Here is a 61222-nt window from a genome sequence, read left to right as displayed (position 1 = left end):
GCGGAGGATGCGCAAGTTAACCTTTTGACCGGAGACACACCCCCGGCGACCTCCCCCCCCCCCCCCCCCCCCCCTCCACCTCCGAAGCGCATCGCATGATTCGCAGGGCCCGCTGTCGGCGCCGCGCATAAGGCCCCCGTTTTAAGTCGTTTTGCGACCTAGCGGCGGCGGCCGCTATATATACGGGAGCGGCCGCTCAGCTGATCGGCAGCCCACCAAAACCGCCGCCTTCCACGCATGCGCCGCTGGGTCGTCTCGGGATATGTGACTCGTCTTGCTCCACGTTCGTCGTGAAACAGGAACGCCGCGTTCGCCGAGAATGAAAGCGAGGCCGGTCCTCCTCCTGTGAGCGTTGCACGGGACCGAACGGCTTTGAGCCTTGGTCGGCAATACAGCGACATCAAAGGTTAACCAATCGAAACCAAGACTCAATGAGATTAAGCCAAGCTTTTCCTTTGCATATCCAGGTTAGGTGAGGTAAGCCTCAGACATTGTTTTGTATGCGGCATTTCCCACATTGCGTTTTTTTAGCTCACGAATTGACGCCCTAAAATCTCTGATCCTAGCCATAGAAGCTTCGATTGACGGACAGTATTTTAGAAATAATAAGTTGATAATATGCGGGTATGCTGGCGGACAGCCAGCGACATTTTGTTCAACAGCAGTTCTTTGAACGGTTTTTGAGGGCGAGCCTATTCGTACACCTACAATGCAAGAAGTTTCTGAGTATTGTGTCAGGCCTACTTAGCTTTTTAACAATGTATGAACCAATAAAATTCAAGTGCAGGACTGGAAAGGTACGAAAAATGCACCTGAGAATCTTTGATAATTGCCTTCATGTTTGTAGCTATAGAAGGCAAGCGCTGAGAGGGGGGAGAGTGGTCAGCCTGTCGAGATTGATTACGATCATGATAATTACTATGATGATGATGATGATTATGACCTTTGTGTTTTGTCAAAGCTCACCGTTTCTGCTCCCTATCAGTAAATGCTTGGTTGGCCTTTAATTTTTATGAAGCATTGCATTTTATTTCAAAGCATTTTACAAGTGCGAAAATAAAAATTATGGAGGATAAAAGTAAGGCAAAGGATATATTGAAAGTACGCTCAACCATATTCGCTAAAAGCACAGCCTTCAACAGAAGGTTCTTCATGCACTGCTGGCCGCTGGTTTCATGGAGCACGCCATAACGACGACCCACGTCTTTAGAGCGTCGAGACTGAACCGAATAACCTAGAGGACGGCAAACAACCACAGCTAAACAGGGGGATTTATTAATTTGCATAATCTAAAGCGCACCAGAACAACAGGTGCAGGTAATTTTTAAGGTTGAGAACAAACATTTGGTTAGTTACGTTACTCTAGCTTGATTGGGTCCAGAGGTTCTGTAGGTCAGAGTTAGAGGCTTTTTGTTTCGTCACTTATGCAAACACCGGCAAAATGCAAGATTTGTTGCCGTTTGCTTGTCTGCTTCGATGCCCATCCTCATCTGTACACACTTTAAAATTTACTAAGAATTTTTTCCAGTCTCCTGCTGGAGCACTGTCATCGCTGCCTTGGGTCAAGAAAACTACGAAGGGTTTGTGCCTTTCTACGCGTTCTGGATGTGCCAGAGGTTCAATTCTCTTCCATCCCTTCTGAGTGTAAGGAGATTCAGGTTCGCATTTGGGTGGGAAATGTTAGTTGCGTGGAGTCTGAAGCAGCCATTATTCGCTCGGCGAACTTCGCCTGCAAAGCAGTTGAATTGCAAGAGACAGGAAGATATGCTGTAACTTCGGATGGTCCTCTGCCAACCTCGATGCTTCGTAGCCGGTTACAAAATAGACTGCATGCCTTTGCGGGCTTCGCAGCAGAATATATTTTTCATTGCGTTAATGCTATGTGAATAAGCTCACACATTTTTTTAAATTGTCACATGACCGCACGTAGTCCGGCACAGTTCACACAAGCCAAAGCTCACATATCACTTTTTTGCTGCCGAGAGGATTACTCAGTTGTATTATTGTTGTTTGTTAACTTGGCACATGCTATGCTCCTGTAAACGTGGCTGACGGGTAAAAAAAAATGGGCCCATCTCCCCGCGAGGGGGACTCGAGTAAATGCGTCGCATAGGGGGTGGGTGTATTGCGTTAACGTTTAGTGTTTGGGGGGTTGGTGCTATCACGTGTACACCACGCAGCTGTCACGCCACTAGCACGCCGCTGAGTCGCCAACGCACGCCGATGACGACGTAGTTTGAATGAGTCAAGGATATAAGGCGCGTTCGTAGCCTTTGATTCTGTGTCGGTTTTGTGGCGCAGTGGGAAGAGCACCATGTCCCTCGCGTTCCGCCCACAGGTAGTGAATGCGTTGTATCAGCAGCTTCTTGACGTAATTTGAATGAGTCAAGGATATAAGGCGCATTCGTAGCCTTTCATTCTGTGTCGGCTTTGTGGCGCAGTGGGTAGAGCACCATGTACCTTGCGTTCCGCCCGCAGGGTCGTGGGATCGAAACCAGGCGCCGGTAACTGTTATAGTGTAGGGGGAGGCTGGCTGCTGCATACGCCGACGCACGGGTGACATCGTGAGTTATACAAATGCTCTGCATTTAAAAGCGGCGTGAATTGGGGAAGAAAGGATGTACGCAATGAGTGCTGATATTCTGAAAGGTTCCTTGTGGCTCAATGGTGGCGCCCTGATGCGGCGTTTGGAATCTTTTCCCGTCATGCCGGGTTACTATTTGTGATCTCTGGTAACTATATACGCCCATTTCAATTTCTGTTCAGAGCTCGCGTTATGACATCACGTATTGAGACAGGTTTACGTTGCTGTGGGGGCTTAAACCCTTTTTCGCTTTTGTCACGACTCTCGTTTTTGGCAGGCTGCGTGGACGGGTTTCACAAAAACACCTCCTGGTAAAAGAACTTTTTGTATGCCTACGTAGAAGTTTTTCAGGCAATTTTCAGTGACTAAGAAGAACTTGCTGGAGGTTCATTGATTACATTCAAGAATGCGGAAAACTAAAATAGTGAGAACACTTATGAGTGATTGCCTTTAACCATAGGGGTTACTTAACCGTCTTTTCAGAGACTATTCAGTGGTCTTTTTACTTTTCTCTGTGGTCAAAGAATATTTTTTCGCAGTATAGCACGGTGTGGCTGTTGTATATTAAAGAAATGTTTTTCGTAGAGATCACGTGATTTGCTGAGGAAAGGATATTCACAAAGTCAAACAAAAATGTAGTGAAATACAAACACCCATAAACGCTACGTGAGGAAAGAAATATATATCGTTCTGGCCCTAATTAAAAAAAAAAAAAAAACATCTGCTCGCACTAAACCTTCCCATCAGAAACCGACGACTTAGACACGCTTCATGTTCACAGTTTAAGACATAGACACATAGATATAGACATATCCACAGTTCAGTCGCTCTGTTGACGACAGAGACACAGCTACGCACAGCTAAATAAAGAAAACCTGGTTGACAGCAATTAAAAACCAGTGATCAAATTAAACGTTCAAATACGTACTTCATAACATGAGGTACTCGAAAATAAAGAATACCGTACGTGCGTCCTGCTTCACATGCATAGATGTAACCTACTGGGAACAGCAACAATTAAACAGCTAGGACGTGCACTACTAATAATGGTTACACTTCTACGCACTTCGGCGAATAAAAATAATAAAGAACCTATCAATAACAAAGGAAATTCCAAGACCCATAAAATACATTTCCACGAACAACGACCAACTTTAGATTTCCTAGTAAACTAGAAAAACTTCTCCAAGTGCTTCAATGACACTTGTTTGTTTAAAACGGCTTGTCCAAGATAAGATAATTTGAATGGCGCCTACTGGGCACCTGTCTGCGGTGTAAAAACGTGGGGTAACATCGAGTCTAAGGCAGCAAAAAAAAAAAAAAAAAGGAGTACAAAGATTGATATATGGCTAGGTTTTCTGTGAAATAAAGAAAACATGCTTTGTCAGCTTGGCCGAACCAGCTGTCACCACAGAGACGACCGCGTATGCTATGAAGAAGCTGCTTTACGTGTTACTGTGAGTAACTAACTGTGTACGTGGCTCCTAATGAGTACTCTGAGGCCGCCTATCTATAGGCAATTGCATTTCGACGGTTGCCCACATAACTGGGAACCCATGGAAAACAAATCTTGTGCCAAATACGCGATGAAACCACAAATGGTGTTTGCAAAGCTGCTTTGGATTTTAACAGCTTGTACATGGAAGGGCGCCACGGAACTATTAGACGTAGAAAACCCATCCCTAAAAACTGGTATGAAATCCTGGTTAAGATGATGCCTGGTATAAATTGCCAGGTAGTTACACTCTAGTGACTCGCCGCGAGTGCACCCCAGCGCTCCCCGAGTGCACCCCAGCCCATACCTATTCTCCACCGGATTTCCGTCCCGTGGCTTGTGTCAGCACTTATAACTTGTCCGAGGTAGTTATATTCTTCTCCTTATTCTAATGTTGCATTTTAAAAAGATGAAGAGGGCGCTTTCGGCATGTTTATTGATCAATGCTTTAGATTTATTCCGATTAATTTGCAGCCCCACGGCCTAGCTTTCTGATTGGTGTTGCTCAAAAATATTTTCGCAGCTGCTTTGCCGTCTCCCTGAGCATGACTATTTTGTCTGGAAACCTCAAATTGCTCAAGTATTCCCCATTTATTCATCATCCTGCGTTGTCTCAGTCTATAACTTCCTGGATATCCTCTCTAGACATCCTGTGAACCATTTTGGCGAGATGGTATCTCCTGTAGTACACCCTTTGTGATCGGGAACCTCGTGATTTTCTTGTGAAAGATTATCCTACGCGCACATCCCTTATGTTTGTCATCTTGTATATCACCTGTACAAATGGTGCGTTCTGGTCTGTTCTCTTACAACACTTGTCAGTTAAATTCGTTTCGAAATTATCGCAACCCGGAGGAACAAAGGGCGAAACTTGAATCTTTGGAGAACACCAGTGCAGTAACTGCCCCTAAAAGAGCCTCACTTGTCACGTGTTGCTCCTAGATTTCCCCCTGTATTTAATCTAGGGAGAAAACTGTAGAAGGTTTAGATTTACAAAAAAATGTGCGAACTCCTTAGCAACTAAAAATGACTTTATTGGCACCGAAATGGAAGCTTTGATACCGTAAACCTGAAAATGCAAGTAGTGACACACCCAGATGATTTCGTGCTTGATGTCATAGTCAACTCGTATTGCTTCATTCGGCGCTTATCCTTCTTCTTCAGGTGTCATGTAGCATCGGGCCACTGAGGATGGCTTCTTCTTTCCCACGAGCGGACTACGCCTAAAAGCACGGGGATGCTGGAAAAGTTCTCGACAACCCCTTAAAATTTACATTTCAATAACACGTCACGTTAACATAAACGAAGTCAAATTCGTTTATAAAGACGTGTGATCTCTGCCTCGGTGCAGCGACGCAGGGTCTGAAGCTTTGTACGGGCCGTCGTATCCACGGAGCTCGCGCTGAGGCCGCCGTTCGCACTGCGAGAGGTAAGGTAAACATAAATTAGGCATAATGATCGTGCGCTAAACATTTGTTCTTCGGTGAAAAGGCAACGTGGATTGTTTTGTGGCTAGCCTACTGAAGACACATGCGGTTTCAAGGCGAAAAAAATTATTCATTTACACCTGGTTTCAAAGTGGGCTTGTACAACATAAGCTGGGTTGCAGAACCACCGGACATTGCAACGTCGGTGTGCTCCGGGTTAAGCACAGGGGATTGTTCAACACTGCTGTGCAAAGGGAAATATTTCCTACATGAGAGAAAAGCACGGAGGCGCTAAGGGTATTTGGGCGGGTGCGGCGCCGGATCGAGGCCATCACGTTACCAACACAGCGTCATCACCCGGCCAGCGAAATGCGCTGCAACACAGCCGTTGCTGGGTGCTCCCTTTGCCGTGAGGAAAGAGTTTGCGCAGAGGAAGCACCCAAAAACTTTAATCGAATAGCTAACGCTGAATTCGGGTTGTAAAATTCGTAGTCGCCCGCCATTTTTTGTTTCTAACGTTATAAATGTAGATGCGGTAGCGATAGCAGTAACTGAAATAAAGAGACACTTCTGGGGCTTTCTGTTGCTGGCCACTGTTATTTGTCGAATATACATATTTGACATTCCCTTAGCTCATTTGTTCAAAAAAAAATCGTGACTGCGGTTCTTACTGGAACCGCTTGCGATTCAAACTACCTACAGGGGTTAAACCGGAGAAGAGGACGAAGAACTCAACTTACATCTTTGCTGAAGCTGGGACCTTGAGCCTTTTTCCTCAACCTGGCAGGGCACAGAGGGCAGAAAAAGATGCTTAATGGCCGCAATAACCTTTAAAATTGATACAGCAATAGACTGACGTTTAAACGTTGGTACCAATTCGACAACGCAATAATTTAGGCGTTCAAAAAACAGCGCATCTAGAGAATAAGAACAAAATGCCGGGTTAGTACTTCTAGGTGACAAATTTGAAAAAAAAAAACAGCAAAATATTCTATAGTTGCTAAAGCTGACGAAGTAATAAATAAATGACGATAATTGTTGCTTTTTACGATGCTCTACCATCACATAATTGTAATATGGAGTAGGGTTGGCTCGCTTTTTTGAGCATATAAGACATGAAAATGCTCATTACCTGGAAATGATGCTTGCAGAGACCACAAAGCAGAGCAGCAACAACGAGGCAAGAACCACGCCCACAACGACAATGTTCAGCTTTGCAGCTGCAGAAAAAAAAGAGGGGGGGGGGGGAGATGGGAGGCCAGAAAGCACGGTTAGCAAAGGAAAGAAACCAGCGTAAGTGGAATGGATAAATCGCGCTACAATGCCTGTATGCATGTTTTCAACACCGTAATACTACAGGGCATAATTTTTTTGTACATTTTTTTTACCCCCTTGGGGTGAAAAAATGTACAGAAAGTTAGAGAATTGTATGCTAACGCGTAACATTCCTGCACGGGATCTCTTTCTTCGCCAATTTAAGTATATTTTCACTATTATAACGAATACTGGAGTAACTTCGCCAATTAGGCCTTTGTGTGCAAACTAGACAGTTCGATCGATTGTAGGGTTTAGCGCGCCGACGCAACGTAGGCGATGAGGCGCGCCGTAGTGGAGGGCTCCGGATGAATTTTGACCACCTGGGAATCTTTATCGCGCGCCGAAATCTCGTTAACACAGGCGTTTTCGCTTTTCACCTCCATCAGTAAAGCGGCCGCCGCGGCCGGGAATCGAACCCACCACCTTGTGCTCTGCAGCGCAACGCCTTAGCCACTGAGACACCGTGGCGCAGTTGGCGCGTTTTTGTAATTTTTTCCCTGTTTCTATTTGTTTTGGTTTAACTTCGCCAGTTAGATATTTTTGCCCGAATCATCATCATAATCATCATCACCAGCCTGTCTACGCCCACTGCAGGGCAAAGTCCTCTCCCATTATTCTCCAATTACCTCGGTCCTGTGCCAACTGTGACCAATTTATCCCCGCAAACTTCTTGATCTCATCTGCCCATCTAACTTTCTGCCGCCCCCTGCAGCGCTTGCCTTCTCTAGGGATCCACTCTGTTACCCTTAATGACCAGCGGTTATCTTGCCTTCGCATTACATGCCCTGCCCACGTCCATTTCTTCTTCTTAATTTCTACTAATATGTCTTTAACACCAGTTTGCTCCATGACCGACTCCGCTCTCTTCTTGTCCCTTAATGTTACACCTATCATTTTCCGCTCCATTGCCCGCTGAGTCGTTCTCAATTTAAGTTGAGCCCTCTTAGTGAGCCTCCAAGTTTCTGCCCCGTAGGTGAGCACCGGTAAGATGCAGCTGTCATACACTTTCTTCTTCAACGACAATGGTAGGCTGCTATTCATTATCTGAGAATGTCTGCCATATGCACCCCACTCCATTCTGATCCTGCTAATTATATCTGCCTCATGGTTGGGATCTGGGGTCACAACTTGGCCTAAGTATATATATTCGCTTACCACTTTCACTGCCTCACCATTTGCCCGAATGCAGTACTTTAAATAGTTAATGCTTTTTCAAAAAACGTTTTTACGTATTTCGATTTGTTTTGCTTTTTATTTCTGGCTTTATCGTTGAAAACGCTGCATAAGGCGCATGTTTCTGATGTGTTAGTTAGATATTATAATTAATAGTTTTTCAGATATTTTTTTCTTGTTTTTGAAATTGCCTTCGCCCATTGGTCTATATTTATACTATTATAACAATTACATGTGTTAACTTCGCCCATTATTCACTGAGCCAACCGCAGCGATGGCTCAGAGGTACAGCACTCGCCTCGTATGCGAGAGGTACTGGGTTCGAATCCTGGCACCGCCGCGCACCCACCGGTTTCTTTAATGGGTACAGGCGTCCCTGGTCGAGTGCGGACCCTTGAAAGGGGAATCCACTCCTGGAAAGCTGCCTTTACCCTATCGAGGGGCCCCTGACCCTTGTCCATCTGGCGGGGCCCCCGGCTGTTATGCCGCGTTGCGCCATTGCCGGGGCTGAAAGAGTCTGGGGGCATGTCCTGCCAGAGGCGGTTGCGAGTTGAACATCCACCGTGGCTTTGGAAGGCACCATGTGAATTCGTGTTTATTGGTGGCGCCGGGCGCCTACCGGTAAAATAGGTACAAGCGACTCCCCGGCCTGGCGCTCGGCTCTTGTGTGGGACTACAACGCTTGGGAAGTTCACCCGGCTTGCACGGGAAATCGCTCCTATGGAAAGGGGCGGCTGCGAAAACGCAGGAACTTTTATCGACGTCGATGGTCGAGTGGTAAAACACTGATCGTCTCGTAAGCGGGAGGTACCAGGTTCTAATCGTGGGCTGCCGGATACCCACCGGTTCTTTAAAGGGTACAAGTGTCCCCGTAACGTAGCTTGTCTCGACGGTGGAAAAAACGCTTGGAGCTTGACCACAAGCAGCCGTGCAAGGCTATGTGGGAGGTCACTCGGACCCTTTCAGGTATGGTCAGGCACGGCTTGGCACCCACCAGTCAAAAGGGCACAAGCGCCCCCTGTACTGCCTTGGCAAGGGATAAAGGGGTTGGACCCGCCCTGCCACTGCGGCATACGTGGGAGGCTGCTGCTCCCCGAGTTCAGCCGCCGGCCACCCACCAGTTTGAAAGTGGGAACAGGCGCCTACCTTGCGGGGTTCCTGGAAACCGTAACAACACGCCGGACCGTATCACTGGGTTACAAGAAAGTGGTAGGTACTTCGGTACCGCTGGGCACCAACTATAACAAAAAATTGGTACAAGCAGCCCCTGAACAGGGGATCCAGTGCTTCGGAAGTTACCCGACTTACTTGGGCAGTTACCCAACTTGGGAAGTTACCCGGAAATGCCCCAGTGGAAGGGGTCGTAACTTAGACCGACGTCTATGGTCGAGTGGTAAAACGCTCGTCTCTAAGCGGGAGGTACCAGGTTCGAATCCTGGGCCGCCGGCTACAAACCGGTTTCTTTAAAGGGTACAGGCGTCCCCGTACCGTGGAAGAAACGGTGGAAGAAACGCTTGGAGCTTGACCACAAGCAGCCATGGGAGGCCATGTGGTGGGTCCCTCGAACCCCTTCGGGCGGGGTCTGGGACCTCTGGGCACCCACCAGTTCAAAGGGTACAAGTGCCCTCTGTCTCGGCCGGGGATGAAGGGCTTGCACACGCACCACCACTGCGGCAGACGTAGTAGGTTCCTCTGGAGCCGCTGGTCACCCACCAGAATAAAAAAATTGCGCCCACCACCCCGCGAGGGGAACCCTGTGTAGATGTGATGCATCGTGGGGTTCACTTGGTGTTTCCATTGGATTGATTCTGCAATCGCGTGAAACGTGTCGGGAACGCGTATGATTATTATGTTTTATTGGCCAATCTTGGTCAATCTCTCTAAGTGGTATGCTTGGGGCTTCGCTGTCGCAACGACCTTTACTCCATCATTGTTGCTGTAAGTGGGAGCTTTTCTTTTATTGCAAGTGTTAATAATTGCCCCCTCATGCGTTAAATCAGTAGCATCTTGACGTAGTTTGAATGAGTCAAGGATATAAGGTGCGTTCGTAGCATTTGATCCTGTCTCGGTTTTGTGGCGCAGTGGGAAGAGCACCATGTACCTCGCGTTCCGCCCACAGGGTCGTGGGATCGAAACCGGGCGCCGCTTATAGTGTAGAGGGAGGGGTGTGGACGGACAACGCCGTATGGAGGGACAAGGCGAGTGAATGAGATGCAGTCGCATCTAAAATGGGGCAGGCACCTCCCGTACGGGGGATCCAGTGTACTGGAAACCGTTCCACCACGTCGGTTTGTACCATGGGGTACGAGAATGTGGGAGGTACTCCGGTACCGCTGCGCACTAACCAGTAAAATTGGTACAAGCACCCCCTGCCCAGGGGATCTAGTGCTTGGGAAGTTACCCTACTTTGTCGGGAAATGCCCCGGTGGAAGGGGTCGTAACTTTTAACCGACGGTGATGGTCGAATGGTAAAACACTCGCACCGTAAGCGGGAGGTACCAGGTTTGAATCCTGGGCCGCCGGATACCCACCGGTTTCTTTAAAGGGTACAAGCGTCCCCGTAGCGTAGCCCGTCTCGACGGTGGAAAAAACGCTTGCAGCTTGACCACAAGTAGCCATGGGAGGCCATGTGGTAGGTCCCTCGAACCCCTTCGGGCGGAGTCTGGGACCTCTGGGCACCCACCAGTTCAAAGGGTACAAGCGCCCCCTGTCTCGGTGGGGGATGAAGGGCTTGGATACGCACTACCACTGCGGCAGACGTGGTAGATTTCTCTGGAGCCGCTGGTCACCCACCAGAATAAAAATGGGGACAGGCGCCCCCCGTATGGGGGATCCAGTGTACTGGAAACCGTTCCACCACGTCGGTTTGTACCATGGGGTACGAGAATGTGGGAGGTACTTCGGTACCGTTGGGCACCAACCAGTAAAATTGGTACAAGCACCCCCTACACAGGGGATCTCGTGCTTGGGAAGTTACCCGACTTTGTCGGGAAATGCCCCGGTGGAAAGGGTCGTAACTTTTGGTACCACGGCGATGGCTCAGAGGTACAGCTTCGTATGCGGGAGGTACCGGGTTCGAATCCTGGTGGCGCCGGGAACCCACCGGTTTCTTTAATGGGTACAGGCGTCCCTGGTCGAGTGCGGACCCTTGAAAGGGGAATCCACGCCTGGAAAGCTGCCTTTACCCTATCGAGGGGCCCTTGACCCTTGCCGATCTGGCGGGGCCCCCGGCTGTTATGCCACGTTGCGCCATTGCCGGGGGTGAAAGAGTCTGGCGGCATGTCCTGCCACAGGCGGTTGCGAGTTGAGCGTCCACCGTGGCTGTGGAAGGCACCATGTGCATTCGTGTGCCTTGGTGGCGCCGGGAACCTACCGGTAAGATAAGTACAAGCGATTCCCCGGCCTGGCGCTCGGCCCTTGTGTGGGACTACAACGGTTGGGAAGTTCACCCGGCTTGTACAGGAAATCGCCCCTATGGAAAGGGGCGGCTGCAAAAACGCAGGAACTTTTTTTTTGGTCCAATGCAATGCATTACCTGGTTAGGGCAGTGGAGTACTTGGAGAAGAATGTGCCAGCGCATTATTAAGTTATCTTACAAAAGCGGATAGTTGGCAAGTGCTTGGTACTTGAAATGAAAACATGATTTATTTTGAACGTGGCAAAGTCTGCGGAACGTCCAAGATACTTACTTTGAAGGGGCTTGTTTTCACGCGTACAAAGCGGGCCGGTTAGCTTTGGTGGGCACCTGAAAACAAAAGCAAAACAAAATTTCTACGCTACTTTTTTTTTAATACTTCGAAATCGCAAACATACAACCCAGGTGATCACCTCGGGGTGATGCAACCAACAGCGAAAACTGTTGCCGAATGGTCATGATTATAACGGTTCTCCAACTTCCAAGGACAGTAATTCATACGTATGGTATCTCCTGACGTTATAGCCTTAGAACGGCAAAAGTAACAACCTGAGCGTGGGCAATATCCATATGCGCACGTATCGGTGACTACTTGGGCAGGTGATCCCCCTATCATGCTAGAAACGTGTTGGCGTTGCGAATTTAGGGGCGAAGCCCCTTAGGTGCTCGGGCTGTCAGCGTCTCCTGTAGCCGTCGTCGTTTCAACACCGGAACACTCATTTTACGACGTCTCGCGCTAGAACGTAATGCCTACTATAAGAACACACTGGGACACTCGTTTTCCAACGCCTTGCACTAGAACGCTTCGTGCTTCAAAGACACAAGGCTTTTACAGAGAAGCTGTATACCTTTACCCCCCGAGGCTTTCATCTCCGTGTGCAAAAACGCCAAGGCGCCAAGAATACGCCTATACACTGCATGCTTCGCCCCTCCCCAGGTTTCACGTTAGTGGAGATGGGCCGGGATTTTTTACTCAATACCACGCGTGGTTACGCGTCGTGTGTGAGGGTATTAATCCGGAAGGAGCAACAGTTTTGTTTTGCTGTTTGGAGTTGCAGCAACATTTACAATCTATGATCAATTTTCCGACCACTCAGGGTGCCCTAAAACAGATTGAAAGAAATGTAACATACCCCCCCCCCCTCCCCCCAAACATAACTTATCAGCGAAGACTCGTGGTGGTGGAGTGATTATCATGGCCGCCACGCAGGGGCATAGGAGCCCGAGTTCCATTACCAAAGCTTCCGAATTTGCAAGAAATATCTTGTTCTGAAGGTCTTAGCTCGACTTCGCAAGCGTTGTGATGCGAGCGAGGGACACACGGTGATGGACTCGCGCCTAACGGAAGTACCTCCTATAAAAAAGTCTTGACAAATATCGTCGTTACCAAAGCTTCAGAATTTGCAAAAATATCTTGTTCTGAAGGACTTAGCTCGGCTTCGCAAGCGTTGTGATGCGAGCGAAGGACACACGGTGATGGACTCGCGCCTAACGGAAGTACCTCCTATGAAAAGTCTTGACAAATATCGTCGTTAAAAGAATTGGTTCAGTTCGAAAGGCTGCACCATGTGCATAAGTGCCCTACAACGCCAATGAACAAGTCTTGGACACCTAAAAAACGGTGAATAGGTCCTCTAGTGGATCTATGATTACGAAACAGACATACCGTATTTTTTAAAATTTAAAATACTTCCAATCCCTTGTCGGGATTTTCGCTGGAAGGTCATTGGAAAAACATTGAATAAAAGCACACAGTAAAAACATCCGTAAGTTATACATAGTTTAGGATACGCGCTACATTGATGTTACCAAGTTCTCACAATTTCTAACAACCAAACTCAAACAAGTTCTAAGCAAGTTCTAAAAACAAAGTTCTAACAATAATTGTACTACATCCAAATGATTACAGTGTGAAAGAGTCAAAATACCACAGTCTAAAACAATAGATTTTGCAAAGATGACTAGATCATCACTGAAACCATCCTGCTTGGGCTGAACGAATCAGCTGTTCGATATCCAGTAGTCGATAAATTATTCATGGATAGAAATTTAATTTGAACCAGCAACCATTATTCATGTTAGTGCACGTTATCGGCTATAAATTAGGTTTAAGTGCTTGGTATCGCTGGTATATTTGTGTAGCTGACATTTTTATTACTCATTACTATAACCACTTGTACACGTGAACCCGTAATGATTATACAGTCGCTGAATGAATCAGTCTGCGGCGCAAATTCAAAATAAATTAGTATTTGCAAAATCGCGCTGCTTGTAAAGATGAACCTTTTGGCACTGCAGCATAACAAATGTTGAGTTAGCGTGCCTTGTGTGAGGCCCATGATCAGTTTTTCTTTATAGCTGCGTAAACTATCAATTGGGCTGTAAAAGAACTCATTAGTATTCGCTCGAAAGTCTCTGATGTGACAGAAAGTCGCAGAATTGTCTACCCCTTAAGTAAAAATGCTGCTTGTAAAGCAAATTTGTTGGCGTATTGTGGTGTAGCCCGGTGCAATATCAGGGTACTCACTCGCAGTAAAAGCTTTGGTCACCCTGTCCAAGAACGCAGGTGGATCCAACAGGGCAGACAGAAGGTATGACCTGGCATATACCTGCAGATGTTCGACAGCATGAGTTAATAGGTACAGGCCTACGTAATATATTTGTGGCAAGAAAGCCTGAAATTTGGTGCCCCGGAAAGCGAACAATCCTTTCTTTTTCCAGTCTGACGGTCAGAAAATTAACGAAGTTTTCTTTCATGTCGACCGATACAATCTGCGCGTACTTGTGTAAGATGCATATTTGCGACTTCGTTAGTTCATTTTCATATTACTTTCGCATTTTTTGATTTCCCACTACCGCCACACTCGTTTCTACTACCCCCCTCCCCACCCGTCGCTCACTACAGCAGAGGCCCAGACGTGGCGCCGGCTACAGACAGGCACATACTTCAACTGTACCGTACTGTCGCACATCTCCCCTACCACATTCTCCTACTTCTGCCATTCCTGCAACCTCCCCGCCACAACAGCCCATCTTGTATGGTTCTGCCCGCACCATCCCGATCCCCTCCCTTCCCCATCCCCTGAGCGGTGGGAACGCGCGCTGACCAGCCTGCACCCGGAGGACCAGCAACGCCTGATCAACCGGGCCACCCGGGCTGTGGAAGCGCGCGGCTTCCTGAACTGAGGACGCCACCCACCTTCTTCTTCCTTTTTTTTTGCTGAATAAAACGTTTTGCCTCCTCCTCCTCACAAAATTCAGTTGTACCCTCCCTTATCTCCCTTTACGCTATTATAACGATTATACATGTTACCCCAGCCAATTATAAAATTTTCTGGAAATGCAGGGCGTTACAAGGACAAAGCTGTGGGTGTACTCGGCGAAGAATGCTAGACATTAAAAGGGTATACGCTCCTAACAAAACCGTAATCGGTGACTCAAGACTCTGCCGACGAAAATTCGGACGCATAAACAATGTTTTAAGAAGCGTATACCCATATAACCTGTACATATATACGTACTTACATATGTACAGTCGTCAAAACTGCTAACAACAACAAAACACAAGGTGCCTCCTACGCACAGAGTGGCAGCTCACGATACCCACAACCGCATCTTTGGCGCCTGGTTATCGGCACTCACGACGCTGCCCTACTGCACTCGGGGGCTTTAGCGCATGCTCGAAGCCTGGCTTATCAGCCCGAGCGCTATCGTAAGCTTCCGCTCTGTTCGTACGCTGGCACCTCGTTCTATGTTGTTATTAACAGTTTTGACGACTGTACGTCTGTGTCATACATACATTCATACATACCTTCATACATACTTTCATACATACGTGCATACATACGTGCATTAAACGTGCATACACACATACATACATATATGCATACATACATGCGTGCATACATGCATACATACATGCATACATACATGCATACATACATACATGGATGCGGAAGTAGAGAAATTGCCGAATAGTCCCCCGAGTGAGAGAGCGCCTTCTTGACGTTATGTCGCATGCTTACGTCACCACCGATACTGCGGCGTTCTGATCCTCACACTGATGACAGCGGTGTTGGCTTAGGTGCCGTACTTGCCCAGCAATAGGACGGCTTTGATGAATACGTCGTGAGTTACGCGAGCCTTACACTGATGAAGGCGGAAGACACCTTCTCCGTGACCAAGAAAGAATTAATGGAGCCAGTATCTAGCGCGAATGGAAAGAACTGTCATGAGCACCAGCCATAACGGACAAATCCCTCTATGTGAATATGCGCCAGAGGCCGCACGAGGAAGAGGACCCCCTCGTTCGGTGGCAGCCTCGCGTTGAGGTCGCTCGTCCCTTCATTCGGCTTGTCTCTTGTGCACTTAACGGAAATAAACCCTTACAGCTGTCTACCGAAGCGTCGACAACCTGCCTCACAATGTGTATATATATATATATATATATATATATATATATATATATATATATATATATCAAAAAGTCAACCCCGAACGCTCAATTGGGTCCTTCAAAAGCAGTTGTCTAGCTGTTGAGACACGGCGGCAGTCGAGCAAAAGATGTTCGATTGTTTCAGGGACCTGGCAACGCACACATAGTTCCGTAGGACAACGTCCTGATCTGAACAGATAGAAATTAAGCCTTGGAATCCTGCAGCGCAGCTCGGTAAAGGTCACGTCGCATTGCAAGAACCACAAAAATGAACTTTCTACCCGAACGTTATATGTTGGTACTCTTCAAATGATAAAAGTGAGTCTGAACGAGTAGCGTCTAAATGCCAATATCGTCTTAATCTTGAAGATTCAAATAGAGCCAGCTTAGGAATTCCGAATTGAATGGGAGCTGTGACAGCGAGATTAGCTTAATGGTCCGCTAGCTGGTTGCCCCTGATGTCCGTATAGCCAGGGACCCCAGACAAGCGTACCTCCTTCACGTGCCAAGGAACAAAAAATAATAGTGTGCGGTACAATGGAGAGTCGGAAGAGGTAGTTATTGCCGATATAACTGCCATCGAATCGGATAATATGATGATTTTTGATACATGCTGCGGTACTTTGCCTAGAGCGAGAGCTATTGTTAAAAATTCGGCCATAAAAATGGGTGTGTAATCCGGGATTAGTTGCGAATAACTCGAATCTAGAGATTGTGAAAAAATACCAATTCCAGCTTTCCCCCCATTTTGAGATGCATCACTATAAACCACAGAAGAAGCAGGATACTTGGATAAATATTAATCTAAAATGCGGCTAATAGCGAATGCGTGAGAAGTTTTGCAGCCGAAGGGAAGGGGTTCGGGAAGCTTAAGGGTTTCAACAAGAAAACTCTGTTTCTCGCTCAATTACGGATACTGGAATAACTTCATACAGCTTAACGGACATGCAATCCAGGCATGATTGAATGAATAGCACTTTGGGGGGGAGATACGTTTAGGCCACGGAGATGTAAAAAATAAATTAGGATCACAAATAAATACAGGCTTGGCAGCTCCAGAGGGGGCTTCGTACATGCGGAGGTAAGTTTGAACCGTCAGCAATAGAAATCGGACCCTGAGTTCAGAAACGCGTGCCTCTAAGTACAGAACTCACTTCGAGACGAACCGGGGAAGGCCAAGGCAACATCGAAGAATGTGCCTCTTTAACAGGTGTAACGGTCGCAGTTAGTAGATAGGGCAACTGCAAAACAAGACGCACCGAAACTGCATGACTGGCCGGACGTAGGATCGGTACAACAGCAAAAGTGTGTGGCGGCGCATTCCTGGTCGTTTCCCACATAGTCTTTTCATGCGACCAAATGCTGTCTCCGCTTTTGTGACTGATGCGTTAACATGTGTATGCCAATCAAGAGCAGACGTGTATGTAACACCAAGATACTTCAGCGAATCCACCTGCGGAATGACTTGATTTTTATAAGCGAGAGAAATCGAAACTGTTTTTGCAACCGGGAAGACAAGTAGAGCACTCTTCGACACATTTAACGTTAAATAAATGCTGTCAATCTATGCTTCCAAGAGAGATAAATAGGCCTGCAAACGGTCGTATAGCGAATGAATGTCGACTGCGGCCGCAAAAAACGCTATATCATCGGCATAAACGTAGGTTGTTACATCTGGGAGTAGAGGAATGTCACACATAAGGATGTTGAAAAGTAAAGGCGATAAAACCGATCCTTGAGGCACACCTCTAGTTTGTGGAAATTTTCCTGAAAATACCCTTCCGTTCGTACAAAAGAATTCCTGATCAGCTTAAAACTCCCTAATCTAAGCAAAAAATGTATGTAGGCAGGTTTATGCGGGTTAGTTTGTTAAGTAAGATACCATGCTCGGCACTGTCATTAGCTTTAGCTGCATCCAAAGTCACTAGTGCCGACACCAGTTTCTCTTTTTGGGCTAAGCGGATCCTAGCCTCTAAGTCCACATGACCGTTCCAAATAGAACATCCCCGCATAAAACAAATCTGAGCAGGACTGAGTACTTGCCTGTCCTGCATGAAAGAAGTGATCCGTTTAAAAAGCATTCGCTCTATTAATTTTATCGTGTTGTAGGTCAGAGTAATCGGACTTAAGTTGTCCAAATCGAAACCCCGACCTGGCTTTTTTTTGGAGCAAAATTATCTTGGACACTTTCCAGTTGAGTGGAATCCAACAAAACCTGAGGGATGAATTTATTACATTCATTAGAACCTGTTCGAATTTTTCAGCCAAAAATTTAATAGCACCAACAGTCACGCCGTCAAGCCCCGGCGCCGCAGAACGTGTGATGAACAAGGCCTCCGTGAGATCACAAGATAAGGCTGGCATAAAATCATCCGTTTCTGGAGGACCGATAAGACGGGAGTTACTACAACGAGAAGAAAAGCGAACCGCAAGTCCTCTAGCAGAGGGCTCAAGAATCAGGGCCTCTTCAGTAGAAGTCAAGACCTCTGATGACTGTAACTCTTTGATAGACGCTGCTCGATTGCTTGACATGAACTTATAGAGCGCTGTTTTATTTTTAGAATTCGAAAGAAAGTCATTGAGTTTCATAATATAATCCATTTTAGCTTTAGCAACTGTACGTTTGAACACTGCTGCCATGTACTAATAGTTTATCCAATTTACAGGACAGTGATTGTGCAGGGGAGACCTCAGAGCTGCTTTTCTACGGCGATAATCTCGGCTGCAATCAGAGTTCCACCAGTTAAAGACCTTTGGCTGTGCGGTACAATTGACTGTGAACTCAGCGTTTTTGATGTTGCCTGCAAAGACTCCATCGTTCGCTGAGCATCTACAGTGGAATCAGTGGTCTGCATTGATGTAAAGCAATCACGCAACGCCCCCTGATAAACTCGAGCGTTAATCAATTTTTGCTTTCTGACCTCAATTCTAGTTAGGTGGATCCCTACCGTAAACTAAACAGGAAAATGATCACTGCTTGAACCGCAGGGTGATGTTCCCCAGGACGCGAGTTGTACATTGCTTGAGAAGAAGGTCAAATCCAAGGCCTATCGAGATCCATCACGAAAAAATGTAATTGCCCGGGAATTATGACAGGAAAGATCATTCTCCTGCACCCAGTGTTAGAGCTCTAAACCACGAAAGTCCGTTCTGAAGCCCCAAGAAACGTGGTGAGCGTTGGAGCCTACGGGAAAATACACATTGACAAGGGAGATCGGAGGACTCCCAGGAAGAAGCAAGTCTACCGCGAGAACTTCGCCACTGGGCGACATCAGTTCCAACGACGTAAATGCTCTGTGACAAAGTTTTGAAGAAATAGTAACTCACCCCCTCTACTAATGCGGTCTAACCTGAAGGCCCGATAATTTCCCAACGCAAAAAATGTGTACTTAGTAAGCCATAATTCTTGAAGGAGGAGGACATCAGGACCGTAATTTGCACTTAGACACTTGAGATCAACAAAACGAGAATTAACGTAGCGGCAGTTCCACTGAACAACCTTCAGAGATGCTATACTGACTCGTGTAGAGTGGCCGCAACAATGGCCCCCAGCATATCAATGCCATTAGTTGCAGTCGTAGGGGACGCCTTTTTTCTTGCTGGTTTGCCACGTGCAGCCTAAGCTTCATCTATAGGGGAGATACGCCTGTTCTGTTTTGTGGGGAGAATCTTAGTTGTGGAAACGTCATTCACTTCCATGACGTAGTAGTCATTGATATCTACCGCCGGGCCGGCTTTTCCAACGTCGTCATTACTAACAACCTGAACTCCCTTCGGAGCGACCGGCTCATCGCTATCACAGTCTGAATATGATACTGCTGTATTCCTTGAGGAGCAGCCTGCAATAGCCTGGGTATCATGTGTTTCAGAGTGCGTTACAAGCTGAGGTTCAGAAGTAGCACATTTGGCCTGGTGGTTAATAGGAACAACCGGTAGTGAACATCCTAACTTTGTCGCCAAAAGGCTTGTGATATGCGTCAGCGTGACAAGAGTCTCAGTAAGCGGAGCGACCACTTGCTGTATTACCTGCGTGGCGGACGGTTCAATTACTGGAGTAATAGTGGCTGGAAACGCGGTATCAGCAGCGGCACTTGTTTTGTGAATTGCTGCCGCATAACCCTGTGTACGACTTTTCAACAGAGCCGAAGCCTGAAACCTAGAAGCGGTTTTTTCCCATTATCTCTAAGAGGGAACATTCATGAGACCTGGCCGGACCGTTAGAATACGTTGCTTCGTGGGCTTCCTTACAGAGACAGCAGCGCTCGATGTCTGATCGACAGGATTGCGCATCATGATTGTTTCCACACTTTTTGCACCTATGACTGGACTTGCATCCTCGAAATGTGTGGCCAAATCTCCAACACTTCCGGCACTGCAGTGGCCTAGGCTCCAAAGGGTCTACCCTGTGCACAAGCGGCCATGCCATCACCTCAGAGGGACATTTTAGTCCTGCAAAAGTCATGATAACGGGCGGGGTAGGGATTCGCCGTCCATTCTACACTCTGCTACAGCGGTAGACTGCCATCACACCTGCCATTTTGAACTCCTCTAGTACTTCTTCGGGGGACTGGGTGGGATCAACGTCCCGAACAATGCCCTTCACACAAGCGAGTTGCGGCGGAATGAAGGCGTTCACGGGAACCGAGGCAAACCACGTGCGCACGTGCGCACGCGCGCACGTGCGCACACGCACACGCACACACGCGTACACGCGCAGACGCAGACGCAGACGCAGACGGACAGGCATGTTACTCAGACGGACCGACGCAGACGGACCGATGTTACTCACTTTTGCATTCACCGTCTACATCCCTGTACTGCGGCTTGCAGACGCATGATCCTTGGACGCAGTGCTTCTTGTCGTCGTCGCACGTCGTCTTAGTGCAGGGAAGTGCTGTAAGTAGACAGTTTAAACGAACTTAAGTCCACAGCCGGAACAACCTGAGCGCATTTTTTTTGCTCGTTTGATGTCGGCTTGGTGTTAGCCAGGGCAGGGTGCGATCATGGACAGAGCTTCGAAGGTAGCTGGACATCGCTTCCGTATATTACACATTGTCGCTGTGCAAATCATACACATAATCATTATCAGCCTACTCAGGTCTACTGCAGGACGGAAGCCTTTCCCATTGACCCGCAACCGCTCCGGTCCTGCGCTGCTAAAGCAAATCGTTAACTAATTGACGAACTCATCGCGTAAGCTACCGATTAGGATTCAGGCTACGGACATAGCAGATTTCTTGCTTCTTATTCTTACTCCTCATTTCACCCCTGCTACATGCTCCATCTGAGCCGGTCTTGTAAATACAACATACAAAAGCAATATTGGGAACTACCCCTTTGTCCAGTCGTCTGAACGATATCTTGCCGAAATCCCCTTCAAAACTGACATCCTCCTCTAACCTTTCGTAACCGTACAACTTGAGAAACAATTTCCAGCTTTTTATACCTCGCTGCGCGCCTGTTTCAGTCCTGAGATATGTGTTTTGTATTAGGTCGTCTAGAACAGACATCAAGAGTAATTATTTGCATGCGGGTTTCCGTAACCAACGCTATTACGAGCAATGATGTGCTCGTTCCGTTTCGTTACTTGCTAATATCTCTAAAAATAATATATTATTCGGTCCGATTTCAGTCAAATAAACGATATGCTTTGGAGGGCCCTGCTGCGGGCATAATATAAAGCTTTCTCTCATGCCTGGAAGCAGCGCAACAGCAGCAGATATCGCGATACGAACAAAACTCCGTTATTGCTCGTCGCAGCAAGGACATTGTTAGTTAGCCTTACGTCGGTATATAAAGCGTTTGTTACTGCAACAAAATTGAGCCGGCCAATAGTGGCCATACTGTTTCTGTGGCTTCGCATAAGCTCACGAAAAAAGACCGGAATTTCAATCACGCAAAAAAAAAAAAACAGACATTTTTTGGTGAGATTTTAAGTTATCTGATGGGCTTAGAGCTCAAAAGATTGACTCATGTCTTGAAAGGAATGGGTAAGCCTACTTACCATTCACTAAACGGGTTTAAGATGTTTATGAAAACGGAAAACATTGTTTCAGGGATATTTCAAGGCAACTGATAGCGTAGAAATACACTATATGCGGTATGAGTTATTTTAAAAAGCAACAACACAATAATTTTATATAAAAGCACCTTCTCAGCCGTGCCGATTTGTCTTACCTGCAAAGTGATATTGATGTTTATTTCTTGGTTTAAAATGTTTAATTGAGCTAATGAGACTAAATTAAGTTCTTTATTTTGAACGCAAACATAAACAAACTAACAACACTGTGTTCTCGTCAATCCAGTGAGAATGTGGAAATTATCACCGGAACAAAAATAATTTACGGCTTATTATAGGAAAATTATGTTGATATACATACCCTTGCAAACTTCGAAAGGTATTCCTTGTACGGTGGCCTTGCCGATGGCCGTCGACGTTTCGTTGTTGCACACCATACGAGTTTCGTTAGCGTACTGACATTTGAGGCCCATTTCCTTTTCAAGTTTTTGGTATGCCTCGTCATCGCATAGATTTGTTTGAATAACTGGAATGATTACAAATTGTAAGGAATTACACACATGACTCCAGTGTTCGCTTATGCACGATATGCCTGAAGTAACCAGCCGCTAATTGTGAATGAGAGCAGGTTTCTTTCAAAGTAATTAGAAGCTTTTTTTCACGTTGCCGTTCGATTGGCGTATCACTACTGGTCGTAGCGAAAACACCGGCTTCTTCTAGTAACATGTCAGGCGGGAAATAAATATTAATATTCAGACAGTTGGCAGGTCACCTGGCAGTTTTGCATTTCACAGACCCTATTTGTTGGCATAGTAATGAAACACACTAAGTAATAAAGAGTGCTTGACTGATTTCAGTCAATCACAATAAGACTTCAGGGATGAATAATTCCGACCTTGTTTACGATATCGCGCATGATTATAGGCTACCAAAAACAATCGGCTGCTTCACGAACTTGCATACGGGCATTTTATTGTTCAAAGGTCCCCGTGTATGCAACAAACGAAGCTTTCTGTGAAGCATTTTGAAGTGGTGCCTAGTGGTCACCGAGATCAGCATCGAGACGTTTTACGCTAACCACGAAAGACAGCACTGGTAGGCTCTCCGGGGTCGTGCCGATCTCAGACCACGTGCAGCAACGTGAGTGGTGACAAATGTCCAAGGACACTGGCGAAATCTTTCGGTATAAGAAGATGTACATGTGGAGGATATCGTAGCAGTGAGCCGTGCGGACGGACGGCGACGACGACGGGGGGTGCTAGCAGTGCACCAAGGAAAAAGGTGTTAGAAGTTTCGGACAAAACAAAACTACTTGGACCATGTAAAGCTCTTGAAGTAGCCCAAACGCAATGGTAACAAGGGCTGCAACTTATGTGATATGTATTCTTCTTACCGAATACCTCGTCCCACATATTTATGCTCTCCAATGCATTACAAGGGTTCCGATTTCAACTGTCCGGAAATACCATTGTACAACTGCTACCTCCCACATCAGACCCTGTTTTACGTCGCGGCCGCGGGCAAAGCAAGATGTTCAACTTCTCCCGCAGTGTTTGAGGGGTAGTGCAAGTTGGCAAGTTTCTGAATATCTTTTAATATAAACCCTCTTTGAAGTCGGCAGAGAAAGTAGCCACCGTGGTAACCCGTTTGGTGGATTATCGCGCGTACTTGGCTGAAGTTGTGGGCTCCATTTCCGCCTACAGAACACGGCTGGTGTTTTTTTTTCGTCTTTCTTTTCGTTATCTTTTTATCCCGAAACAAGACTATGTTACCATAATTAGATCATGTAAAGCTATTTGCAGCAGCCTAATTGCAACGGCAACAATGATTGAAAGCTTATATAAATATCGGACGAGGTCGGAATCACAATCGATTTGTGAACGAGGCGGTTACGGCCTCCGTGCCAGTTACACTCACTGCCTCCGAGTTTCGAACAATCACGTACTTCATTGATACGCTCTAGAGGTAATGACGTCCAGAAATATACATACTGGTTATGAGCCTTGTATAAAACCTACAGGCGCATATACACACAGTAGGGTACATTTAACTGGACCTACATTTTTTTGCCACCCTTTAGGCACGCCGGCACACTTACACGCCTTGACATCGTGGAGTGATGGGATATAATACTTTGAAGCATTCCAAAAGGTTGCAATGGACTCTTTTACATACTGCTAGAAAACGGAATGCCTTCTGGCAAAGTCGACGGCCCTTTCAAAATGAAGGCCTGGAATTCGTTTCCGTCTTTTGCGCTCTCGGTTGTGGGTTGTTAGCGTCCGGCTTGTTCTCTTTGTTTGGAAGGCCGCTGGATACGTAATCTAGCATTACAAATATTTGTAGCAATAAGAAGTCGTGACTCTTCGTAGGGGATTGTGCGGGGCCAGCTTCCCAAGGGAATCTGCCAATCCCGCAACGTTTCTTCTGGAGTGGCACCGAACGACCGTACTCCAAATTCCGCCTTTAGCGTATTTGTGTGATTTGAAGTCGCTTAGTATAATAAAACATTACACGCACGCGAAATATGCTGCGGGTAAGCATCGACCGTCACTCAAGTGCAATGAAGCAGCAGTAACGGGGAGCCCGAGTGAAGCAGACGAAAAATGTGAGAATCCCTAAGCCGACCCCACACAGACGCGATTCGCAGCGCCGTCCGTGGTTTCGGTCACCGCCAATACTAAGCCGAGGTGTGTAGCGTTGGCGAATAAACACGTATTTAAACTCGCTGATATACAGCGAGAGCGAACTCGCCTTGCAAGGCATAAAGTGCAGTCAACAGATAAGACTTCCTTTTCTTACCCCGTTCTTCTCGATAGTCTCCAACAATGCCTCAACTGGAGTTCCCATTCTGAACGGGTTTCGGGTTTTTGAAAGACTAATGCTACACTAATGCTACACATCGTGTATCCTGAGGGGCCTGGATATACGCACGCCCGCACATACTCTTCAGCGTCGGGTGCAAAAAAAAGTGTTCGCTTTCCTTTATCCCGTCAAGGTGCCGCAACCGACTTCTGCACAGAAGCTATTGGTTGAAATCCCCATTTGTCCAGATTTTTTTTTTGCACAGGCTAGATCTTATTAAGTCAATCCCCTATTTTACTATACTTCTACCCGGGCAGTACGCTTTAGGTGGCGACCGCCACAGGGCGTATACACCACTTCTCTGCGCTTTGGGAATTTACACTTTCAAGGCAATCTCTTAATTTGTTTCACTTATGCACAATATTTTGAAAGGTGGGGGTGGGGTGGTTACCATTCATATTTCGGAAACTAACGAAGTCGTGCTCATAGCAACTTGCGTAAGATGACGCTTTTCTGTAATGCCTACCCACATCGTGCCCTTCGTTTGCATAAACGCGAACTCTCTGTTTTCCAATAAATATAAAACATACGTGCGTACTTACCCTCAGCTCTGCCTGGCTCGATGCTAATGTGTGCGCCGAGTTGGCAGCCCTGCTCGCACTTTTCGAAAAGGTCTGTAATCTTCTTTTCATTCTCCTCATTCTCGGCAAATACATCAAAAGTAACATCGCTGCCGCTGCAAAAGAAAATAAAAGAAACATTCAATAGGGTTCACTAGTAGAAAAAAAAATCGAAATCCGTGGCTTGTTTAATCTATTAGTAATTTTTTTACGGCCTGCCGAAAACTTCGCCGCCTGATAAGAAAAACACTTTGTCGCCAAAAGAGGTTCCGCAAGAACCTTTCATTTTGCTGAAATGAACTAATGTAACGCTTTTATGGGTGAGCAAAATGAGTGGTTCGTTAGTTGCAGAGTATTTTGGAACACTTTTACTTACGAATTTCAAAGTGAAGCTGAAACATTTGTTGGTTCCACTCACTAATTCACGTAACGAAATTGAGATTACTATAAACTATATAAAAAAATTGCTGTAGTAATAGACTAGCTGAAACTTGTGAAAATTGTCTTGCTTATATACAGAAGAAGAAGAAGAAGAAGAAAATAACTTTATATTGACAAGGATTCCCCTTGGTACGGAGCTCCCGGGATAGCCTACAGGACCTTCTCTGCGCGTTCAATGAGTGTGCTATGCACTTCCGCGCTAGAGTCGGCCAGCCTCCTTTCCCATGCAGTGGGGGTGGAATGGGGTATGGGGGGAAGGTTAGGGTTCTGTGTGCATGTCCAGGGAGAATGCCAGATGCTCGGTAGTCCCCGAAGTTAGGACACATGGGGGTCCCCGGTAGTCGTAGGAATCGGCGAGTTAGGTGTACAGCAGGTATGCCGTGTCTGCCTCAGTACAGCGGATTTCCGCCGCGTGATTCTTTTGTGTGGTGTTGGGTGCTTTTGTGTGTTTTGACGGGCTGTCCGTAGGAGTTCTCTGGTGTGATCTCGTTCTTGAGGTCCTGGTTGCGTCCTACGTTCCTTTGAATGTTGCAGTGCATGCTCAGGCGCCCGGTGGTTCAACGCTCGGGCGAACGATGTGTGCTCTCATTTCCTGGCATGCCTTTTCTAGCCCAGGTACCCAGATTACCTAGTAGCACTTCTGACTTGAAGCGAGGACCTTGTTGCGTATGTGAGCGGTATTTATATACAGAAGAACCCTCTCGAAGCAGGTAAAAAAGCGGAGTTGAGATAACTACCCGCGCAAGGGTCTTCCTCAGGAATGCACTCCCGTCATCATTCTCTCGTAACCCGCCCATAAACATCTCAGAAGGCCACCACAGCCCTTCTACATTTCCTGAACGATACAGGCTTACACAAATGCCCGTAGTTCCCGAGAAAAGGAATGTGACTCCGCGCGAATTTCCGCTTCCACCTCCTCCTGCTCGCCTGTCCTCCCTCTTATACTCCCCAAGTGCACGGTAGGGGACCGGGCTCTACACCTGGGGCGGTATTCTTGAGTTTTGTCTCTTTTGCGTCCCTTTCAAAAGTGTCCCTTTTGGCGAGCCCTGATTGGCTAAAAGCAAACAACCGGAAGTGACATAACGCAAGCGCAACAATCCTACTGCCAACGGCCACTGCTTAACCGAAGTACGTCACGATGAAAGGGACTCAAAAGGGGCGTTTTCAAAAGGGACAGTTACGAGAATACCGCCCCTGGTTAACCTCCTAACCTCCCAGTTCGCTTACTGCTGCTCTTGTACGGTTCTGTAAGAAAATTTTATTTAAATCAAGCCTGGATCACTTGGGAATCACGGAATTATTTGCCCCAACCGTTACGAGCATCCTGCCAAGATTATGTCTAACAAACACGGGTTTGTTTCCACTTAGAGTGGAGCTAGATAACAACAGCGCAAAGAAACAATCTAAAAAAAGCTTTTTTCTTGGGTAATATTTTCTTGCCTAATGTGTTTAAAGTGTACTGTGTGCTAAGGCTGCAGGGACCAATCTGGGTCAACCAAACTCTGCGAAAGTTGAATGACCACGAGAAAGACTTAGAAAGAGAGAGAGAGAGAGAGGGGGGAGAAACACATTCATTTGAATCCTGTGGGTTAGTGGTGCGTGGTGGCCGCCGGTTTAGTTTTGCGGTGACGATAGCAGCCCGAGTGAAAATTAGTGTTTGTACTTTCAAGTCCGAGCTGTCCAGTGCGCCCGAACCTATCGCTGAGGTGTCATGCTGCTTGTTCTACCCCCTCTTATTCCTTCTTCGGGCTACACCTGTTGCGTCTTTCGTGTTCGACGGCTGGCCGGCTTCACCGCATGCTGCAGCGCCGGCGCCACACTATTTCCCCTTCTCCCTTTCTCGTCAGTAATTACTGTCCACGTGTCGTGTACTTGATTCGGACTTGAGCCGCCCTGGGTTCCCCTTTTGGAACGCATGCGGGGATGCATACGGGGGTTGGAGGTACACAGCTTAGCTATATATATAAAAAAAAACAACCAACACGTACTGTCCTTGGCCCAATGCGCAGTCTATCACGTGTGAAAAATAGCCCCATCATCTTCTCCGGCGTCTAACAGAAAGTAGACTAAATGGGACCGGCACGTTATCAGGAACCACTCAAATTTTCAAGTAAAGCGTTTAAAGAAAATTTGACCCTACGAAATACGTTTTTTTTAATGGGAAACTTTTGCTCATAAAACCCGAAATATGCACAAAACACTGTTTGGACCGATAGCTGCAAAGGCTAGTGGCCTTTGCAGCTACTAGAGTTTGCAGCTATTAGAATGAGCTTTTAGAATCAGAATAAGGCTAGTGGTATTAGAATTTGAGTAAAGTCCCCGAGGCTTTTTTTTTTGTTGAAATGTAGAACCCACAAAATACTTAAATAACAACTTTAATCGGTAACAAAGATAGATACATAGTTGGAAGCAGTCCTAAATATGAAGGGAATCAGCGGCCAGGAACAGTTCCATTGACGGTTTAAATTATGCAGCAAAATGAGCTAAATGCCGCCGTAAAAATAGACTGATCTGATTACGGAACTTCAAAGTTTCTAAAATCCCGTGAAAGTGGTCATTTTATTCACGCAACGTGTCCGCAGCATATAAAAACTGCCATACCCGATATACATGGTACATACAATTATTGATGACTTACTTGCAGACGATGGAGTCTTCGATGACGCTTGGTACGCTCAGCTTAATCTGCAAGTAAAAAAAATATTTTAGAAATCCAGGGTTTATAATGTAAGTGTAGCCGGGTGTAGCTTATGAGATTTACCTGTAGAGGCACCACTGAAAGCCTTTCAGAGTAACGCTTAAGAAACCAGACGTGGCTCTCTCCAGCCGACTTACCGCTATCGGTGCTACTATCGACCACATTCACGACAGCGGTTTCATATTTTGTGTGACTTAAAGGCCATTATCTGTGTGGAATAGTGAGTGTTCTCAAAGGACGTGTAATTTATGAGTGAACATATTTCTGATGGGATTCCAGTGTGGAAAAATTGGTCTGTACACGTGCCAGGTGTGCGTCACAGACCAGCGTCGCGAAGCCGGTGTTTGATGCGGAGCTGATTGAAATGCCTTGGCTCTTTGGCTCTGAGACTTTCTAGCAACCCTCAGTAAGATGTAAGATGTGTTGACTGACATGGCCATAGCACGCAATACAGTGTGATGTGAATTGGTCTGATACCCTTAAACAAACTAATGCAGCGCTCATATGTCACCTCACATAGGTTGTAACACTTTTTTGCTGTCATATCTCAGATACTGAGAAAAGAATGACTTGGGGAGGTGGGGGGTGGGGGGGCACAGACATAGTACGGCTTGTCTCGTAGTTCGGTTTTCACGACAGTGTACAAGCCCCTTTACACATGTCGATGTGATGCGAAGTTTTCGAACATTCTACGAAGGCGGTAGGTGAGATGAGAAAAAATGATATTCTGGGATGAAGTCGTCCTCGAGTTCGATTTTAATCTTGATCGGTTTGTCCTGAGGCGAGTAGCAGCAAAAATGCGTAGTGAACGGCCTAGATCTTCATGGAAGCACCACTCACGCACACGCACACGCACACGCACACGCACACACGCACACACGCACACAGGCACACAGGCACACAGGCACACGCACACACACACACGCACACGCACTCGCGCGCACACGCGCACACGCGCACACTCACTCACCCACACACACACTCACACACTCACACACACACGCGCACACGCACACACACACACCACCGTGGCACACAGACTCCGCACAAGCTAGAATCACGGGGCTTTTGTTGGAGGAAGCAACCTCTACGTTTCCCAAACACATACTCAAAAAAGCGAAAAAAGTGCGTTCTAGAAATGAGGTTTGCCTAACACCATTTATTTTCAAAGGCCCGCTATGACGAGGCACTGCGAAGTCCGCCGGGCCAAATTTAGCGCATTCATAGCATGTTTAACCTATGCAACGTGTGGGAGAACAAGCAAGAAGTCGAGAGTAATTATGAAAGTAATCACGTCGCTGTGGTAGTCGGTGTGTCGGCGTAAAAGACAGATGGTGTTCTCCGTGCTGCCGCGACTTGCACATCAACCAACGCTCAGACGTGCCGGGAATAGCCCAGCAGTGTATTACATGTTATATTGTGCCATGCAGCCACAAAAAAAAAAAAAAAAAAAACTGACAAAATAACATCATAAGCCGAAGGAAACGATGTTATTCATACCTTAGCTTTGTTTTCTCTTCACAAATAATTATGAGTGCACAAACTAACGATAAAAATGGTGCCGAATGGGCAGATGTTAAGCCTTTTACATGGACGACGACGTAAGCCGCAGTAAAACTTTACGAACTAAAGCCTGTTTGTGACTAGTAAGGTGTATTACTAGTACTACTTGTACCAAGATTTGCACACTCACCTCTCGGATAAGTTCTTCTCTGACCATATCGCACTTTTTGTCGCTTGAGGGGGCGGAACGTTTCTGCCGAGACTTCAGTGTGAACCTGATGGTGAGTTTCTTGGCTGTGCGAAGAGAGTGTACATAAGGAAAGCCCTGAATGTCGCAGCATTGTTTGGTTTGCGCCCCCCAAACAAACACATTTGCGTAATGTGGCAATAGCAACTATAACAGCAGCACCTGTGTGACGCATACTTGAATTGACACGACCTTTCTGCTCGTGACGAAAGTAGTTTCTCGGCCTTTGGGCGTAAAGCAAGAGCGCCCAGGTATTCGAGATTTCGGCGCGCGTTAAAGATCCCCAGGTTGTCAAAACGACTTCGGAGACCTCCACTACGGCGCGCCACATGGCCTGCGTTGCGTCGGCGCGTTAAACCCCACAACCAATCAATCAACCAATCAGTTTCTCGGCCTTTGCCATGGGATCTTCTCGTAAGCATCCGGCAACGCATACGCACCGTTTATGCTGCATCGAGGCACGAATTTTGGCTTTGGCTAGGTACATGAGCTGTGACTATAGGCGTGTTACTTAAAAATAATTCTGCCCGTAGTTCTGCGAGGGCAGTAGAGTCAACGATTTGTGCTCGTACCTTGAAATCGGTGTTTTATCACGAAGGACAGGTGACTCATAGCTTTCACTAAAAATCACTGCTCGTCATGAAACCACCTGACATCGATGTAATTGGGAGATCCAGTGAAACCCCATCACACAGGAGTGATGTGGGTTTTGTTACATAGTAGTAAACTAGAAAAACTAATTAAAACGCGCGGAGTTATTTCGTGCGGATTGTATGAATACGTAACTAATGAAGCCATTACGAGTAGCACAAATGCATACAGCGGGTGCTGTTACAACACCAAACCACGTCCATAGCCGACGGTGTATGAAGAGGCTGGCGTTCGTCTGTGGTGCTGTTTTGCAAACGGCGGAATCTTGCTACTCGAATGCTTTTTCGGCGAACGGCGCGTTGAGCGCGCGTTTCTAGAGCACGACGCCTCCGCTACTTGTGCCACGTGACGCCGTCGGTTCGCTGGTGTTGGAGCCATTGCAGCGCACACCTTCCAAGCGAGGCATGCACCATTGAACGTATGCTTTACCACCTGCAGAGGCCGCCGAGGCGGTTCATGTACACTCGATCCTTGATAATTCGAAGTCGCTTAATTGGAATTTTTGGTTGATTGGAAGTAGTCTGCTGGTTCCGGCAATTCTACATGGTATCCAATTGAAGAGATTGCTCGATAAACCAAAACTTAAGTTTTTGGTTAAGCATTTATTGCCTCTTTTTGCGGACGCCAGCCGGGTACACAGTTTCGTTAACCTAGCAACGTAGCGCTTTCACGCTGAAACGTTTTTTATCAGGAATTATGTTCTCCGATTGAAAGACGGAGAGAGATGTTCGACCATGCTGCTCCAAGTTCATCACACTGCGTACTCCCGCTGCTTCTGTTCTGCCTGTTCGTTTGGGCACTTATTGGATATGTGTTTGATCTTGACTCACGTCTGTGTTAATTCCAGAGCCCCCTTTCTGCTTCGCTACGTCGGTAACCGGTATAACTTCTGTGGTTCGTTGGGACACCTCAGAATTTCGGACAACGCTTTCAATGCGAAATCATTAGAGACAGACAACCGTTTTTTTGCGGAATTCATGCCGTCAAGCTAATATGAAAGCCAACGTTTTATATACTGTTATAACCACAAGGAATGTCTAAACAAACAAGCGTAAATAATTTTAATCTTACACTAAAATTTCTCAAGTCTGAAAGGTGGCGACCCGTAGTGTCGAAACGTGACACTACGTTACGTGTCCCGTGGCCTCCGAGATCAGTTGCCAACGGTGCACCACCGGCAGCTCACCGCGGAAGCCACGCGTGTTCAAACAATTCCGTCAATTTCAACGCGGGGTTCATAAGCCGCTTGAAGGAATGGGGAATGTTGCTCATTACTGTTGTTTTAGCCGGGGAGAAGTTTTTAAGTACCTCTTTTATTCTCATGTGCAGCCAAAGTACAGTGAACTGTCGTGAAAAGTGTGTTGCCACACGGCTCACTGTCATGGTTGCCAGCAGTCCTTTTGGCGGGCCAAATCAAAAAATTCTTTTGAAAATTTCGATTGCAAAAGTGCTAGGGCGCTATCAGCAAAACCGTTTCGGGTTAAGGAGTTGTAAGCAACGCCCTTTCGTTTGGGACCAAGAAAATATACTCGACGAAAATCGGCTATTTAGCAAAAAGCCTCTGTTTTTGAGAAATGTGATTCACAAATTCCCATTGGCTGCGCCGGAGTTCCGTAGCGCGTGCTTCAAAAATAAAAAAAAGTCAGGGATACTTCTTGCACTGCTTGGGTTTTTGATTGCGAAAGCGTTCCATCTTATTTCAAGCTGCGCTATTGGCGATGAGATGTTTGAGTGGCGCCCTCTGGCTCTGACGTCGGCTTAGGGACTCGCGCCGCTGTCGTCTGCTACGCTCCGCTTGCGAGGGGCAGCAGTGCCTGCGCTAGAAGTCGCCCGCTTTGATGCTTTCGTGCATTAAAAAGCCTATTTTTAGTAATGAAGTTATTTGTTCCAGCTTCTGACAGATCTCAATAATTTCAAGCTGTATCCCCCACAAGTTTGGAACACACGAGGAAAGAGAGAACAACTTTCTTCAGAGCATCTGTCAGAAGATCGTGTGTAACTCGTCCTTTCTAGCTTATTAACGAGGTTCAGCGCTGAGAGCTCCTCGATAAGTATTCAAAATACGTAGGCTTCCTTCAGTATTTTTGTGGTGCTCTTACGAAGGCTGAAGAGTCTAATGCTTACGTACCAAGCAGCGGGCCCCTACACGCCCGTCGCACAGCAGGAAATAAAGCGGCTGTCTTCTATTTCTTTCGTTGTTGTCGACTTGTATCAGATGAATGTTTTTTTTCTGTGCCTAACGCATATTTTTTTCTGCACCGTCACAAACATCTTATTAGTGGTTTGGGGATGTTTGGGAGGCTCACAAAGATAGTGTGGATTTTCCTCAGGTAGTATGACATACGTTCCCTCCTCCACAAATTGGCTTTCGTTATGGCTGCGTGCAAGAAGATGCATATCCGCAGCGTGGTTGTTTATTCACACGCAAATACAAGGAGACGGTTCGTGCTACGCCACCGCGATCGTACCCCAGACAACGTTGTCCAGAGTACTCGAAGGTGGCTTTTGTGATTCGAATTTCTCTTCTATCCATCGTTATCATAACGAACTGACACTCAACCCGAACAATTAGGGCATGATCACGGTGTTGAAGGCTTTATACACTCGCTAACGAACGTAATAAATAGTATACGTGCTTTTTTTTTTGCAAGAATCGAAGCCGACCAATATTTCCAAGCAGCGCTTAATTGTTTTCAACCTTTCCAGGTGTAAATAACAAATCCTGGTCTACTTGAGATGACGTTCTATGAATTGAATAGAAAATTACTCTTACTGTGTTGTCCTGGAGTGAGGACCCGGCCAAGTAATAATTAAGCTCGACTTTACGATTAAATAAAGTTTTCTCCTTCTCCTCCTCCTCCTGTTGAGTGCAGTTTTCCTCTAACGCATATCTGACTATTGGGGCGATATGGCAGTGAGAAATGAAAACGAAATATCACCCCAAGTCTGAACAAACATATCTTTATCGAAGACGTGACTCGTTTTGCTCAATAAGCCTCCATACTGGTTTATAAAATGAGCACGCGCCTATGCACACAGTAGGTTATTTGGAACTCAACCTACATTTTTTTGCGCGCCATAGTGCATGTCGGCACACTTTCATGCCATGACAACAAAAAGTGATGTGGTACAATACTTTTGAGCGTTTGGAAAGGTTGCAAAAACTATTTGACCTTACAAATGATTACCGGGAACCGTAATGCCTTCTGCCAAAACCGACAGCCCTGAAGGCCTGGAATTTGTTTTGGTCTTGTATTTTCTCTGTTGTCGGTTACTAGCAGCTGGCTGTTACCTTTGTTCGAAAGATTGCTTAATACAGAAGCTGACGCTCAGCTCCGACTCTTCGCGCTCCACACAGGACCGGCTTCGCAAGGGATGGGGCGACGCCGGCAATGTTAAATTTCTTCCGTAGCGGTATCCAAAACTATACTTCAACTCACGCCTTGAGCTAGTGTATGCGAGTTTAAGTCAATTATTATGATAAAAATTTACGCACACGCAAAATCTGGTGCGGACAAACATCAGACGCGAACCGAGCGCAAAGAAACAGCAGGGAGAGCGAGCCCGACTGAAGCAGACGACAAATGTGAGAATCCCCAAGCTGACGTCACGAAGGCGCGCTTCGCAGCGCCTTCGTGACCTATAGACCTAAGCGAGCCTGAAGCGTCCGCCGCCGTCCGCATAGCAACAGCTGCGGGTGCGCGCGCTCCTCGTCTTCCTTGGCAACGGGGGGAGATGGGCGCGCGCTGCCTGGCCGCTGACATGGCACATACCCACGTGGGGGATTGGCCAGGAATCGGGCGTGAGAAGGGCTAATGCACCCGCTTAAAGGAGTACTGACACGAAATTTCAAAGCTGAGATCCGCTCTAGCAATCAAGTACAACGACAACACAAATAGGTGTCTGTGAATAAATGCATCTTTCTTTCTTTGTAGTTGTGTGTGTGTGTGATCTCTCTTTCGCGAACATTACCGAACCGCGCAAATTCAACTCCTGCATTCGCACTTTCACATTCTTCCCCTCGGGGAAATGCGGGGAATTTTTCTTCTCTCCGCCGCCACTGCCCATTTAAATTCACCATTTTAGGCTCAGCTGCCTCGGAGCAGGCCTTATCAAAGCCGCCAGCGTATAACAACCGATAACAACCGAAGAGTCAGCTGCTCGTTTCAAACAAGTGTCGCGTCGGCGTCACTTTATGTAGCTTGGCGATGCCGAGTTGTTGTGCCTTCGGCTGCTCGAACAAGGCCAGTGCAGTTACGGCCAGCTCGGCTGTAGCAAGCTGTAATTTATGAAAGCCCACACATGAATCAATGTTAGCTGTACAGCATAAAAAGGATTCACAATTGCGCTTGTTAGCGCGCTTCTGACCTTGGAATACGGTAGTTATTATAGAACTGGGTACTACAGCTAATTGTAAGCTGAGCGCATTCTTTAACTGCGCGTTCTTTGTGCCAGCTTTTTCCAGATGTGCCCGACAGGGCCTTACTCGAAGCAATTGTGAACGCCAATCGCACGAACATTGCTGCCACAGACGCACTGGCAAAAGTACAGCCGTCATGGGCGAGGCCAACGAGGAGACGCGAGAACTTTGACCCTGACAGCAGCTTATAACGACGTGAAGATGACTTATATTTTGCAACAGCGTCAAAACACCGGAAAGTGCACGGAATAAAGGTGGCATGAATGTCAGTAGCTAATGCGGGACGCATACTGAGCGCTGCCTAATGATCTACAACTAACGCAAAAAACGCGAACGGAAAAAAGCCAGCGCAGCGCTCGAACTGCCGCGAACCAAGGTCACCGCGAACCATGCGCAAGCCCTCTGTGCAGCGCTTGCACGACCACAACTTATTCACGCAAATGCAAGAATGGAATTACTGTGACAGGGCAATTTCAAGCGCCCAACGTTCGATCGTTTCGCGTTCACGAACTATCCTGAGCATGCCGCACACGTAAACAAACACCGCGCTGTCCGTATGCGCCAGCGGCATCCATCCCGCAAATATCCCCTTCTACACAAAAATATACAACAAAACAGCCTCACTTAGGGCGTGTTGGTATTACGGGGCTCTAGAAATACTATGTAACAGAGCAGTTTGAAACGTCCACGTTCGATCCTTTCGCGTTTACGAACTATCCTCAGCATGCCGCACACGTAAAGAAACACCGCGCTGTCCGTATGCGCCCGCGCCATCCACCCCGCAAATATCCCCTTCTAGACAAAAATATACAACAAAACAGCCTCACTTAATGCGTGTCGGTAAATCGGGGCTCTATAAATACTATTAATGCTACCTAAGAGCGATTGCGGCGCGAAAACAAGAGCAAACTGCACAAAAAACTGTCGCGAGCGGTCCGAAGCGTTGCGAGGGCGTCTGCTCTGAGGAAGCCAACAAAAACGGCGGCCCCGCCGCGGAGTTAAAGGAGCCATGAAGAGAAAATACAACTTCGTTTAATTTGAAAAAACTAGGATTCAGTATCTCACTCAGCTCCATTAGAGCCACAAACGATGTTTTTTAACGAAAAAAAAGCAAGAAGTATTTAAAAACTTTCAAATTTTGCGCCACAGTGACGTGTTATGAGCAAGAATGACGTCATACCGGCCAACAATAAAATATAATTTTCAGTGCGTTAACTGCACGTTAGCATTCAAGTGATGCGGTAAAATGGAACTAGAGGCGCCATTACAGACGTCCAGTCATGTGTCGTCGCGACAAATCAGTCAGGCGGCCGCCAATCGCACAAACAAGGTTCCGTGACGTCATAGAAAAGTTGCGGGAAATTGGCTAGGGGGTCGCGACTGCTTCACACGTTTTCTTTAATATCTCCGTTATTTGTTCGAAGATTGCGATGATATTGGTATCATTGTTATCGGGACTAAGCAGTCTTTCTAATAAACCCAACTTGTATTTTGTCTTCATGGCTCCTTTAAAGGGACCGCGGCGCCGCGGGTGAGGGGACAGAAAAAAGAGGAGGGCAGCGGAGAAGGAGGGAGCAGTTGGCGCTACCTTAGAAATTTTAGGGACCTTAGGGGCGAATTGACAAGCCTGTCATCTGTCGGAGGAAAGTTGAGTTAGTACTCCCGTGCTTGCTGCTGCTGCTGCCATGAGTTAGCAAAGAAAAGCTTTGGCAACATAAGTAAAGATTAGCTAACTTAATGTTTTCTAATTATAAAGGCAAGTTTTATTTCATCAAGTGGGGTTATTAGGTAGATGTTTAGTACAGCTAAGTTTTTTCCGCTAGGCGCGGCGCCAATACACTTTCCCTTCAGCTACAACGGAGCAGAGGAGCTCGCGAAGCCCGGATTCCGAAGCGGTGTATACTGAAAAAATTACGTCCATCTCCCCTCGCGGGAGCCCCTGGTGTGATGCGACGCTGAAGGGGGGTTCCGTTGGGTCATGCCACTCACTCAAGGAACCGTCGCATCAAGCAATCGTCGAGTACTGCCAGAGAGCAAGCGCAAGCGCGGACGACCGTTGACTGAGAGACCGGCCGGAGCGCGGCAGCGCAGCGCGCCCGAAGGAGAGGAGACCGCGGAGAGAGAGAGAGAGTACTGCACATGCGCAAGCGCGCTCAGCGCCGCCAACCGGCGGAGTGAGAGTGCGCTGCGCCACGCGCCCGCAGATGTTGAGAGAGAGTGTTCGCAGCGCTGCGCGCGGCCACAGATGTTTGGGAGAGAGCGTTCGCTATCGGAGAGGAGAGGGGGCGAGCGGAGAGGGAGAGGCGCAGCTGTGCGGACAACGGACGACGCAGGACAGGGCCGCCGGCAAGATATGCTCCTCTCAGCGTCGCATCAAAACTATTGCCGTGACTTCAACGTTGAGAGTAACGCTGAGCCGAATTCCCGAGACTACCTTGAAACAAATTATGAGGATTAGCCGATAAGATGGCTTCAACATTGCGCCGAGTTTAAGCAACCTCCCACAATCACGTAGCTAAAAGTGAGGTTGCAAATATTGTGGATTTACTGTATGCTGTGATCAATACAGCTTTGATGATGTTCCATCTTCACAGTAGCGGAATGGGTATAATTTTTTTTTTGTATTCGCAAGATTTATTTGGCGCCCCCAGGCGAAAATCCGTCTGGCACTTTAGAATCAGTGTCACATTTTAGGCGCATCAAAAATACTGTAATAGAGGGCCGTATTGTTCTGTTATGAAACGGCTCACTGTGTGACATACTGTCTTCCCAGCCAAGCATTGTTGTACAGCCGTAAAGGCAACTTCGAGAGGGCTTTGCGTATAGCTCTCCGTATGGATACATGGGGTCTTATGGAGGTATTTAGTAAAAGCTCTACCCCTGCGATATCCCTCGTGTATAGTGCTTAAGAAAACTTTAAAGGGTTTAGGTCTATATCATAGCGGCCGGAAAGAATGCTTACTCAGTTTTCGACAATTCTCACTTCGTAGTTTTAAAAAAAGTTTACTTTTTGTTTGCGCGGTTAAGCCGGGCGGTTTGAACCGGGGCTGGGCAATTCTGTCACTGGTGTTCTCGAGAGCCCAGCGCGCTCGAATTCCATTTTTTGAGCTGTTGCGTCACCCGACACTTTTACAACGAGTGGGGAGGACGAAATATAGTGAAGCGGGGAATAAAGAGGACGCGTGGTGTCCACTCCTGCGCGGGAGGCGGAGCTCAGCTAAACCCGGGCGTGTTGCTATGCGCGCGGGTGTTTTTATGTACGAACGTTCTCCGCGATCAGCAACGGCGTGGTGCCAGAGCTGACGCGGAGGTGGTAATATGTGTGCGTGTAGGACGCCGCATGGCTCCGTGGCGTTGGGAGCGCCAATCCTTGTTCCGTCGCGTCAGACAAAGATGCAAATACGTGCTTATAAACGCACTTTCAACAGTTACATCTGCAACATGTCGTCGTTTGGGTCTTTTTAGGTGGGAGTGAAAATATGAATTCGTAAAAAACTAAACCAATGTGTATTTTTGATCAAAACAACACTATTGTAACGAAAACGTTTGTAGCCTAAACATTATAGACTAAGTAAATGACGAAGCGAGTGGGAATATTTACTATTATCTTAATTTTCATGTCGTATGGTTGCAGCGCCGGTTGCTTTCTAGTGAGTTTTCGAAAGGCCATCTATGCGCGAAAAGTTGATTAACTTTTGCTGTAGCCTGCCGCAGCTTTAGCCTGCCGCAGCAGGTTTTTCATTAGTCTGAGCATTTGGGCAATGTTATCTCCCTCTCTTTGAGGCGGCGCCAAGTGTCCCACACAGTCAGTGGGCAGACCACAGCAAGTGCAGCGGCCTCTGAGTTCACAATTTTTAAAAAATACCACAACTACTATTTAAAAAATAGTGTGGAAATCTAGGGGGCACTTACCAACAAAGCAGTCGCCGTTTTCGGTTTCCTTCATTGATGGCGGGCAGACACATGTAGCTATTCCATTTATCAACTTGCACGATGTCTTCTTGGTATTCTCGCATTCCTTAATTTTTTCCTCGCAGCCTAATGACAATAAAAACAACAGATGACAATAACAACAACAAGGCGCGAATCAAATGTTACGAGGATTAAACCATGATCAATGAACATGAAGTACAATGTTTGCCGGGACCTGTCAGAAATGACGAGAAATAGAAAAAAATGCCTTTTTCTATTCCGCTAGAGTAGTTAATACCAGGTTTAGTGATTTTTGGAGTGCCTAAGATGTATTCTTATTTCGAAAATTACTGCAAATAATTGACAAAAAACTGTACTTTTTTAAGGCTTCGTTGTACCAAAGGTTGATTTATTTTAATCAGCTTCAAATGACATATACTTGTGACCTATGCTGCTGAAATATGCGAGAATACTTTTTTTCTTTTCAAAAAGAGAATATTTTACACTGGTGTGTTTTGTAACGCGATTAACAGCGTAGCCCACCCGTCAGTTATCAGACTTGGTTCTTTTCGTTTTGCAGAAAACATATTCTCCTGGTTAGGTGTGCTGTCTGGTGTGACGGTCATGTGTGTGCCCCGACTACTCCGAACCAGATGGAAGAACTTTGGCTGCAGGAAGTTTTCCCGTGGGAACGCGCGGCCGCATCGCTAAGGGCATACGGTTCGTTTTTGCCTCGGGGCGAGCCAGGCTTTCCTCCGCTCGACGCGTCCTTGGCGGGTGCGCAGACAGCCGCGTCGTCCACCACCGCTTGAAGCCGGCCCTTCTCCCCCTTTTCCCCGCCACTGCTCGGACGTAGGAGGAGGAGGAGATAAAGAGGAGCGAACGGAGAGGATCGGGCCAGACACATGTCCGTCTTTGCAGCCGGTTTTCGGCTCCGGTAAACGTTCCGGAAACCGCTCCCCGCCGCCGTTTGGTGGAATTGGACACACATGGTGCGCGGGCGCCGTCGACGGGTCGGGCCGCCCAGCTCCGCCCCGTTCCGTCGTGCGTGCCTGCAGCCTTTGGCAGCCCGCACAGGGCCGCATTGACGCTTGACGGAGTTCGCCTGGGTGCCCCGCCATGCTCGTGATTTCCTCTCGTAGGAGATTGTTGCTTTAAGTAATTGGGGCCAATTGTATCCATTAATAGCGTAAATGGATATAATTGGCCAAGTGCAGTTTTGAGAAAAAAATGTACTACAAAAATAGAAAAAATAAATAATCACAACAGTGAAATTACTAAAAATATGTCTTACATCTTCTCGAAAACGAAGACCTAACTTAAAAAGCCGACAAAAGAACGTTGAAATTACGAAAAAAAAAAATTGCGGAGACGAGCCAGTCATGTAACGCACTGCAGTTCCACAACAATGCATAACTGGCGGAAGTAACGCATTTAATCGTTGTAATAGCGTAATGAGGGTAAATGGTAAAACACAATACCCCCCCCCCCCCGACAAATACACAATATAACCATTTCGCAAAAATGAGGACGAAATTTAAAAAATGCTTCTTATACATGTACTCTGAAAAACGAACACCCAACTAAAAAAGCCTGGAAAAGAACGAGAACACGAATACATAATCGCGCAAACGGACGAAACCAGCACTACGCCTGTCATCTGCGTAAAAACACACTATTGGTCAAGTGCTTAATAACTATAATGGTGTAATTTAGATCACTGGCGAAAAGAAACAAAATAAAACATCAAAATAAAATACCCCAACGTATTAGATTACTCATAGCCAAATCTGTCTCTAAAAAACTCAATGAATACTAGCGCTGTAAGAATGCTACACATTATTGACAATTATGTGGATTTGTGCAAATGCTTTTCTCATTCAATGTGGCAAGAATATGGCTTCGATGGCTGTTCTTTCCACATGAACTTTAGTAAAACCACGGAATCAACCACGATAAAGGAAGCCTTCGCTGACTAAACGGAGAAAAAAAAAACACTGCAATGCCGACACTTTTCAGAGATGTTGCTCTTAGTTTTACTTTATGCAGCGTGCTCTTTTGCAGTTACAAGGCAAGCGAAAGCGATAAGCAGTTATTTTTTGATCCCATATATTTGGTTCTGCTCGTACCAGGGATATCAGCAGATCGTTTTCGGGGATGCGGGCCGCCCTTGAGCTGCTCATGGCTGCGGCGCAGGAGAAAGCCACCTCGCGAAATCCAGGAGCGGAGGACCCACCGAATACAGGCTCCATTTTGAAACGTCATGAATGACGCTTCCGCGCCTCGTGTTGTCATTGGCTGCCGATCCCGGCCAGTTAACTGCCCACACGTTTGACGCGTGGCAGCGGCGGAAAATATCTAGCAGGTTTGACGCATGCGGAGAGCCGGTTTTGGGTGCCAGGCGGGGGCCGTTCCGGATTCCGGAGCAATCCGAAAGTGCGTCCCTCCCAGGAGACCGCACGCTGCCAGCGTTTCCTGCCCCCGTCCACACCTCGAGCCCGCCGAGCTACCGCTCCTGCCCGGCCTACCCTTCCTGACCGCGGCCTACACCTCGTGCCCGCCGAACTACCGGTCCGGTACTGCCTCCCGTTCCTGCCCTCGGATTCACCGCGCAGACCTTTGGAGCCACTGGCTACGCACTACCTCCATCTCTGGCCCCGAGACCCACTTGCCCCGTTGGCATACCGTCGACGTTGGACCACCCCTGCAACCCGAACGATTGCGCGGAACCTGGTGAGGAAGTCGGCACCACTGAGGCACCCCATTAAACTAATTGTTAATGTTTTTTCGCCCGCCTCATTGTGAGCCAGCGAAGAATTCGAACAAATTCTGGCCGAAACAACTAATTTCTTCAGTCACATTTAGAGCTGGTATTTAAGTAAGGTCAAAAGATGAATCGCAGGGTGTCCATGGTAGTTTTCGGTGACTTTCGTGGTGTTCCAATTTGCGGCAGATATAAATGCAGTGCCTAAATGAAAACAAATGTTGAGTTTGTATCTATATGTGTCGTTGATGCCACGGATGTGAGCACAAGGAGTGGTAGTCAATGGTGTATACCATTGCATTTTTCTGATTTCAGCTCTTGCCCATCTTCGCATACGCACTTTCCATCAGGCTCCCGGCATGTGGCCCCTTTTTGTGCGCAGTCAGCTTGGATTTTTGGCGTGCATGCTGGTGTGGGAAATCAAAAAAGATAAATACAGCATTAAAGACAGGCTTCGGGATTTTCAAAAGATTCTGGGCTGAAAAGACGTGGGTTGAGAATGCGTAGCATTGAGGAGGTTATAGCTAGCTTCACGTGCCATTTCACTGCTCTGCTTACCAGTAGAAGGGCGGTCGCGGAATAAATGGTCCCGGAACAAATGGTCCCGGAACAAATGGCCCCGGAACTTATGGTTCCGGAACTAATGGTCCCGGAACAAATGGTCCCAACTTCAAAGTAGGAAGAAATGGTCCCACCACTACTACACCTTAGCGCATGCATGAGGGAAGGAGGGGGGTCAATGTATTTATATTTATGGTTGTATCTGTGCACACTGTATTTTGCGTCTGTTCGTACACAGTATATTTGCTAATGCTGAATTTGCTTGAGCTCAATGCTGTTACAAACCTTTTTTTGTCGCACGTGTACGATCTTCCGTGCTTGATTTGTTCGTACTTTTTTGTTATTCCGAGTGCCAGGCAAACCAGTGGTGAACCTTTCACTCAAAACTCTGCGTGTACTGGGCCGCCCTCGGCCGGTGTTTAAAGTGAATACAATAACGGGCTAGCGTAATTTTCTTCGTGAATGCAGTTTTCTTATGAAAAAGGAGCAACACAACTGTTTAAATTAACATGGCTGACGTGCAATACTCGCAAGAATACAAAATTTTGTTAATGCTTGAGAAGTGAGTCTGACTTCATCCAGTGCGTTGAGCCTATTTACAGTGACGGTATTATTTAGGTTATGTAAAGTATCAAAAATGTGAGTGGGACGGTACTGTTGGCCGCCAGTCAACATAGAGCTGTACTGGTGCATTGCGATCGCCGTTTTGTCGCTATTTCAAAAGGGAGCTTTACTCGATGAGGGTTTATTGGGTTGGCTAAGCTGAGTTACTGTGCTCACCACCTGAAATGCTTCGATATCTGCAGTTCGAATCAAGCGAAGCAACACTAATAAAGATTTTGCACCTCGATAATTTTACAGCTTGCAGTTTAGAAACTGGTTTTTCTCCGAAATTAGGCAATACTTTGCTGGCGGGCGGAATCTCCCCAAAAGCCAAAGCCGAACGTTTAGAGCTGTCTTCGCGCGGCTAACACCTCACGGTGTCGTCGCCTTCCCGCCCTGCCTTTGTCGCCGCGCGCGCGGACACTGTGGGGGAGTCGTGGCTAATCCCTTGGGACGCCGCCGCCCACCGGACTACCGAGAAGAGATCCTTCAACCCGAGGCGAATTCCTAAGGCGAATGACCATCAACGAACAGCGCCGACACCGGCTTCGCAAATCGTCAAAAACTAGAGACGGCACCCTTTCGCTTCCCGTCAGCTCGTCACCGAACGACCCCATACCAACAGAGGTACTAGAGCTCAGCACCCCAGTCTTTTGCCACACAAAAGAGGAAGGAGCACAAAGCATGCACTCCGCGACCCCCAATTTCGCGTCTTTGCTGCTTCATGAAAGGAACTGAGCGTACAGCTAGAAGCGGAGGCGACGCCAATACATGAGCCACCGGCGGCTTTCATTAAATAAATGAGAAGCACGAATTGACAGCCTGGCTTGACCAGCGGCTCAGCTGATGCTTGCTATCAGACGAGACGTCCGCATGTCTCGACACTGTGCCTGTCACCCCCCTCGCTTACTAGCGGCGTCTCGCGACACGTGCGGCTTCCTGGAACACGGCTGGACTCACAAACAATCAAAACGTGGAAAACCGAAAAAAGGAAAATATTACAAAAATCAAATACCGAAAGAGAGAGGGAAGTAATAAATAAGAATGTTCGTCTTGAACGTATAAAAAATGCGACGACTAAAATAAAAATGCCGGATAAAATACGCAAAAAAAAATTCCTAAAACGGGCCAATCGTGTAATGAATGCCCTGTACTTTCACAATAATGCGTGGTTGGCAGAAATACCGCGTTTAATCGTTGTAATCGCCCAAATTAAGCTAACCGGTTTAACGAAATCTGAAAAAAAGAAAACAAAAATAAACAAACCTAAGAAATTAGAAACTGCACTCCAGCAAAATAAAACAAATTTAAACAGAATCCACGTGGAGTTTTATGGAATCATTTTGCCTGAACAGGTGCCTGGGACCATTTGTTCCGGGGCCATAAGTTCCGGGACCATTTGTTCCTACTTTCGAGTAGGGACCATTTGTTCCGGGACCATAAGTTCCGGTACCGTAAGTTCCGGGACCATTTGTTCCGGGACCATTTGTTCCTACACCCGTAGAAGGGGAATATCCGGGACATTCAACAGATTGGAATTTCATATAAAAATGTTTTGGTGCTACTATTTAGTAATTTGAAGGGTTTGGAGCGGTGTGATTTATTGGATACACCTTCATTACGAACGAGTTAACTCGGTAATGGTTGTAGGAGAAACTCAAATGTGCCCTCTCTCATGCAGTGCCTGTATCAAGTATTTCATCAATTTTCAAACCAACAATCCGCTTTGTCTGTGCCTCACATGTGAGCGAGCGAAGAATCCGGACGAATTCTGGCCAGAACAACTAATTTCATTGGTCACTTTTAAGAGCTGGTATTTAAGTAAGGCCAAAGCATGAATCGCAGGGTGTCCATTCTTGTAGTTTTCGGTCACTTTCGTGGTGTTCGCGGCAGATATAAATGCAGTGCCTAAATGAACACAAATGTTGAGTTTGACATCTAAATGGGTCGTTGATGCCACGGATGTGAGCACAAGGAGTAGTAGTCAATGGTGTATACCTTTGCATTTCTCTGATTTCAGCTCTTGCCCATCTTCGCATACGCACTTTCCATCAGGCTCCCGGCATGTGGCCCCTTTTTGTGCGCAGTCAGCTTGGATTGTTAGAGTGCATGCTGGAGTGGGAAATCAAAAAAGAGAAATACAGTATTAAAGACAGACTTCGGGATTTTCAAAAAATTCCAGGCTGAAAAGACGTGGGTTGAGAATGCGTAACATTGAGTAGGTTATAGCAAGCTTCACTTGCGATTACACTGCTCTGCTTACCAGTGGAAGGGGAATATCCGGGACATTCCACAGATTGGAATTTCATAAAAATGTCTTGGTGATACTTCTTAGTAACTGGAAGGGTGTGGAGCGGTGTGATTTATTGGATATACCTTCATTACGAACGAATTATCTCGGTAATGGTTGTAGGAGAAACTTAATTGTACCCTCACTCTTTCAGTTCCTGTATCAAGTATTTCATCAATTTTCAAACCAACAATACGCTTTGTCTGTGCCACACATGTGAGCGAGCGCAGAATTCCGACAAATTCTGGCAAGAACTACTAATTTCATTGGTCACGTTTAAGAGCTGATATTTAAGTAAGTCCAAAGGATGAATTGCAGGGTGTCCGTTCGTGTAGTTTTCGGTGACTTTCGTGGTGTTCCAATTCGCGGCAGATATAAACGCAGTGCCTAAATGAACACAAATGTCGAGTTCGAGATCTAGATGTGCCGCTGATGACACAGATGTGAGCACAAGGAGTGGTAGTCACCGGTGTATACCATTGCATTTGTCTCCTTTCAGCTCTTGCCCATCTTCGCATACGCACTTTCCATCAGGCTCCCGGCATGTGGCCCGTTTTTGTGCGCAGTCAGCTTGGATTTTCGGCGTGCATGCTGGTGTGGAAAATCAAAACAGAGAAATACAGTATTAAAGACAGGCTTCGGGTTGTTCAAAATATTGTAGGCTGCAAAGACGTGGATTGAGAATGCGTAGCGTTGAGGAAGTTATAGCTAGCTTCACGTGCCATTTCACTGTTCTGCTCACAGGTAGAAGGGGAATATCCGGAACATTCAGCACATTGAAGATTCTTCTTAAAATGTTTTGGTGCTGCTTTTTAGTAATTTAAAGGGTGGGGCGCGATGTGATTTATCGGAGATACCTTCATTACGAACGAGTTAACTCGGTAATGGTCGTAGGAGAAACTCAAATGTGCCCTTACTCATGCAGTACCTGTATCAAGAATTTCATCTATTTTCAAACCAACAATAGGCTTTGTCTGTGCCACACATGTTAGCGAGCAAAGAATTTCGACAATTTCTTGGCGGAACAACTAATTTCTTCGGTCATATTTTCGAGCTGGTATTTAAGTAAGGCGAAAGGATTAATCGCAGGGTGTCCATTCTTGCATTTTTCGGTGACTTTCGTGGTGTTCCAGTTCGCGGCAGATATAAATGCAGTGCCTAAATGAACACAACTGTTGAGTTTGACATCTCGATGTGTCGTTGATGCCAAGGATGTGAGCACAAGGAGTGGTAGTCAACGGTGTATACCATTGCATTTGTCTCCTTTCAGCTCTTGCCCATCTTCGCATACGCACTTTCCATCAGGCGGCCGGCATGTGGCCCCTTTTTGTACGCAGTCAGCTTGGATTTTCGGCGTGCATGCTTGTGTGGAAAATCAAAACAGAGAAATACAGTATTAAAGACAGGCTTCGGGTTGTTCAAAATATTGTAGGCTGCAAAGACGTGGATTGAGAATGCGTAGCGTTGAGGAAGTTATAGCTAGCTTCACGTGCCATTTCACTGTTCTGCTCACCAGAAATAGGGGAATATCCGGAACATTCAGCACATTGAAGATTCTTCTTAAAATGTTTTGGTGCTGCTTTTTAGTAATTTAAAGGTTGGGGCGCGATGTGATTTATCGGAGATACCTTCATTACGAACGAGTTAACTCGGTAATGGTCGTAGGAGAAACTCAAATGTGCCCTTACTCATGCAGTGCCTGTATCAAGAATTTCATCTATTTTCAAACCAACAATAGGCTTTGTCTGTGCCACACATGTGAGCGAGCAAAGAATTTCGACAATTTCTTGGCGGAACAACTAATTTCTTCGGTCATATTTTCGAGCTGGTATTTAAGTAAGGCGAAAGGATTAACCGCAGGGTGTCCATTCTTGCATTTTTCGGTGACTTTCGTGGTGTTCCAATTCGCGGCAGATATAAATGCAGTGCCTAAATGAACACAACTGTTGAGTTTGACATCTCGATGTGTCGTTGATGCCAAGGATGTGAGCACAAGGAGTGGTAGTCAACGGTGTATACCATTGCATTTGTCTCCTTTCAGCTCTTGCCCATCTTCGCATACGCACTTTCCATCAGGCGCCCGGCATGTGGCCCCTTTTTGTACGCAGTCAGCTTGGATTTTCGGCGTGCATGCTGGTGTGGAAAATCAAAAAAGAGAAATACAGTATTAAAGACAGGCTTCGGGTTGTTCAAAATATTGTAGGCTGCAAAGACGTTTGTTCAGAATGCGTAGCGTTGATGAAGTTATAGCTAGCTTCACGCGCCATTTCACTGTTCTGCTCACCAGTAGAAGGGGAATATTCGGAACATTCAGCAGATTGAATTTTCTTCTACAAATATTTTGGTGGTACTGTTTAGTAATTTAAATGGTGGGGCGCGATGTGATTTATTGGAGATACCTTCATTACGAACGAGTTAACTCGGTAATGGTTGTAGGAGAAACTTAATTGTACCCTCACACATGCAGTTCCTGTATCAAGTATTTCATCAATTTTCAAACCAACAATACGCTTTGTCTGTGCCACACATGTCAGCGAGCGCAGTATTCGGACAAATTCTGGCAAGAACTACTAATTTCATTGGTCACGTTTAAGAGCTGCTATTTAAGTAAGTCCAAAGGATGAATTGCAGGGTGTCCGTTCGTGTAGTTTTCGGTGACTTTCGTGGTGTTCCAATTCGCGGCAGATATAAACGCAGTGCCTACATGAACACAAATGTCGAGTTCGAGATCTAGATGTGCCGCTGATGCCACAGATGTGAGCACAAGGAGTGGAAGTCACCGGTGTATACCATTGCATTTGTCTCCTTTCAGCTCTTGCCCATCTTCGCATACGCACTTTCCATCAGGCTCCCGGCATGTGGCCCCTTTTTGTGCGCAGTCAGCTTGGATTTTCGGCGTGCATGCTGGTGTGGAAAATCAAAAAAGAGAAATACAGTATTAAAGACAGGCTTCGGGTTGTTCAAAATATTGTAGGCTGCAAAGACGTGGATTGAGAATGCGTAGCGTTGAGGAAGTTATAGTTAGCTTCACGTGCCATTTCACTGTTCTGCTCACCAGTAGAAGGGGAATATCCGGAACATTCAGCAGATTGAAGATTCTTCTTAAAATGTTTTGGTGCTACTTTTTAGTAATTTAAAGGGTGGGGCGCGATGTGATTTATCGGAGATACCTTCATTACGAACGAGTTAACTCGGTAAGAGTCGTAGGAGAAACTCAAATGTGCCCTCACTCATGCAGTGCTGTATCAATAATTTCATCTATTTTCAAACCAACAATAGGCTTTGTCTGCGCCACACATGTGAGCGAGCAAAGAATTTCGACAATTTCTTGGCGGAACAACTAATTTCTTCGGTCATATTTTCGAGCTGGTATTTAAGTAAGGCGAAAGGATTAATCGCAGGGTGTCCATTCTTGTATTTTTCGGTGACTTTCGTGGTGTTCCAATTCGCGGCAGATATAAATGCAGTGCCTAAATGAACACAAATGTTGAGTTTGACATCTCGATGTGTCGTTGATGCCACGGATGTGAGCACAAGGAGTGGTAGTCAACGGTGTATACCATTGCATTTGTCTCCTTTCAGCTCTTGCCCATCTTCGCATACGCACTTTCCTTCAGGCTCCCGGCATGTGGCCCCTTTTTGTGCGCAGTCAGCTTGGATTTTTGGCGTGCATGCTGGTGTGGAAAATCAAAAAAGAGAAATACAGTATTAAAGACAGGCTTCGGGTTGTTCAAAATATTGTAGGCTGCAAAGACGTGGATTGAGAATGCGTAGCGTTGAGGAAGTTATAGTTAGCTTCACGTGCCATTTCACTGTTCTGCTCACCAGTAGAAGGGGAATATCCGGAACATTCAGCACATTGAAGATTCTTCTTAAAATGTTTTGGTGCTACTTTTTAGTAATTTAAAGGGTGGGGCGCGATGTGATTTATCGGAGATACCTTCATTACGAACGAGTTAACTCGGTAATGGTCGTAGGAGAAACTCAAATGTGCCCTTACTCATGCAGTGCCTGTATCAAGAATTTCATCTATTTTCAAACCAACAATAGGCTTTGTCTGTGCCACACATGTGAGCGAGCAAAGAATTTCGACAATTTCTTGGCGGAACAACTAATTTCTTCGGTCATATTTTCGAGCTGGTATTTAAGTAAGGCGAAAGGATTAATCGCAGGGTGTCCATTCTTGTATTTTTCGGTGACTTTCGTGGTGTTCCAATTCGCGGCAGATATAAATGCAGTGCCTAAATGAACACAAATGTTGAGTTTGACATCTCGATGTGTCGTTGATGCCACGGATGTGAGCACAAGGAGTGGTAGTCAACGGTGTATACCATTGCATTTGTCTCCTTTCAGCTCTTGCCCATCTTCGCATACGCACTTTCCATCAGGCTCCCGGCATGTGGCCCCTTTTTGTGCGCAGTCAGCTTGGATTTTTGGCGTGCATGCTGGTGTGGAAAATCAAAACAGAGAAATACAGTATTAAAGACAGGCTTCGGGTTGTTCAAAATATTGTAGGCTGCAAAGACGTGGATTGAGAATGCGTAGCGTTGAGGAAGTTATAGCTAGCTTCACGTGCCATTTCACTGTTCTGCTCACCAGTAGAAGGGGAATATCCGGAACATTCAGCACATTGAAGATTCTTCTTAAAATGTTTTGGTGCTACTTTTTAGTAATTTAAAGGGTGGGGCGCGATGTGATTTATCGGAGATACCTTCATTACGAACGAGTTAACTCGGTAATGGTCGTAGGAGAAACTCAAATGTGCCCTTACTCATGCAGTGCCTGTATCAAGAATTTCATCTATTTTCAAACCAACAATAGGCTTTATCTGTGCCACACATGTGAGCGAGCAAAGAATTTCGACAATTTCTTGGCGGAACAACTAATTTCTTCGGTCATATTTTCGAGCTGGTATTTAAGTAAGGCGAAAGGATTAATCGCAGGGTGTCCATTCTTGTATTTTTCGGTGACTTTCGTGGTGTTCCAATTCGCGGCAGATATAAATGCAGTGCCTAAATGAACACAAATGTTGAGTTTGACATCTCGATGTGTCGTTGATGCCACGGATGTGAGCACAAGGAGTGGTAGTCAACGGTGTATACCATAGCATTTGTCTCCTTTCAGCTCTTGCCCATCTTCGCATACGCACTTTCCATCAGGCTCCCGGCATGTGGCCCCTTTTTGTGCGCAGTCAGCTTGGATTTTCGGCGTGCATGCTGGTGTGGAAAATCATAAAAGAGAAATACAGTATTAAAGACAGGCTTCGGGTTGTTCAAAATATTGTAGGCTGCAAAGACGTGGATTGAGAATGCGTAGCGTTGAGGAAGTTATAGCTAGCTTCACGTGCCATTTCACTGTTCTGCTCACCAGTAGAAGGGGAATATCCGGAACATTCAGCAGATTGAAGATTCTTCTTAAAATGTTTTGGTGCTACTTTTTAGTAATTTAAAGGGTGGGGCGCGATGTGATTTATCAGAGATACCTTCATTACGAACGAGTTAACACGGTAAGAGTCGTAGGAGAAACTCAAATGTGCCCTCACTCATGCAGTGCTGTATCAATAATTTCATCTATTTTCAAACCAACAATAGGCTTTGTCTGCGCCACACATGTGAGCGAGCAAAGAATTTCGACAATTTCTTGGCGGAACAACTAATTTCTTCGGTCATATTTTCGAGCTGGTATTTAAGTAAGGCGAAAGGATTAATCGCAGGGTGTCCATTCTTGTATTTTTCGGTGACTTTCGTGGTGTTCCAATTCGCGGCAGATATAAATGCAGTGCCAAAATGAACACAAATATTGAGTTTGACATCTCGATGTGTCGTTGATGCCACGGATGTGAGCACAAGGAGTGGTAGTCAACGGTGTATACCTTTGCATTTTTCTGATTTCAGCTCTAGCCCATCTTCGCATACGCACTTTCCATCAGGCTCCCGGCATGTGGCCCCTTTTTGTGCGCAGTCAGCTTGCATTGTTGGCGTGCATGCTGGTGTGGCAAATCAAAAAAGAGAAATACAGTTTTAAAGACAGGCCTCGGGATTTTCAAAAGATTCCCGGCTGAAAAGACGTGGGTTGAGAATGCGGAACATTGAGGAAGTTATAGCTAGCTTCACGTGCCATTTCCCTGCTCTGCTTACCAGTAGAATGGGAATATCTGGGACAATCAGCAGATTGAAGTTTCATCTAAAAATGTTTTGGTGCTACTTATTAGTAATTTAAAGAGTGGGGCGTGGTGTGATTTATTAGATATACCTTCATTACGAACGAGTTAACTCGGTAATGGTTGTAGGAGAAACATAAATGTACGCTCACTCATGCTGTGCCTGTATCAAGTATTTCATCAATTTTAAAATCAACTATCCGCTTTGTCTGTGCCACACATGTGAACGAGTGAAGGATTCGGGCAAATTCTGGCCAGAACTAATTTCATTGGTCACATTTTAGAGGTTGTTTTTAAGCAAGGCCAAAGGATCAAGCGCAGGGTGTCCATTCTTGCAGTTTTCGTTGACTTTCGTGGTGTTCCAATTCGCGGCAGATATAAACGCCGAGGCTAAATGAACACAAAAATGCTGAGTTTGTGATCTAGATGTGCCGCAGATGCCACGGATGTGAGCACAAGGAATGGAAGTCACCGGTGTATACCATTGCATTTGTCTCCTTTCAGCTCTTGCCCATCTTCGCATACGCACTTTCCATCCCAGCATGTGGCTCCTTTTTGCACACAGTCAGCTTGCATTGTTGGCTCGCATGCTGGTGTGGGAACTGAAAAAAGAGAAATACAGTAATAAAGACAGGCTTCGGGATTTTCGAAAGATTCTAGGCTGAAAAGACGTGTGTTGAGAATGCGTAGCATTGAGGAAGTTATAGCTAGCTTCACGTGCCATTTCACTGCTCTGCTTACCAGTAGAAGGGGAAAATCAGGGACATTCAGCAGTTTGGAGTTTCATCTAAAAATGTTTTGGTGCTACTTTTTAGTAATTTAAAGGGTGGGGCGTGGTGTGATTTTTTGGATATACCTTCATTACGAACGAGTTAACTCGGTAGTGGTTGTAGAAGATACACAAATGTACCCTCACTCATGCGGTGCCTGTATCAAGTATTTCATCAATTTTAAAATCAACTATCCGCTTTGTCTGTGCCACACATGTGAACGAGTGAAGGATTCGGGCAAATTCTGGCCAAAACAACTAATTTGATTGGTCACGTTTTAGAGGTTGTATTTAAGCAAGGCCAAAGGATCAATCGCAGCGTGTCCATTCTTGCAGTTTTCGTTGATTTTCGTGGTGTTCCAATTCGCGGCAGATATAAACGCCGAGGCTAAATGAACACAAATGCTGAGTTTGTGATCTAGATGTGCCGCAGATGCCACGGATGTGAGCACAAGGAATGGAAGTCACCGGTGTATACCATTGCATTTGTCTCCTTTCAGCTCTTGCCCATCTTCGCATACGCACTTCCCATCCCGGCATGTGGCTCCTTTTTGCACGCAGGCAGCTTGCATTGTTGGCACGCATGCTGGTGTGCGAACTGAAAAAAGAGAAATACAGTATTAAAGACAGGCTTCGGGATTTTCGAAAGATTCTAGGCTGAAAAGACGTGGGTTGAGAATGCGGAACATTGAGGAAGTTATAGCTAGCTTCACGTGCCATTTCCCTGCTCTGCTTACCAGTAGAATGGGAATATCTGGGACAATCAGCAGATTGAAGTTTCATCTAAAAATGTTTTGGTGCTACTTATTAGTAATTTAAAGAGTGGGGCGTGGTGTGATTTATTAGATATACCTTCATTACGAACGAGTTAACTCGGTAATGGTTGTAGGAGAAACATAAATGTACGCTCACTCATGCTGTGCCTGTATCAAGTATTTCATCAATTTTCAAATCAACTATCCGCTTTTTCTGTGCCACATATGTGAACGAGCGAAGAATTCGGGCAAATTCTGGCCAGAACAACTAATTTCATTGGTCACGTTTTAGAGGTGGTATTTAAGCAAGGCCAAAGGATCAATCACAGGGTGTCCATTCTTGCAGTGTTCGTTGACTTTCGTTGTGTTCCAATTCGCGGCAGATTTAAACGCAGTGGCTAAATGAACACAAATGCTGAGTTTGTGATCTAGATGTGCCGCTTATGCCACGTATGTGAGTACAAGGAATGGAAGTCACCAGTGTATACCATTGCATTTGCCTCCTTTCAGCTCTTGCCCATCTTCGCATACGCACTTCCCATCCCGGCATGTGGCTCCTTTTTGCACGCAGGCAGCTTGCATTGTTGGCTCGCATGCTGGTGTGCGAACTGAAAAAAGAGAAATACAGTATTAAAGACAGGCTTCGGTATTTTCGAAAGATTCTAGGCTGAAAAGACGTGTGTTGAGACTGCGTAGCATTGAGGAAGTTATAGCTAGCTTCACGTGCCATTTCACTGCTCTGCTTACCAGTAGAAGGGGAAAATCAGCGACATTCAGCAGATTGAAGTTTCATCTAAAAATGTTTTGGTGCTACTTTTTAGTAATTTAAAGGGTGGGGCGTGGTGTGATTTATTGGATATACCTTCATTACGAACGAGTTAACTCGGTAGTGTTTGTAGAAGATACACAAATGTACCCTCACTCATGCGGTGCCTGTATCAAGTATTTCATCAATTTTAAAATCAACTATCCGCTTTGTCTGTGCCACACATGTGAACGAGTGAAGGATTCGGGCAAATTCTGGCCAGAACTAATTTCATTGGTCACATTTTAGAGGTTGTTTTTAAGCAAGGCCAAAGGATCAAGCGCAGGGTGTCCATTCTTGCAGTTTTCGTTGACTTTCGTGGTGTTCCAATTCGCGGCAGATATAAACGCCGAGGCTAAATGAACACAAAAATGCTGAGTTTGTGATCTAGATGTGCCGCAGATGCCACGGATGTGAGCACAAGGAATGGAAGTCACCGGTGTATACCATTGCATTTGTCTCCTTTCAGCTCTTGCCCATCTTCGCATACGCACTTTCCATCCCAGCATGTGGCTCCTTTTTGCACACAGTCAGCTTGCATTGTTGGCTCGCATGCTGGTGTGGGAACTGAAAAAAGAGAAATACAGTAATAAAGACAGGCTTCGGGATTTTCGAAAGATTCTAGGCTGAAAAGACGTGTGTTGAGAATGCGTAGCATTGAGGAAGTTATAGCTAGCTTCACGTGCCATTTCACTGCTCTGCTTACCAGTAGAAGGGGAAAATCAGGGACATTCAGCAGATTGGAGTTTCATCTAAAAATGTTTTGGTGCTACTTTTTAGTAATTTAAAGGGTGGGGCGTGGTGTGATTTTTTGGATATACCTTCATTACGAACGAGTTAACTCGGTAGTGGTTGTAGAAGATACACAAATGTACCCTCACTCATGCGGTGCCTGTATCAAGTATTTCATCAATTTTAAAATCAACTATCCGCTTTGTCTGTGCCACACATGTGAACGAGTGAAGGATTCGGGCAAATTCTGGCCAAAACAACTAATTTGATTGGTCACGTTTTAGAGGTTGTATTTAAGCAAGGCCAAAGGATCAATCGCAGCGTGTCCATTCTTGCAGTTTTCGTTGATTTTCGTGGTGTTCCAATTCGCGGCAGATATAAACGCCGAGGCTAAATGAACACAAATGCTGAGTTTGTGATCTAGATGTGCCGCAGATGCCACGGATGTGAGCACAAGGAATGGAAGTCACCGGTGTATACCATTGCATGTGTCTCCTTTCAGCTCTTGCCCATCTTCGCATACGCACTTCCCATCCCGGCATGTGGCTCCTTTTTGCACGCAGGCAGCTTGCATTGTTGGCTCGCATGCTGGTGTGGGAACTGAAAAAAGAGAAATACAGTATTAAAGACAGGCTTCGGGATTTTCGAAAGATTCTAGGCTGAAAAGACGTGTGTTGAGAATGCGTAGCATTGAGGAAGTTATAGCTAGCTTCACGTGTCATTTCACTGCTCTGCTTACCAGTAGAAGGGGAAAATCAGGGACATTCAGCAGATTGAAGTTTCATCTAAAAATGTCTTGGTGCTACTTTTTAGTAATTTAAAGGGTGGGGCGTGGTGTGATTTATTGGATATACCTTCATTACGAACGAGTGAACTCGGTAGTGGTTGTAGAAGAAACACAAATGTACCCTCACTCATGCGGTGCCTGTATCAAGTATTTCATCAATTTTAAAATCAACTATCCGCTTTGTCTGTGCCACACATGTGAACGAGTGAAGAATTCGGGCAAATTCTGACCAGAACAACTAATTTCATTGGTCACGTTTTAGAGGTTGTATTTAAGCAAGGCCAAAGGATCAATCGCAGGGTGTCCATTCTTGCAGTTTTCGTTGAATTTCGTGGTGTTCCAATTCGCGGCAGATATAAACGCCGAGGCTAAATGAACACAAATGCTGAGTTTGTGATCTAGATGTGCCGCAGATGCCACGGATGTGAGCAGAAGGAATGGAAGTCACCGGTGTATACCATTGCATTTGTCTCCTTTCAGCTCTTGCCCATCTTCGCATACGCACTTTCCATCCCGGCATGTGGCTCCTTTTTGCACACAGTCAGCTTGCATTGTTGGCTCGCATGCTGGTGTGGGAACTGAAAAAAGAGAAATACAGTTTTAAAGACAGGCTTCGGGATTTTCGAAAGATTCTAGGCTGAAAAGACGTGTGTTGAGAATGCGTAGCATTGAGGAAGTTATAGCTAGCTTCACGTGCCATTTCACTGCTCTGCTTACCAGTAGAAGGGGAAAATCAGGGACATTCAGCAGATTGAAGTTTCATCTAAAAATGTTTTGGTGCTACTTTTTAGTAATTTAAAGGGTGGGGCGTGGTGTGATTTATTGGATATACCTTCATTACGAACGAGTTAACTCGGTAGTGGTTGTAGAAGATATACAAATGTACCCTCACTCATGCGGTGCCTGTATCAAGTATTTCATCAATTTTAAAATCAACTATCCGCTTTGTCTGTGCCACACATGTGAACGAGTGAAGGATTCGGGCAAATTCTGGCCAAAACAACTAATTTGATTGGTCACGTTTTAGAGGTTGTATTTAAGCAAGGCCAAAGGATCAATCGCAGCGTGTCCATTCTTGCAGTTTTCGTTGACTTTCGTGGTGTTCCAATTCGCGGCAGATATAAACGCCGAGGCTAAATGAACACAAATGCTGAGTTTGTGATCTAGATGTGCCGCAGATGCCACGGATGTGAGCACAAGGAATGGAAGTCACCGGTGTATACCATTGCATTTGTCTCCTTTCAGCTCTTGCCCATCTTCGCATACGCACTTCCCATCCCGGCATGTGGCTCCTTTTTGCACGCAGGCAGCTTGCATTGTTGGCACGCATGCTGGTGTGCGAACTGAAAAAAGAGAAATACAGTATTAAAGACAGGCTTCGGGATTTTCGAAAGATTCTAGGCTGAAAAGACGTGTGTTGAGAATGCGTAGCATTGAGGAAGTTATAGCTAGCTTCACGTGCCATTTCACTGCTCTGCTTACCAGTAGAAGGGGAAAATCAGGGGCATTCAGCAGATTGGAGTTTCATCTAAAAATGTTTTGGTGGTACTTTTTAGTAATTTAAAGGGTGGGGCGTGGTGTGATTTATTGGATATACCTTCATTACGAACGAGTTAACTCGGTAGTGGTTGTAGAAGATACACAAATGTACCCTCACTCATGCGGTGCCTGTATCAAGTATTTCATCAATTTTAAAATCAACTATCCGCTTTGTCTGTGCCACACATGTGAACGAGTGAAGGATTCGGGCAAATTCTGGCCAGAACTAATTTCATTGGTCACATTTTAGAGGTTGTTTTTAAGCAAGGCCAAAGGATCAAGCGCAGGGTGTCCATTCTTGAAGTTTTCGTTGACTTTCGTGGTGTTCCAATTCGCGGCAGATATAAACGCCGAGGCTAAATGAACACAAAAATGCTGAGTTTGTGATCTAGATGTGCCGCAGATGCCACGGATGTGAGCACAAGGAATGGAAGTCACCGGTGTATACCATTGCATTTGTCTCCTTTCAGCTCTTGCCCATCTTCGCATACGCACTTTCCATCCCAGCATGTGGCTCCTTTTTGCACACAGTCAGCTTGCATTGTTGGCTCGCATGCTGTTGTGGGAACTGAAAAAAGAGAAATACAGTAATAAAGACAGGCTTCGGGATTTTCGAAAGATTCTAGGCTGAAAAGACGTGTGTTGAGAATGCGTAGCATTGAGGAAGTTATAGCTAGCTTCACGTGCCATTTCACTGCTCTGCTTACCAGTAGAAGGGGAAAATCAGGGACATTCAGCAGATTGGAGTTTCATCTAAAAATGTTTTGGTGCTACTTTTTAGTAATTTAAAGGGTGGGGCGTGGTGTGATTTTTTGGATATACCTTCATTACGAACGAGTTAACTCGGTAGTGGTTGTAGAAGATACACAAATGTACCCTCACTCATGCGGTGCCTGTATCAAGTATTTCATCAATTTTAAAATCAACTATCCGCTTTGTCTGTGCCACACATGTCAACGAGTGAAGGATTCGGGCAAATTCTGGCCAAAACAACTAATTTGATTGGTCACGTTTTAGAGGTTGTATTTAAGCAAGGCCAAAGGATCAATCGCAGCGTGTCCATTCTTGCAGTTTTCGTTGACTTTCGTGGTGTTCCAATTCGCGGCAGATATAAACGCCGAGGCTAAATGAACACAAAAATACTGAGTTTGTGATCTAGATGTGCCGCAGATGCCACGGATGTGAGCACAAGGAATGGAAGTCACCGGTGTATACCATTGCATTTGTCTCGTTTCAGCTCTTGCCCATCTTCGCATACGCACTTCCCATCCCGGCATGTGGCTCCTTTTTGCACGCAGTCAGCTTGCATTGTTGGCTCGCATGCTGGTGTGCGAACTGAAAAAAGAGAAATACAGTATTAAAGACAGGCTTCGGGATTTTCGAAAGATTCTAGGCTGAAAAGACGTGTGTTGAGAATGCGTAGCATTGAGGAAGTTATAGCTAGCTTCACGAGCCATTTCACTGCTCTGCTTACCAGTAGAAGGGGAAAATCAGGGACATTCAGCAGATTGGAGTTTCATCTAAAAATGTTTTGGTGCTACTTTTTAGTAATTTAAAGGGTGGGGCGTGGTGTGATTTATTGGATATACCTTCATTACGAACGAGTTAACTCGGTAGTGGTTGTAGAAGATACACAAATGTACCCTCCCTCATGCGGTGCCTGTATCAAGTATTTCATCAATTTTAGAATCAACTATCCGCTTTGTCTGTGCCACACATGTGAACGAGTGAAGGATTCGGGCAAATTCTGACCAGAACAACTAATTTCATTGGTCACGTTTTAGAGGTTGTATTTAAGCAAGGCCAAAGGATCAATCGCAGCTTTCCATTCTTGCAGTTTTCGTGGACTTTCGTGGTGTTGCAATTCGCGGCAGATATAAACGCCGAGGCTAAATGAACACAAATGCTGAGTTTGTGATCTAGATGTGCCGCAGATGCCACGGATGTGAGCACAAGGAATGGAAGTCACCGGTGTATACCATTGCATTTGTCTCCTTTCAGCTCTTGCCCATCTTCGCATACGCACTTTCCATCCCAGCATGTGGCTCCTTTTTGCACACAGTCAGCTTGCATTGTTGGCTCGCATGCTGTTGTGGGAACTGAAAAAAGAGAAATACAGTATTAAAGACAGGCTTCGGGATTTTCGAAAGATTCTAGGCTGAAAAGACGTGTGTTGAGAATGCGTAGCATTGAGGAAGTTATAGCTAGCTTCACGTGCCATTTCACAGCTCTGCTTACCAGTAGAAGGGGAAAATCAGGGACATTCAGCAGATTGGAGTTTCATCTAAAAATGTTTTGGTGCTACTTTTTAGTAATTTAAAGGGTGGGGCGTGGTGTGATTTTTTGGATATACCTTCATTACGAACGAGTTAACTCGGTAGTGGTTGTAGAAGATACACAAATGTACCCTCACTCATGCGGTGCCTGTATCAAGTATTTCATCAATTTTAAAATCAACTATCCGCTTTGTCTGTGCCACACATGTCAACGAGTGAAGGATTCGGGCAAATTCTGGCCAAAACAACTAATTTGATTGGTCACGTTTTAGAGGTTGTATTTAAGCAAGGCCAAAGGATCAATCGCAGCGTGTCCATTCTTGCAGTTTTCGTTGATTTTCGTGGTGTTCCAATTCGCGGCAGATATAAACGCCGAGGCTAAATGAACACAAATGCTGAGTTTGTGATCTAGATGTGCCGCAGATGCCACGGATGTGAGCACAAGGAATGGAAGTCACCGGTGTATACCATTGCATGTGTCTCCTTTCAGCTCTTGCCCATCTTCGCATACGCACTTCCCATCCCGGCATGTGGCTCCTTTTTGCACGCAGGCAGCTTGCATTGTTGGCTCGCATGCTGGTGTGGGAACTGAAAAAAGAGAAATACAGTATTAAAGACAGGCTTCGGGATTTTCGAAAGATTCTAGGCTGAAAAGACGTGTGTTGAGAATGCGTAGCATGTAGGAAGTTATAGCTAGCTTCACGTGACATTTCACTGCTCTGCTTGCCAGTAGAAGGGGAAAATCAGGGACATTCAGCAGATTGAAGTTTCATCTAAAAATGTCTTGGTGCTACTTTTTAGTAATTTAAAGGGTGGGGCGTGGTGTGATTTATTGGATATACCTTCATTACGAACGAGTTAACTCGGTAGTGGTTGTAGAAGAAACACAAATGTACCCTCACTCATGCGGTGCCTGTATCAAGTATTTCATCAATTTTAAAATCAACTATCCGCTTTGTCTGTGCCACACATGTGAACGAGTGAAGAATTCGGGCAAATTCTGACCAGAACAACTAATTTCATTGGTCACGTTTTAGAGGTTGTATTTAAGCAAGGCCAAAGGATCAATCGCAGGGAGTCCATTCTTGCAGTTTTCGTTGAATTTCGTGGTGTTCCAATTCGCGGCAGATATAAACGCCGAGGCTAAATGAACACAAATGCTGAGTTTGTGATCTAGATGTGCCGCAGATGCCACGGATATGAGCACAAGGAATGGAAGTCACCGGTGTATACCATTGCATTTGTCTCCTTTCAGCTCTTGCCCATCTTCGCATACGCACTTCCCATCCCGGCATGTGGCTCCTTTTTGCACGCAGGCAGCTTGCATTGTTGGCACGCATGCTGGTGTGCGAACTGAAAAAAGAGAAATACAGTATTAAAGACAGGCTTCGGGATTTTCGAAAGATTCTAGGCTGAAAAGACGTGTGTTGAGAATGCGTAGCATTGAGGAAGTTATAGCTAGCTTCACGTGCCATTTCACTGCTCTGCTTACCAGTAGAAGGGGAAAATCAGGGGCATTCAGCAGATTGGAGTTTCATCTAAAAATGTTTTGGTGGTACTTTTTAGTAATTTAAAGGGTGGGGCGTGGTGTGATTTATTGGATATACCTTCATTACGAACGAGTTAACTCGGTAGTGGTTGTAGAAGAAACACAAATGTACCCTCACTCATGCGGTGCCTGTATCAAGTATTTCATCAATTTTAAAATCAACTATCCGCTTTGTCTGTGCCACACATGTGAACGAGTGAAGAATTCGGGCAAATTCTGACCAGAACAACTAATTTCATTGGTCACGTTTTAGAGGTTGTTTTTAAGCAAGGCCAAAGGATCAAGCGCAGGGTGTCTATTCTTGCAGTTTTCGTTGACTTTCGTGGTGTTCCAATTCGCGGCAGATATAAACGCCGAGGCTAAATGAACACAAAATGCTGAGTTTGTGATCTAGATGTGCCGCAGATGCCACGGATGTGAGCACAAGGAATGGAAGTCACCGGTGTATACCATTGCATTTGTCTCCTTTCAGC

At 46.0% G+C, this 61222-nt stretch overlaps 2 protein-coding genes and 1 long non-coding RNA gene across 5 annotated transcripts; all 3 read right to left on the bottom strand.

The window, feature by feature from the left end:
- Positions 1–5092: 5092 nt before the first annotated feature.
- LOC144178328 (uncharacterized) lies at positions 5093–47505 on the bottom strand. The gene is made up of 16 exons (XM_077706085.1): positions 47397–47505; positions 46626–46739; positions 45855–45968; positions 45086–45199; positions 42217–42330; positions 39160–39285; positions 30120–30223; positions 28367–28413; positions 25270–25403; positions 22227–22391; positions 20636–20740; positions 13939–14020; positions 11686–11741; positions 6639–6726; positions 6247–6286; positions 5093–5499 (listed from the first exon to the last, which is right to left on the bottom strand). Exons 6-16 carry the CDS (start codon positions 39191–39193, stop codon positions 5398–5400), a joined length of 957 nt encoding a protein of 318 aa, XP_077562211.1. The 5' UTR covers positions 39194–39285; positions 42217–42330; positions 45086–45199; positions 45855–45968; positions 46626–46739; positions 47397–47505; the 3' UTR covers positions 5093–5397.
- Positions 47506–48853: 1348 nt separating this feature from the next.
- LOC144178329 (uncharacterized) lies at positions 48854–53664 on the bottom strand. Of its 3 annotated transcripts, XM_077706086.1 has the most exons (6): positions 53550–53664; positions 52785–52904; positions 51250–51363; positions 50480–50593; positions 49709–49822; positions 48856–49051 (listed from the first exon to the last, which is right to left on the bottom strand). In XM_077706086.1, exons 1-6 carry the CDS (start codon positions 53641–53643, stop codon positions 48924–48926), a joined length of 684 nt encoding a protein of 227 aa, XP_077562212.1. In that variant the 5' UTR covers positions 53644–53664; the 3' UTR covers positions 48856–48923. The 3 variants fall into 3 exon arrangements, with proteins under 3 accessions (XP_077562214.1, XP_077562212.1, XP_077562213.1); XM_077706088.1 differs by lacking the exons at positions 52785–52904; positions 53550–53664 and adding an exon at positions 52020–52134 and having other exon boundaries at positions 48854–49051; XM_077706087.1 differs by lacking the exon at positions 52785–52904 and having other exon boundaries at positions 48857–49051.
- A 3657-nt stretch (positions 53665–57321) lies between these two features.
- On the bottom strand, positions 57322–59789 carry LOC144180276 (uncharacterized). The gene is made up of 4 exons (XR_013324360.1): positions 59669–59789; positions 58904–59023; positions 58140–58259; positions 57322–57492 (listed from the first exon to the last, which is right to left on the bottom strand). It is a non-coding gene; the product is annotated as an uncharacterized LOC144180276 (long non-coding RNA).
- Between the last annotated feature and the right edge of the window lie 1433 nt (positions 59790–61222).

Source organism: Haemaphysalis longicornis, unplaced genomic scaffold (genome assembly GCF_048455015.1).
Source record: "Haemaphysalis longicornis isolate Haplotype H1 unplaced genomic scaffold, Haemaphysalis longicornis Haplotype H1 scaffold_4, whole genome shotgun sequence".
Taxonomy (NCBI): Eukaryota; Metazoa; Arthropoda; class Arachnida; order Ixodida; family Ixodidae; genus Haemaphysalis; species Haemaphysalis longicornis.
Note: the sequence above shows the minus strand (reverse complement) of the source record. Positions and strands in the feature narration are given on the sequence as shown.

Excerpts from the sequence above, each read along its gene's own strand:
- LOC144178328 (XM_077706085.1), bottom strand. The coding sequence starts at position 39,193 with ATGAAGGAAACCGAAAACGGCGACTGCTTTGTTG. Across the intron at positions 14,021-20,635 it reads TGTAGACGGTGAATGCAAAA|GTATATGCCAGGTCATACCT; the intron begins GTGAGTAACATC and ends GAACATCTGCAG. Across the intron at positions 11,742-13,938 it reads GACCAAAGCTTTTACTGCGA|GTGCCCACCAAAGCTAACCG; the intron begins GTGAGTACCCTG and ends TTTTGTTTTCAG.
- LOC144178329 (XM_077706086.1), bottom strand. The coding sequence starts at position 53,643 with ATGCAAGCTGCCTGCGTGCAAAAAGGAGCCACATGCCGGGATGGGAAG. Across the intron at positions 50,594-51,249 it reads GAAATCAGAAAAATGCAAAG|CATGCACGCCGAAAATCCAA; the intron begins GTATACACCGTT and ends TTTCCACACCAG. Across the intron at positions 49,823-50,479 it reads GAAAGGAGACAAATGCTATG|CATGCACGCCAAAAATCCAA; the intron begins GTATACACCGTT and ends TTTCCACACCAG.